Here is a 63361-nt window from a genome sequence, read left to right as displayed (position 1 = left end):
CCGTGTGCCGAAAAACACTTTTTTGGTATCAACATAACCGTGTGCCGAATACAGGCAACCGTGTGCCGAATAAGAATGCTAAATTAATAAATACAACTACATGTTATCTATTTCGACAAATACGCTCAAATATGTTGTCTAATTTTGGATTTTAGCCGTTTTGTTACTTTGCTACCGTGTGTATGACCTTACATGTACAAATTTTAAGAAATGAGGTTATGAAAAAATTATTCCATCTGGTGAGAAGTCGGCATTTGAGCTCCATCGATATTTTAGATTCTTTGCATGATGGTTTAGCATGAACAAAACCTTCAATGTCAGGTGCAAATTTAGTATTTGGTTACATTTCCATTAGGAATGGCAATGAGCCAGGTCGGGTCAAGTCACCATGGGTTTCAGACCCAACAGGGCTGGGTTCGGGTGGAAAAATGGCCCTGCGGGACTATCGAGTCGAGGCCCCGACCTGAATCGGGTTTGGGTTTGGGTCTGATTTTCCACCCACGGAGCCACTGAAATCCGAAGTTCCATTGGGGGCACGGGCGGCGCGACACGATGTGGGTAGCACGTGCGGGTGTGGGACGGTGTCGGCACGGACGCGGGAGGGAGCGGGACGGCGTCAGCATGATCGAAATATTGGAAAAGGCTGGTGGGATATGAATCCCCATTCTTATAATCTTGTGTCATCATCCACTCGTTTCCATCTTCGTCCTCATCCACTTGTTCTCTCCTCTCTCTTTCTTTCTTGTTCTCTCTCTATCTTCATATCTCCACCAGAGTGCAGTGCCACCCGATGCCTCTGCATGCTTTTCTTCGATCCTCGAGTGACCTCGACGGGAGGAGATCCAAATCGTTGCACTCGCTCACCGAATACGAGACCAAGCCCTTGCTCGCCAGCGGAGGCCGTCACTCGAGGCCCCAAGCCCGTGCGACGTGGCGCAGCAGAAGAGGCTGCTAGCTTGATGGCAAAGGTCCATGCGACGCGACGATGCATCATAAGAGGCCGCTCGCTCGCCGACGGAGACCCGTGACGGCGGGAGGGAGCAGGACGTGTGGCAGCGTGGGCGTGGGTGGGCATTGGACGATGAGAGGGCACGAGACGCATGGCAGCATGGGTGCGGGAGTGAGGGAGGGAGCGGGACGTGTGGCGGCGTGGGTGTGGGACGGCAGGAGGGAGCGGGACACGCGGTGGAGTGGGCGCGGGTGGGCGTGTGATGGCGGGGGCACGGGGCTAGCGGGCTGGCCAGACAAGCAAGTGCGGTGCGCGGGGAGAGAGAGGTGGGCTGGGTGTCTCGAGTCCCCACCGGGTCTCGGGTCCTTGCCGTGGCCAGGAGCAAGGCCGTTTTTCACTCGATATATATTTTGGGGCCAAATCGGGTTTATGAACTTGGGTTTCGGGTCGGGTGTGGGCAGACCAAACCCGACGAGAGCAGCATGTTGCCACCCCTAACTTCTGTTGTTCTTTCTATGAGGTTCCTATACATTTCAAGATTTGTACTTTGTAATTTTACCAACAACTCGACCATACAACAGTGGTACCACTAGATTCTCAGTTAAAAAATATTTTTTACACTGTCACTTTGCAGTTCGCAATAATGTATGGTAACAGCTATAAACGGTTCACGCCAGTGTGTGATACGGGGAACCTCATTACTGTTGCCTTTGATAGCCGCGGCTCTAGTCATTGATTTTTTTTAAGATCTTGACTATAATTAATTGATAGGCCAATGCTGACAATATTGACATTGTAAACCATGCCAAATCATGTTAGCCAGCTCTTGAATTCAAGACATTTTGGCTCTGATATCATGTACCACTGAACAGTTGACCCACTTTCAAAAAATATATGTATCACTGACTATCTCACCCTCCTAAAGGCATAAACTGATAAGGGAAGTATGCAACATACTTCTACATATTAACCATTCTAGGTAAAAATGTGAACAAATGGTTTTTTTTTTAGAAAATAGAAAGAGTTGGCTATAAACATTCTCTGGTAAAATAGAAAATTTGTTATAAAAGTCTTTTTTCTGGTACAAGGAAGACAAAAAGAAACTTTGTAAAAAATCGAATCCAAGGAAAACATCATGAATAAACTTTAGAAAGACTTCTACATCATTAATCATGTGAATGGGACTTTGGAGCTATATGGTGGCCCTGGCCTCCCAAATTCCTGCTAAAGCTGCTATCATGCTGGAATTCAAATACTAGTATCGAGCTACCACCAGTACATTTTATAGTGGCACATCTGACTGTTATATGAAAAGTGCCATCATGATGCCTAGCCTTTCTCTGAAACTCTGAAACATGGAACTTTTAGTTGTCCTGTGCTACTACCTCATGAAACTAAAGCAGCATTTCTGTTGAAATAATCTGTTCTTATATCTTACACAAAGATAAAAGAAAACGACATCAAAGTGCTTGTCACAGCAATCACAAACATGGTGCTCATAAGTAAACATCCGAGAACTACTGGCTTGTCGGTGATGCAACTAAACAAACAAATGGATTTTTTTTATTAAATTATGCCAGAAGCCTAGGAAGGACGTGGTGCTCAAGGGTACCCTCTACCAGCCGAGCAGGCGCTACATTCACCAGCCGAGCGGGCGCTGGATCCCACAAACAAACGGAATATATACATATTGATGGATAGATGACCATCAGTTAGATCAGGACATGCATTTGTCAAACCATCCCTGTTTTGGTTACCAAATCATGCTACAATGTCAGGCTTTATGGCCAAATAGCAGGCTAGCTAAGATAAGATAAGCAGCTTCTAGATCCATGGGCCAGGATGATTGATGGACCGGATGTCCTAAATTATGCCCTTGCTTGCAGGTTCCTCTTTCTTGGATCACACTGTTGTTTATCAAGTGCAATGATTTGTCTGAACTAGGGATTACCAAAAGAACCATCACACAGACAGCAGATGTCTGAATTTCGAATTTCGATTGTTTGATAGAAACTGTGTTATTTTGTTTGCGGAATAAATTAAAGTGTAAATCGCAGTTTGAACTCTCTAGGTTGACTCTTATTGCACAAAGCAGCACGGTTAGGACCTGAGACTGTTCAACTTACTATTATACAAGGGACAGACCTAAAAAAAAGTTCCATCTATGATTGACTGAAAATCCAACATGACATTCGTACACCACTGCCAATGGTCTGTAGTAGTTTCGGTTAAGTATCTATCATACAGTAAGCAATTAGTTTGGTGGTAATTTTATTGTTAGTATTTTATAATTGCTATCTGGAAATACACAAATTATACTAGAAAAATTGTTGACCACTCGAGAAAAGTACTAAACGGTACTAAGACTGACGACCACTCGTAAACAACTATAGGCAAAAATTGAATATCTTGTAGTGTATCTTGTGAAAATTAATTCATATTGAGCTATCTAGAAAATTCAAATGGCAAGCATTATGGTCAGAAATTGGAACCTAACCACATCTTCAAATTAAGGCATACAATTTGTAGCTTCAAAATTCAAATTGCCTCGACCATAAAAACGCGTGCCCATACCTACGAGGTAGTAGCAAATTTACATGTGACCCCTACAACTCTAGCAATGTGTTTGACGTATGTGGTGGTGTATCTTGTGTACTTCTACCTTACAATTGAACAAGAATGTTTCTTTTGCTAACGGCGACTCATTCGAATACCACCACATAACCTGCCACACTCATTCTTTTCGAGTGATGGCGAGGTTAGAGTTCAAGGTTCATCAAGACCTCGACCATAGAATCGGGTCGGTTGCGAGAGATAGCCGCCAGATCATTGTAGGGGCGTGTTAGTACCTCAGTAATTAGCATCCCTAAAACAAGTTGTTTAATTAAAAAGTTAAGGAGTCGACCAGAAAGTTAAAAATATATAGGCGAAGAGAAAAGGCCCGGATGTATGTGGCTGCCGACCAACCTAGGGTTTTTGGTTCTGTCTATATCTATATTTTAATAGAGAATATTATTTGATTGTCTGTATATATTGTTTATCTCTATATCAGCGGATGTAACTATTATAGTTAGAGTTTGACTCAGTGAATACGCTCGAATCGAGTTTCTCTACAAAGACTAACTCGGTAGATATATTACATTTGCTACAGTATTTCAATATGTCAATTCGTTAGTATCAGATAAAAGGTCACTACATCCGTCTATATAGGCAACCAAACAATTTTATATAAACATTGCATCCGCATGGGTAAGATCATTAGATCTACTCATACAGACAATCAAACACACTTCTTTTCAAAATTACTATACTTAGTTAACCTACTTTTATTCATGAATAATATATATTGCAACTTAAAAAACATGACAACCAAACACACCCGTACAAAACCACCACGGTGAGCATGGGGCAAGCACGACTGCACAAAAACATCGCCATGTATACGTTTTTACAGTTTTACCCCCACTCCTCTGGTGGGACCCATATGCCAGCCAGTACCAATTAGTCAGCGTCATGCCACTCTGTCCCTCGCTCCGCTTCACTTCACTTTCTCTCCAGCACCTCCCCAGCTCGGTCTCCAGCTAAACCATGAACCATCTCCAAGAAACCGTGCACAAATCCGCCATGGCAAGGCCGCTACCTTCCTTCTGCCTCCACCGGATCAAGTCTGGACGCACCGCTGCCCCGCCGCCTCCGATACGCGCCAAGGAGGCCCCCTGCGACAGCGGTGACTGCCACGGCGAGCGCGACGACAGCAATAAGGCGAAGGATGAGAAGGTGGATGAGGAGGCTAAGAAGGGCGGCAATGAGGGCGCCGCCGTGGGGAGGAAGGTGATGGTGGTGGCCGATGGCGGCAGAGAGGAGGCCCGGACGGCGCTGCAGTGGGCGCTGTCACACGCCGTCCGGCCCTGCGACACGGTCGTCCTGCTCGACGTCGTCAGGGGAGGCGACGGCAACGGCAAGAACCGTGCGTAACCCTGCAGAATTAACTCGCCGTACGTGATCGCGAAAAACAATCATGTATTTGCAAATTGAGAAAGATGGGTTTCTCTTGTTTCGTTGATCTTAATCAGGACGCGATCCAAGAGGGTATCAGCATCTGGAGGCGATGAGGAGCATCTGCCAGGCCAAAAGGCCAGAGGTAACTGCGATTACAGATGAAACAAAAATACAATATATCTTCTCTATTTGTGTGTCTCATCCTTAAGTAGGGTCGTGCTAATTTTCTCTGTATTGTTCCGATGTCTACGAAGATACGGAAATTAGTAGTTACTTTCCAGTGCTTGTGCTGGCTAATTTTTTGTTGTGGTTAGTACTGTGGATTATAGGAGCCATGATTAAGCTGGTAAAGATTATCAGTATTGGTCAAGGGATCGAGAGTCGGTCCTCCCTCCCTCGCGTTGTCTCCTCAGAGGCGGTGGCAGCGGCGGCCAGGGCAGCGCCAAGCGGTGGCCGTCCCCCCTTCTCCCCTTGCTCTCCCCCTCCTCCCCCCACCCCTCCGTTCCGCGTGTGCCATCGATGCGGGTGGATCCGCTTTGTCCCTCGCTAGATCTCCCTTTCTACGGGGTGGATCTGACCATTGGCGGCCGGATCCGCTCATATTTGTTGCTGACGCGGTGTCCTTCGACGGGGTCAGGCCCTGCGGTGTTCGTGCGGCTGGCTCCTCTGCGTGGCTCCCTCCTCCGGTCGATCTACCCTTCGACTGGCGTGGTGCTCTACTATGGTTGCTTGTCGCCGCTCCTCCGTGTGGCTGTGGGATCCGCCCATTGGGGACCGGTTCCGGGTTTCTCAACTCGGGGCTCACAGTCGATGCAGCTGCTCCACGTCCACTTTAGGCCATTGGTGCGGGGCGCAGCTACTGGAGACCTACTAGCAGCACTAGCTTTCCCTCACCCTTCCCGTCCACTTTAGGCTGTCGATGCGGGCGCGACTACTGTTTGGTGCGGGTGCTGGTCGCTGTTGAAGATGATTTTGTTGCAACCCCGACAGTCTTGTTGTGCGTTGCAGCGGGCTGGGACTTCGTCCCTCAGCTATCTCTTGTTGGAGAATGCGTGGCTCGGGCCGTCGTGCTCTTGTGCTGAGTGTTGTTGGTTACTCTTGCAGGTGAATGGTATGGTCGACCTGTTGAGCCTCTAGTTCATTGGGTTGTGTCGTGGTAGGGGGGAATTATGGGCAAAAGCCCTGGCAGGCAACTTGTCATTACCGACGACGATGATGCTCGCGGGTGTCATTACCTCCCTGGAGGCATCGTGTCGAAGCTTCCTCTGGAATCTCTCCGGGTGAAAACCCTGTTCGGCTTTCCAGATGAGCGACGACGGTTTCTTTGTCGCTTCCTTCTTAAAGGCGTTGTTTTGGAGAATCCCTATGTTCTTTGTTATAACCGACGGCACTCCTTGCAGGGCATACCATCCTCCGTTGTTATTTGCTCTTTTGTCCGACTCCATCGATCTCCTGTTTGGCGAGGCTTCTCATCACCTTTTCGGTGCTTCACAGCAGTGGCTATGTTCTGACGTCCTAGGACCCCATCTGAGCTTGTGGCTTGGCGCAGGAGTTGCTGACCGAGTTGGGTTGTTAGGCGTGGGAGCAAGGCTCCGCCTGTTGAGTTGTTGGGATGTTCTGGTTAAGGTGCTAGCTGGATACAGTTGTTGGCGGTGTAGTGTCGTTTGGTGTGGGTGCCATTTGGTTGATCGGGGGTGTTCGGTTGTATATTGTTTGTTGTGTCTCCCAAGTTATATGCTGCTTAGTCGTGCCTGTCGTCCGGTTGTTTGGGGGTTTAGTGTTCCTTTCTTTCTCTCTTTCTCTTGCGCGTGAGTCGGGCTCCGTGGGTTATAATGCAGTGCTTGTTAAGGTTTTCGAGGCCAGTTTTTCATATAAATTGGGACACTTTTCTTCTTAATACAATGATGCGTAACTCTTCTGCGTTTTTGAAAAAAAAAAGTATTGACCGAGGGCTTTTTTACTGTACTTTAGCATTCCATAGAACTAAATTCTACGAATTACGATACGGGCTTTTTATTCAATTTGGTTGGTCTTCTTGTCTGCATTTGAATCAAAATTTGGTATTTGTATATAAAACGGTGTACATCTCTCAGACATAACATTGACACAATCTGTAAACGAACAAGATCTTGATGGAATACTAATTGCAACATCGATTTCCTTAAAAAAACTAATTGCAACATCGAGATTAAGACTGATGTTGCAAGCTAGAACTGCTAACACGTTTAATGTCTTAGTGATGGTCAATAAATCGGAGTCTCTGATCAGATGCCATCTATGGCTAATTACTATACCGGGTCCTCCTACTTTATTGACATCTTTGGGGCTGGTACAGCAGGTACCTGTTGAACAGATCATCTACTCCGCGCTTCAAATTTTCTTCCGGCAACAGTGTCCAACTTATCTGCAATAGAGTTCAAATATTTTTGGAAATGCATTATATTTGTTGTTTTTCTACATACATTTCGTCCCCAATTAAAAGATCGTAAACCGAGGCACTCTAGCGCATAAAGTAGTCTTGACCGTAGGAGCCGTTTGGAACAAGGAATTTCACAAAGTCGCCACAATGCTTAAAAGTTTAGTGCAATTGAATTCCGTCATCCCAAACATAGCATCGATGTGTACTGTGTATATGAGAGAAGACAATTAGAAAGCTGGGACAGATTCCTGCATTCCGAGAAAATGACCCAGATCGTCCATTTCTTGAGTGACATGTGAAGTGACCCTTCAGATCCACCGTCAAGAAAAACAAACTGATAAATGCTCTTCGCCGACAACCCAGATGATCACTCTCTGGCAGCTCTTATCCTTCAGCTTTTGTGGGGGAAAAAAAGATAATTGAATCATCTTCCACAACATTTCCGTCATCAGACAACGCATTCTATACCAAGCAGTACCAAAAAGGGACCCATTTACAGTCAGATCAAAGAAGAAGGAAGATGCACAGCAAGACACAGCTGCAACTGCAAGCAAAGATCACAACTACCACAGGGGTGGATGCATGTGCCGAGCATCATCGAGGGGTGCATGCATGCATGTCCCAGACAAGATCATGGCCCTCTTTTTTATTAGAAAAATGGCCCTTGGCTGTTTTCCTCAAGCTACACTCTTCATTTCCAGCTAGATTTCCATGATTTGTGCCCATGCTGATGTAAAGCTGACTAATAAGCTGAGAGGCCCCTGGTTCAGAAATCTTGGACCAAATGTTGTCACTAACCAATAAGCCATCTCTCCTTTTATTTTTGAAACCCGATAGGTTGCTAGTTTTCAAAAGCTCAAGCTGTTGATGAAGGGGAATATAAAAAGTAACTCATGTTGTATTTTACCACCAGGTGCATGTTGAGCTTTCCCTAGTAGAGGGCAAGGACTGGGGGCCGGCGATAGTGGAGGCGTCGAGGAAGCAAGGCGCGTCGCTCCTCGTCGTGGGCCAGAAGAAGCGGTCCGTCACATGGCGGCTGCTGTCGATGTGGATGGCCGGCATGAAGGGCGCGGTAGGGGGCGCCGGCGCCGCCGACTACTGCGTGCAGAACGCGGCGTGCATGGCGCTGGCCGTCCGGCGCAAGAGCCGGCGAGGGGGAGGCTACCTCGTCACCACCAAGCGCCAGAGGGATTTCTGGCTCCTGGCTTGAGGTCCTTTGAGGTGTTTTGTGTGACACAGGGTGTGGTAGCCTCGTATGTCAGTAACTCAGCATGTGTGATCTCGATATGGCATAGATAGGGGGGGAGGTACTGAAGTTTACAGATAGGGGAAATAATGCAGTAGATTCTTGAGTGTTGGCTTCTTTTTTTTTGTTACTGGATTAGAACTGACATGGAATTATGGAAGGGAACACTGAGTTATCGAGGTTTTTCATTTTACAATAAGAATCAAGCAGCTTTTGGAGTTGTGCCATAAGACCTTTTGGATGCTTACTTCCTACTTGTTCAACAAATAGGATATTGTAAGACAGAAAAAAAAAACTTTTTAGCAACCTAACAGCCAAGCAACGATGAATTGGGTACCCTATTGATGAACAGCTGAGGAATGACAGAAATCAAGTAGGCAGAATTTGCACGATACATGATGAAACACAGAAACACGAATCATCTGCCATCTAACAAGATGCTCCAAGTAAAATCTACATTGTTTAACTTAGGGAATCATATTACATCACTGTCAGACTAAAATGAATTAATATCCGGCAGAAAAAAATATCAGCAAACATAATTTTTGCAGATGCTTCGCAAGAACGAGAAATTTACCGCAGGCTAATCATGGTTGTCATAAGCAAGGTAAGGACTAAAAAAGGAACATGGACAACACAACAGTGCAGCGTGCATGGCCGTAGCAGTAGTCAACTGCTGTGCTCTTCTGGAGTTATATACAGGTAAACGCAACATCGCTCTAACCTCAGTGCTCACTTGTACAAAACCTGAAAGGTGAACATCATGCTGCCCCAGGTCGGAATCTAGGAAGCCGGGGGAGATTCTAGAAGACGATACATTGTGATCTCTTGCTGCTTGAAGTACCTCCGATCTTCCTCATCCACGAGGACCAGATTCAGGTAATACTTGACGCTGAATTTGTTGTTTATGTTGCGGTAAGTCGGGGTCAGCTCATAAGGTGTCAAGAACAGCCTCACTGGAATAGATTCACCTACAAACCAATTCGACTAAGTATGCAGCAAACCAACGTGTTGACAAACTCTACAACATAGATTGGGCAGGCTAGGATTGGACCGAATCCTGGTCCATCCACGCATAATTCAAGGATGGACCAGGATTTGGCCCAGTCCAGGCTCATCCAAATGGGTCCAACATGAGCAAGCAGCTAAGCAACAACTGCATCCGACCCGTTTCAGGCTTTGAACCATATGCGGTGTTTGATAATGACATATCATGGCCGTGAATATCTGAAGAAAAGGTGTTACTTTATGCATTATGCAAGGTCCTTTTGTAATGAGGGTCCATACAGCCGGTCCTAGTTCAAATGCAGACAGGACCAATTTCTATAGTTCCCAGCAAAAAGGCAACACGGGGACTGATGTTTACGAAAAAAAAAGGAAGAAGCTAATTGAAAAGTTTGAGTTATCAGTGTCCACATGATAATTTAAAAGAATTTCCAAGAGCATCACCAGGTAATTCACTAATTTAAAATAATCTTGCATCTGTCAGTATATCGTTTAGGTTGGGAATCGCTAAAAAATCAATGCCTTCTTGCGTACATAAACATGGAAGTTGAGGCATTGAGAAAGCTATAGGTGAACATAAATGCAGCTATGAGCCCAATGAATGAACATAAATGCTTTACAACAACGAAGCAAGTAATCACTGAATTGTACAAACCTCAGACCACAGGACAAACATGTAAAAGAACTGAGCATTTGAAAAATGGAAAAGCAACAAAATCACTACCATACCTCTGACAGGAGCACCATCCATCAACTCAAACTTAGCAAGGGTCTCAGTTTCAACATATGTGTTAGAGCCTGATCCTGTTGATTCCCGACGACGGATCTCAAGCTCCATGTTTTTTATCTTTATTCTGACAAGAAGAAAATATATCTTCCCAATAATCACATCATTGAGATGGTACCTGAACAAAAATGTGAACAATAATGCAGGTTTCCGAAATGAGAAACTTATCCGAACAGACAGACATATAGGATATGGCTATGATCTTACTTGCTTTTGCTGTATTCAAACTCAATATGTAAGCAATCCTCAATTCCAACTTCCATCTGAAAATGAATATTCAGTAGCATGAATTGCATAATGAAATACACTGTCTTCTATTTTTAGTTAGATCATTCTCACTTTAAACACATCAAATAACAAAAGTTATGCAATTAAAGATATTGCTGAATATAGAGATAGCAAAACAAATTGTTAAATTGCTCTCTTCAGGATATTTCAAAAAATGTCAACTACAATGAATTCCATCATACCGGAGCTGTTTATCTGTATATCTCAGTGCAATCAGCTTATTAAATTTAATCTATCAACAAAACTTCCTTTTTGCAAGAATACAATCCCAGATGGCAGGGAGGGTCAGGACATTCCAAGGCTTCTCCCTTCCCCTTCCTTTTTACACTAAATAATGTAAGGAAATGTTTATCAAACCGATAATAGCATATCAGATAGCTTCATTTCTGAGGACATTGGGTGCATTGCTCACTTTCCATACCCCAGTACTTCGCCAAAATTGCATACCGGCATCCCGTATCCGATACCGTACCGGATACTCCAATACTTCTGATCTAATGACACTTAGTTTCAAGCCCAATTCAACTCCATCCCAACTAACTTAGGACCTTATTCTTTCATGTTTACCTATGTTACAGATCTTTATGGTTGCTGAACTATAATATTATGGACCTTATGTGCTGGTATTTATAGTTTGTCTTATGAACTTCGCAATTATCTTTAGTATCCCCTATTGTTATTATTTTTAATACATATATACACCCATACTGGTGTATCGATGGTTTTCAGAAAATGGTGTATAGTGGTACTGGTACCAAATATCGAAGCATCATATTTTTCCAAAAAACCACTAGGTAAGCAGTGGACCAATGGTCTGACCCAGAGTTACAAGAATCCGTTTTTTCCACACAAAAAAAATGACCTGGGTGGTTAGTGACAACCAGCGAGATTCTCTCTTTGTTGTTTTCAAACTTTCAAAAGTGACATTTTCAAGATTTGATACCTGGATCATGTCCAAGTAAAAATGTATCCATTCTTTAAAATATAGGGATGAAAAAAATTTCCGTTAGGCTAGGCGAAAAACTAGCTCATTTTATATAAAAAAAAAACACACTAACTAGGTTTTTTGGTTTACAGCAAAAAATTGACCAGTCAGTCTTCACAGATTTCTAGAACCTGGTGGGGCAACAAGGTAAGCTAACATGAACTGTGTAGAGAAATTTAGTCAACATTGTTAAGGCCTCAAACACACACAACGTCAGTTCGAGAAACTGTACCACTTTATTACAGTACAGTCAAGTTCAATGCTAAGTTGCTAACATATGTTACAAGCATCAAAATGAAAAGCTTCCGTTAATAAGAACTCACCTTGATGCTGTTGTTGATTGTAGGGACAGGGGAGTAGTTTCTTACCTGCCAAAAACAGGAAGATAAGTAATTAAAATTCTGGAGAAAAAAACTCCAAATTGCAAGAACACATGAAAAAATAAATAATGCATTGTCTTGAATATGTTGGAGTTCGTGTCAATGAAGGAAAAATAGTATGGAGCATACATACTGCAAATGACAACATACCAAAAATCTGGTGAAACTGTTCCAAAATATCATACATGAACTCTACAGTTGTACGGCTTTCAAGTAGGTAGCATAAAAATAATGGCGGTAATCAACTTACACAGAAATCCTGGTATTCCACAATATTCCCAACATAGTTTCTGCCAATTGTCACCTTCAAAATGTACCTGCAAGCACATCAAGCATACTTTGGTCTTTAGAGGTGCTTCACTAAATCTTTTTCTCCAGCACTTGAACATTCTATTCAACTTGCTGGATATTTCAAACACATGAAATGCCATAAGGGGCTGTAGTCCACAGTATACAAATGCGAAAGGTATATGTGTCATGATAAACAATTAATTAATTGTTGGATTTCGCTTCTGTCAAAATCAACATTCAAGAGTTTCGGAAAGTACAATAATGTTCTCTCAAATTTCAGTAGCCAAATATTAAGACAAAATGTACTTGTGTTTTGCTATCACCTTACATCTTTCACAGGAAGTCAAATATGCTAAAACTGGGAGTTGACGATGCATCCTTATCATACAAAGAGGTACAACACTAATAAATGGAACTACACAAATGATACCATGCTATGCGAAGCCTACAAAGGCTGCAAACAATGTGTTAAACATCATATTTTATATGAAGCTTTCCATATATTCCACCATATAAGTCAGTGAAGAGCAAATATAAGACATTGTGACACGCAAGGTAGCAAACTCGCAATCCCGCTGGTAACTGGTTTTCCACAGTGGGTACTGGGAGAACAAATATTGGCTTGAAATGTTCAAATTTAAATTTATAAACTGAAAATAACAGTAATATTAACGGGGACAAATTCAAAAGTACAATTAAATTCGACATATCAAACTGTCCATGAAGGTGAACCAACAACAACCATGGCCAGGGAGTTTTTGTAAAACCAATTTGTAACTATAATGAAAGTATACATGTAAAATATGTAAAACAGAACATAATAAGAACACTGCTCTAAATCATAGCATTTGCTTACCTCAGTCTGACATTTGTTCCATTGTAAGACTCATATGGCATTTCAACAGTAGAAAACTCGAATGGATATGTCTTCCTTTCATAAATTTCACCAGGAACATCTAACTCACGTACTGCACAGACAAATAGTGCATTTCAGTCAAAATAGCTTCTCGCGTAATAATATATGTATGCAGAGCAAGCCTCGGTAGTAAGAACTCGATCAACTAAGCACTAACAGAACAGAAAGTTCAGGAGACCCCTTTGCCACATATTAGGTACTAGTTTAGGTTTCTATCCAGGTGATTTGGTCTTACCCTAGCAGTCTAAAATACGAGGTATGGCAGCCAGTGAGGCAAACTGACCTCTGAGTTGATGAATATAAAATAGCCGAATATAATAAAATGAATCTCAGTGTGTTTAAAGACATAGTGATTTTACAATAGTTTTCTTTTGGCTTTAGCTTCAAAGCATGTATTAATTAAAAAAAATCATGCCTTTCTGTTTCGTGTATTCTTGGTCTTGCTAAGGGTGTTTACTGATTGAGACTTATCCCATGGGCTATTGTGAAGCCTGGTAAACCCAGGCTTGAGTAGTTTTGATATATTTTTCCTGTCTGGGTACGTCTGGACCTGTAAGCTTTCGCGGAGCTTCACTTTACTTCCTTTGTTCCAAAAACAAATCATCACTCATACACATTTACATTAGTAAAGAAAAATGCATGTAAAAGTTGTTGCAACTTGCAAGTTGTTACGCCACTTCGATTACATAGGATTCTATTCACATATCACAACCACTTTGGAGGATATGATGGGGTACCTAAGAAGGCGGAAGGGGTAACCATTTGAATAAGTTATCAAGTTAGTGATACACCACAACAACAACAACAAAGCCGTTGTCCCAAGCAAGTTGGGGTAGGCTAGAGATGAAACCTACAAGATCCAACTAAAAAAATGATGAGAAAACAATAATGATAATAAAAGTACTAGTAATAGTAAAAAAAAGTAGTAACGGTACAATGAGACTGATGCATAAGTTATAGTTCTGACACGTAGACTGCTAACTTCCACGCGCTTCTATCCGTGGATAGTTATTTGGGGATATTCTATTCCTTCAAGTCTCTCTTATAGACTCCTCCCATGTTAGGTATTGTCGACCCCTGCCTCTCTTCACATTATTAACACGCCTTAGTATCCCGCTATGCACAAGTGACTCTAGAGGCCTCCATTGGATATGTCCAAACCATCTCAACTGATGTTAAGTTAGTGATACACCACAACTGAAATAATATCATGCTGAGAAAACTTAGGATGGCAAGAAGAAGATTCAGCAGAAGAATGATGCTTTGGGCTAATAATTATTAACTAGCCTATAAGTAGCATGCATAGCGAATAATGCTGGGAAATCGAAGACTCCTAACATAAAGAAAAAGATCACAAGAAGCCCAGCACATCGCATAACCCACCATAAGAGCTATTGGCATATCACGCACTAGAAACTCACCTAATGAAGTGAAGTCATAGAAGTTCCCTCGGTCAAAATACAGCTCTGTAACAGAATTGGTCACCCGTTGTAAATGTCAGGACTTAGGAGGGCCCAAAGTACGAAATGTAGACTAGAAGTAATCTAGCAAATTGTCAGTGAACAATTACTCCCCAAATGCGTAAACTTTCAGTACTTTTATCCAGGAAGGAAGCTAAATTCGTAAAAAACATGAGGTTGGCCCGTAATGTGAAATACATCCAGCACAATTGAAAACATAAATAAAACTATGTACAGCAACACTTCTAATATAACGGCAGAACAAACCATGCCACTTCCAGTTTTTGTCAGAAATAATCATAAACTGCACCATCTTAGAGTAACATAGCAAAATCGAACATGCACTATCAGTTTGTGTCAAGAAATCATCAGAACAAGTAGCATCTTAGCACCATAGCAAAATTGAATAAACCCATGACAAGAAACCAGATGTTCATATAGCATAAGCAGCATCTATCAATCTGAATAAGAGTATAACCATGACATCCCTAGAAGCAAAAGTGTTGTCATTAACTTGGTGTGGGATTTGATAGAACAAGCAGCAGTTGAGGGTAAGCAGCATACCTATTTGGCCCAGCAACTCAATCTTGACACCCATGTGTTCAATCCTTTTACCTGGGACCGGTGCTATCGATACCTGAGCACCATTTCAGCTGAGCTCAATACTAGGTTCGACCCAAGCAAGGTACATACAAATAAACAAACAAGGAAATAGTACCTCTCCAGATATTGTTTCAAGGCTCTGGAAAACAGGGACCATTGTTGTCTTCCCATTGTCCTTCTTAACCGAAACCTGTGAAACGACAACAGCAGAAACCGACCATTTTGTAAGCTATAAGCAGAACTCACAGTTTGAATTGCAACTGGTAGCAACATGAAGATATCAAGAATAGCACCTGCTTCCTGGTTCTTGCATCATAGAATGTGATCGAGATATCACATGGCGGTTTGAATGCTCCAATGATATAATTCTGGATACACATACCCACATAATTCCATTGGCATAACGTACAGTCACAAAAAATCAGATGCAGCATGTCCAGATTGGAAGATAGATTAAGATCTAAAAAAACTCTACATGTCGATACTACTACCAATCTGAAAACTATCAGCTCACTAGACCAATCATATATACTATCAATGCGTACAACAAGTATTCTAGCCTATTATGTCATCTCGGCCGGAGTTTAACTATCAGGCATGTTGATGTGAACCAAACTTGTGCCACTGACTCCGTCGAACTTACAATTCAGATACCTGGTCACACTAACCTGACCTGATGGAACAAATGAAAGACCAGCGATCCATCCATACCTGGAGCTAGACGGACCTGGTCCCCTGCGGCCCAAGGCTGCCCCCTGATCACACCTAGGGCCGAACTACGATTCAATTTAGCAAAGTACGGGGAGCTATATCCTAGTGATAAGCGCGGCACCACCACTCGGCGGCAGCGTCCCGGAGCGAGACGGCCGTAGCTCCGATCACCCCGCCGGACGGTCGCGCTGGCCCAGGGGTCAGATTCAGTCGGCTTCGTGGTTCGCGGGTGCTTAAGGGAGGAGAGTTGGGGGAAGGGAGAGGGGAGGGACGCTGCTAACCATGGCGGTGACGGCGAGGTGGGAAGCGGTGGCGCTGACCGGCGGACGTCGGGGAGATCGAGATCGGACGCGGCAGAGTAAAATAACTGAGGTGGCTTCTCTCTCTACAATTGGAACGCACGAGGAACTGACTGGTGGGCCCGGTTTTCTTCTCTGCAGTCTGAGCTGGATGGAACACAGCACTGTAGCCAGTGACAATCGATAAGAAAAAAACTGCTTTTAAAAATGGTTGTTGAAAAAGTGTTTATAGAAAAGTTGTTTATATTTGATTTTTTATACAGATAAAATGTATAATATAGATAATATCTCTCATAAACTACAAAAGCTCTTTAGATCAGTTTCTAACTTTTATAATAATGTCAGCTTTTGCCATTAGCTTTTACTTATCAAAAACTATTTTTAAAAATAGAATGTTTGATTCAGTTAAACAGAAAATTGAAACAAACAGTACTTAATCTCAGGATCGCAACCCCTCTCATCCATTAGAGAGAAAATCAGCATGAGTTGATCCTTCGTTTTATATATTTAGAATATCACACATAACAGTTTATATATATAAGCAATTGAGTTTCATATATAGGCTAGTTCCTACCCGTGATAATGTCGCATACATGAATATGAGATTTCTCATATTATTTATCATCACTTATCACTATATACAACCTTTTATTTGCCAACTTTCTAAATTTCCTAGAGTTTTGAGCGACAGTGGTCTAATTTTCTAATGGGCCAATTTATAAATATTAATAAAAATTCAAAATATTTCAGAAAACATTCCTCAATTTTTGTGCCAGACCTAGTCACCATGAAACAGATCGAGCTTCTAGACAAGATTTTTCTTTATTTTTTTCTAGTGCAATTTCACTAGCACAAACTGGAAAACTTGGGCCTAACAGTCTTGCGAAGCAGGGCACGACCGCATGTAACGCTAGATATGTAGGGCTCAGTCCAGCTCATTAACATACCGGCTTAGCTCGGCTCGTTAAGGAAACATGCAAAAAACAAAAAAATGATTCGGTTCGATTCTATAAGAGCTCAAGCAAACTTGTTAGGCTCGTGAGCCGGACACAATTTTCAGTTACATTTTACCACTTCATACAAGGATGTACATTTAAAAAAAAAACAGAAACATGCATGCATACATAGATCATCTCCTACAGAATAAATAAGGCACGCTGACCTAACATGTTTTACACAAAAATCAGCCACCTATACGGCCACTTGAAAAGATGAAACATGAACTAAATGGACTAAAATGGCTTAAACATGAAAGATATTCTAATAGGTAGGTACGTAGCGCATTACATGAAGTTCCAACCTGTAAATGGAAGAATTACATGATGCATTCCTGATGCCAACTTAGGGCAGCTCCCATAAAATACTGTGGTGGAGCTACTGTACCACTTTTTAGCCGATAGAGTAGCGTCGAACATCTCCAGTAGAATCAGCAACAGTCATACAGTGAAACTGATCGGTGGTAGCTGGTGGCAAATTTGCGGAGGGAAGCCGCGCTCAGTAATACTGTTCACAGAGGTTGTGCTGTAGATCAAAAAGAGAAAAAGAGTAATAAAAAGTAAATAATAGAGTAGCTGCTGAAGATGAAAAAATAGAAGATACTGTAATAATGTTAGAAGGTACTATAATAGTATTATAGATGATAAAATTTTACTGTTGAAGATGATCTTAGGAGCACGCATGTACGTGAGTTGGTTTGTGCGTGAGGGGAGCTGGTGAGGTATCAGTGTTCTTTGCTGGGATTTGTACTGGGTTGTTGGTAGGGGTGAAAATGGATGGCTATGTATCCGAATTATTCGATATTCGTATCCGTTAAAACACGAATATGGATATTTGTATCCGTATTCGTTTCTGAAATGGATACTAAAATGGATACATCCGAATTTGTTTTTGAGATTTAGATTCAAATGTGGATATCTGAATTCGAGATATATCCGATTCGTATTCGTATCCGTATCCGTCAACCAGGGAACCAAATTTTGCTAAAGTTTTAGAAATTTTAGAGGTAAGCAAAATTTCGATCCAATCAGATTGGAACAAATTTCAGTCATATTTGATCAAATTTCAGTCATATTTGATCAAATTTCAGTCAAATTTGGCTAAAAATTTAAATTTTTAACATGAATTTCGAACCAAATTTCTAAAATTCTATCCCACTCAAATTAGAACAAATTTTAATCAAGTTTTACCAAATTTCATTCAAATTTTATCAAAAATTTAAATTTCAGACATGAATTTCAAAGATTGAGTAGATATCCGAATACGAATTCGAATTCAGACTATCCATTTTGTATTCGCATCCGAAAGTATCCGGATCCGTTGTAGGGATCGGTGACGTCCTAAGAGGGGGGGGGGTGAATTAGGACATCTAAAACTATTTTTAGCTCCAAAAACAACACAAGATAAACCTATATCAATTTCTATCTAAATGTGCTCTAGGTTTATCTAATGTGTCTACTCTACCGATCAAAGCGCTTGCAACCTATCTAAGAAAGTAAATTGCAAGTAAGTAAATGCGGAAACATAAATAAGGTAGAGAGAGTAAACTCGGCACAAAGATTTTCTTCCGTGGTATCGATGGCATGAATGCCACCCCTAGTCCACATTGGAGCTCCACAAAAGATATGCTCCCGGTCGGCACCCGGTCACGGCCTTTGAGCCACCAAGTCACAAAGACAAGGCCTCCCCTGGATGAGCCACCAAACCACCAAGGCAAGGTCTCACCACTAGCCTCTCTTCCGGTTCCTTACCGCCGTGATCACTTTGGAGCTTGAGCCACAAAGGCAAAGGTCTCTGCGTCCCCGCACAATCGCCTTGCCGCCGCTCCACACCAAGTCGGAGGGTCAACAAGCTTGCCGGCGAGTCACCAAGACTCCAAGGTACCGGCGTACCAAGAGGTACACTGTTAGATCACTCCTTGATCCACTCTCTAGGCAACAATCACCTAGCAACTCACTCTTTAGGCCTATAAGCACTAATCACTCACTAATCTTGTGCTTGATCGCCTTGGATGATCACTTTAAGAACTTTGGTGGCTTGGATGTCTTCTCAGGTGTTTATCAACTTCTCTAGACTCCATCACACTCAAATGACTGAGTGGAGGGGTATTTATAGCCTCAAACTTGCGCACTAGCCGTTAACTCAACGGCTCTAAAAAGCTGTTAACACCAGATGATCCGGTGAGAACAGTAGTACTAACACCGGATCATCCGGTGAGTACACTCTCACAAACTAGCCGTTGGAACCCCCACTCAAGTCTCTGTAAACACCGGATTATCCTGTGATGACTCACTGAACACCGGACAAATGCACCGGATAATCCTATGTGTATATGTTCATTGTGATGCTCTCTGCAAATAATAGTCCGGTGTGTTCATTTTGTGAACACCGGATCATCCTATGATAACTTATTGAACACCGAACAAATGCACCAGACTATCCTATGTGCATATCTTCATTTTGGAGCTCTTTGGAAATATTAGTCCGGTGTGTTCATTTTGTGAACACCGGATCATCCTGTGATGCAAAAGATTCCGCTTCAAATTTTCTGTGAACACCGGACTATTTTTCATTGAACTCACCGGATTATCCTATGCAGCACCGGACTGATTTTTATGTGAGTACCGGATTATCCTGTCAGGCAAATTTCAGCAAAATATCGTTATGTATTTTGGGCATAACTCTTCGCTCCGAACTCCGATTTTGATGATCTTTGGCTCTATGGAAAGCTTGTGAAGATCTCTACAAGATTATACAGAAATCTATTCCATTTGATCACATCAAAATTCATGGAAGAAGTCTAATTCATTCCTCTCTTTGTTCCGGCTTCGGCGACTTCTCTTTTGTTGCATCCATGAGACCTACTAAAACATATACTTGACAAACATGTTAGTCCCAATGACTATATTGTCATTAATCACCAAAATCACAATCATAACCTAATATGGCTATTTTCGCTACATCCGTATTCACATTCAGATTAAAATATGGTAAATCATACTATCCGAATTCGATTCTATACGTATTCGATCCGTTTCCACCTCTAGCTGCTGGCCTCCTCTAGCTTGTTAGGCAGCTTGCGAGCTAGTTGCAGCCAGCTGATTAATATAACAAGCTAATATGTTAGCTTCTCGAAGCTTTACGTCCACTTCTTACTGTACGTTCGAAATTTTACGTCGTCGCTTTGATCCTTAATTGAAATGATCATCAATCACCTAAACAATGTCGCACGCACAAAAATCGATCTCCTCTCATCCTTCTGACAACCAAGAACACCTAGCCGAGCTTGGACGACATGCCAGCCATGGCGACGGCGCCAAGGAAGCTCATCGTCACGTCCCTCGCGGCGCGGGAGGCTCTCGGCCCCGGCACCGCTGACGTGCTCCCGTGGGACGTCGTCCGGGAGAAGCTCGCTGAGCTCCTCCGCTTCGTGGTCTCCGCGGTCCAGGCGCTCACATCCGAGCTCCGGGAGCACGCGACCTCGCTTTGCGCCGCGCTGGCCTCGTTGGCGCAGGGCGTGCTCGCCGTCGCCCCCCCCCCCCCCCCCCGTCGCGGCGGTGGTGGCGGCGCTCTTCGTCGCCTTCTGCTGCTGCGGGTACTGTGTGGCCGCGGTGCAGCGCCACCGGTGGAGATGGCTGGATGGGGAGGAGCAGGCCTATGGGCTCGGTGGCGACGGGCCGGTGGTGAGATACCGCGGCGGCGGGTACAAGGGTGGTGTATTATGTCTAATCTTTAGTTAATTAATATAATGATTAAACATCTCGTAACAGTGGAAGCGTGAATATGTACTGTGTTCAGTGACATCATCAGCCAAGGTTGAGAAGAGCGATGTAGGCGTAGCCATGCGTGATGATGATGGTTGATGCCGTGTAGACCATCGGTGTAATTATCGTTGGTGTGATGCAGGTGATGTAGATGTGGCTATAAGTGAGGGAGAGCTTGGCGGAAATTTTCGGAGCAGTTCGGCAATAGCCTTCGCTCCATTGCAGCGTATCCTTTAGATCTGTCTAGGGTTTTAATACGTGGGGGTGTGTGTTAGTTATGTGAGATCAATGTCACCTACAAGCCCCGATGTTCCCCTTTTATTATTGCATTGTATGGAACAGGACTGCAACCAACGTTGGTTGTGCCCTCGATCAGGGCGCTGAGGTGGGGACGGCTCCTCCTTATCTCTCGATCTATTCTGTTAGAGAATGTTAGCACAAGCCAAGATCAATTCTAATATTTCCTACTTGATCGTAAGACTAACATCATAAGCTTACTCTCAATGAAATAGCATACCAAGACAAAACGTTACATCGGCTAATAAAATACCACTGAAACTCAAAAACCTATAGTATATCACTCCATCTTGAAATAGAAATTCGTTATTCCTAATGGAAATTGATTTGCATTATGGTCCTCTTATCTAAGACCATAGGCTTTTTGATAACTTCATGTTGGCAACATGATCACGAAAAATATGGGGTGATAAGCATTTAGTAAGCGAATCCATGAGTATTGACTTAGTGTTTATATGCTCAATATTAATTGTTTGATCTTGGATTCTATCTTTCACAACATGATACTTAATATCGATGTGTTTGGTAGCACCACTCGACTGTTGTTACTCGTATAGAAAACTACGGGTTGTATCGCAGTATAATGTAAGTGACTTTGAAATATTATCGACCACTCTTAATCCCTGGATAAAGTTATTTAGCCATACAACCTGCACGATAGCTTCATAACATGCTACAAACTCAGCTTGCATGGTTGACGATGCCGTAAGTGTCTGTTTAGAGCTTTTTCACGAGATAGCTCCTCCAGCGAGTGTGAAGATGTAACCTGACGTGAATTTCTTAGTATCCATACACCCCGCAAAGTCTGCATCTGAATAACGAACAACTTCAAGGTCAGATTTTCTAAATATGAGCATGTAGTTCTTAGTGCCTTGTAAATAGCGAAGGACTTTCTTAACAGTTTTCCAGTGGTCCGATCCTAGATTTGACTGATATCTGCCAAGCATCCCAATCATAAAAGCTAAATCAAGGCGAGTGCATATTTGAGCATACATAATGCTTCCAACAACCGAAGCATAAGGAACCGACTTCATTTGATCAGTTTCATACTAGTTCCTCAGATATTGAAATGTCCCAAATTTATCGCCCTTAACAATATGAGCAGACATGGCAGAGCACTTATGCATCTTGTATTTCTTCAGTACTCTGTCAATGTATGCCTTTTGAGACAAACCTAATACTCCTTTGGACCGATCTCAGTAAATCTCAATACCAAGAATGTAAGAAGCTTCACCGAGATCCTTTATATCGAAATTTGAGGATAGAAATCTCTTGGTCTCAAACAACATATCATTATCGCTACTAGCTAACAAGACATCATCTACATAAAGAACTAAGATGGTGAATTTTCTCCCTTTAAACTTACGCAAATGCAGTTATCAACTTTATTTTCTTTAAAACCAAATTTTCTAATGACTTTATCAAACTTGAGATACCCACCTAGAAGCTTGCTTTAGACTATAAATTGATTTATTAAGGCAACATCCTAGATGTTCCTTGCCTTCCATGATAAAACCTTTCGATTGAGCTATGTAAATATTTTCTTCCAAATCACCATTAAGGAATATCGTCTTTACATCTATTTGATACAGCTCTAAATCATAATGCACTACAAGCGCTATAATTATTTTGAAGAAATCTTTACTTGATACAGGAGAGAAAGTTTCATTATATTCAATCCCTTCTCTTTGTGAGAAGCCTTTAGCTATAAGCCTCGCTTTGAACCTTTCGATATTCCCCTTAGAGTCATGTTTTGTTTTGTAGACCTATTTATAGCCTACTACTTTGGCTCCGTTAGGGATTTCTACTAGGTCTCATACATCATTGTCGTTCATAGACTTTAATTCGTCCTCCATGACATTAAGCCACTCAGACGAATGGTCACTCATCATGGCCTCTTTATATGAGTTAGGATCTTCTGTCTTCCCTATGTCATTAACATCCTCATTCATGTAGACAATGTAATCGTTCGAGATGTCAGGTCTCCTATCACGTTGTGATCTCCTAATCGGTTTGTTAGGTACTGCAGGATTAGGATTGGGTACTACAGGGGACTGTTGAGGTTCATTGTTAGGTGTAACGTTAGGAATTTTAGATACCTCAACAGGAGGTGCACTGACGTTAGTTTCTACTGAAGGTGCAACCACCTGAGGCACAGGGATGTAGGGCTCTTGGATCAGCAGTGTAGGAACATAAATCCGTTTTTCCTCAAGATCAACTTCCCTGGGCTCCAGATCCTCATTCTCAAGAAATACAGCATGTCTTGTTTCTATATACTTAGTGATCCTGTCTGGACAGTAGAAGCGATACCTCTTCGATTTCTCGGGATATCTGATAAAGTGATAACTAACTGTCTTAGGATCTAATTTCCCAATATATGGATTAAATACTTTAGCTTTAACTGCATAACCCCACACACGCAAATACTTCAAAGAGGGCTTTCTCATAGTCCATAATTCTTATGGTGTTTTTAGAACTGATTTACTGGAAACCCGATTAAGAATGTGTGCGATTGTCTTAATAGCCTCCATCCACAGTTCAATTCGTAAACAAGAATAGATGAGCATATTTCGCACCATGTCCATAAGCGTGTAATTGTGTATCTCAGCTACCTAGTTTTACTGAGGTTCACTAGGTGTAAAATATTGAGCTACTATACCATTTCCCTGAACGAATCTAGCAAAGGGACTAGAGATTTGCCAGTATGAGGCATGCCTCCCATAATACTCTCTCCGCGATCTGACCTCACTACATTAATTTTTAGATTGTGCTGATTTTTTACTTTAGCCTTACATATTTTGAATTTATCGAGAAACTCAGATCAATCTTTAATGGGGTAGATATAGCCGTAACGAGATAAATCATCAGTGAAGGTAATGAATGAATCAAAACCATTCATCAATATCACAGGAAAATGACCGTATATATCCGTGTGAATTAATTATAATAATCCTGTGCTCCGAGTGGCCCCTTTCTTTATTTGCTTAACGTATTTTCTTTTAATGCAATCTATACAATGATAAGAGTCAGAGAAGTGGAGAATCTCTTCCTTAATGAGATGCTTCATTCTCCCTCTCGAAATGTGGCTTAAACGACAATTCTATAGTTTCGAAGAAGTCTCATTAATTGCACTTTTTTTTCTCTTATAGCTTACATCACAGACATTCATAGACACAGAGGATTCATTAAGAGGAATAAGTTTGTCTTGTCGGATGGCAAGACCAATAATATCTAAACTAAACTTAAGAATGCACTTATTGCCTCCAAAATTACAACAAAAATCATCATCGGCTAACATCAAAACTGAAATAAGATTACTCCTCATAAAAGGAACATAAACTACTACATTATTCAGTACAAGAGTGAAGCCACTATCAAGAACTAATAGAAGAGATATGACAGCTTCAACTTTAGCTTCCTTCTCATTGACCACTCTAAGACTTCGCTCCTCCTTTCCTAATGTTGTCGTGTGAGAAGCGTGATGTAGGCGTAGCCGTGCGTGATGATGATGGTTAACGCTGTGCAGATCGTCGGTGATGTTGTCACCGGCGTGATGTAGGTGATGTAGATGTGGCTATGAGTGAGGGAGAGCTTGGTGGAGATCTTTGGAGTAGTCCGGTGGCGACCTTCGCTCCACTGCAGCGCATCCTTTAGATCAGTCTAGGGTTTTTGGTATGTGAGGGTGTGTGTTAGCTATGTGAAATCAATGCCACCCATGAGCTATGGTGTTCCCCTTTTATTATCACGCTGTATGGAACGAGACCGCAACCAACGTTGGTTATGCCCCCAATCAAGGCGTTGAGGTGGGGACGACTCCCTCTTATCTTTCGGTCCGTTCTATTAGGGAACATTAGCACGAACCAAGATCAATTCCAATAGGGTGTTCAGCATGCACCCCAACAAGCCCATCGTGTGCTAGCTTAATTAGCTAGCTCATCACTAGTTTATCTTATTACTGTACTTAATAAGCGTCAAAACATACTAGAGAATTAGTGATGTGTATGTGTCCAGCTGTTTCAATTGTGTCAGTTTTTTTTTTCGTTTTCAATTCCTTTTGTAGTTGTACAATTGCTGTGATGTGGTACTTGTTTGAATGGAAGCCACAAGAAAAATGAGTTTTTTTAAGCACTAAGTAGTTATTTTGACCACCTAAAACAGTTATAATTAACAATGTTGCTTTAAAATTATACATGTGTGCATCACTATCAATTTTCTTCTAGCTTCTCCCCGACATCTGATCAATTTGCACCGCACATCTTATGAACTATGCTAGCACGGATAGGCTCCACTTGGCATTGAGTGGATTATGATAATACTATCAATTTACGAAACCACTTTTAGGTGATAAATTCATTCCTTTTTGACCCAATTTGCTTTGCTTCTAGTATTTCTAAACTATATCACAGAATTAGAGGGATTTCAGCTGACATAACTGGGTGCCATGTAAACTATCAAGCAGCAAGTGGACCCCACCAATCGAGTCCATTGGGTGTGACCTAAATGTAATATTACGAAACATGGAACAAAAAGTGCGATATGCAAAATTCGAGTTAAAAGAATGGTAATCTGGTAGTTCAGCCCAGGTTTTGTGAAATTCAGTCAGAATTATTTGGTGCCGTGCATGCGAGAGCACCAAGGGTAGGCCCCAATGGGAAAACACAAAGACCACATGACAAACCGAGTGCAGAATACCCACCTGCATTGCAGTTTCTACACAAGCTATTTGGTGGTGGCGGTTCGCCCCCTTTAGGTTACAGATCTGTCAACCAATATACACTGCCACTCCAGATGGAAGGAGCAGCGGGTTATGCTTCTAAGCTGTTAAATATCATAGGTATACACCACATTGAAGTACCAGGACCTCTCCCAGCCTAATCTGCGGTAGAATATCCAGGCAACCGCTCGTACAGCCGGTAGATGAGCCGCGATTTCGTCATCTGAGGTTCCCTCTCGAGGACGCTGATCACATCCTTGACGGAGATGGTTCGTTGCGGACCGACAACACCCCTGCCAGGTCTTTTCATGCCTCCTGAAATGAACATTATCATGTGAGTTCAGAACATTTTATAGTGCTGCGATATGGAATTGTGAATAGATCGCTGCTTTACCAGTTCCAAATGCAGTCGAATGGCTCCTCTTTGAAGCTTCCTGGTGGTCGCCAGGACCTTTTCCATGCATGGGTGATGGCCTTGACGCTGGTCCTCTACCTGCCTGTGAAGCAGCAGCCACATCAAGGCCTTCTCGTTTCTGTCTCGCTTGTTCAGCCATCAGCTGCCACTTTGAGAGCATATCACTACCTCCAACTGCTTGTCGGGCAGCAACATTTGCAGCAGTTGTTCTCATTTTATCATCTTCTTCTTTATTGGGCTGTGAGAGGTTAAGGATATCAGGAAAAGGAGAACTGTCAGAAATGAGAAATCACAGCAGATAAGTTACCTTGACATTCTTTGCACGATTTTCCTCTTTTTCCTTTTCCAATTCTGTAACACCACTGCCATCAACCTAGAAGAAAGGATCTAGTTCATCGAATCAACTCAGTGATACTTAAGTTCATCATGATCGCATAATGATGAAAACTCACAGAAACTTTAACAAACACATATGTAAATCATAATGCATCAGGCTTCTGCTTAAATCAGGACAGATTTATATTCCAACTAATCAACTACCATGATATTTTAAATTTCAGGCAAAGTTGCACATATTCAAATCGAAAGGAGATTATGGAACACCTCAGTTTGTTTCTTGTTCTTGTCAGCTTCTTCTGCTTGTTTTTTATCCCATTCTTCTTTAGCTTCCTGGTTCATCAGCAAAATTTGACGACCAACATCTGAAGTAATAACTAGTCGATGCCCAGTCTTTTCAGTGTCGATTCTCTATAAATAACTAAATAATGGTTAGTATAACAAAGTAGCAAATTATGCCATCATTGAGGGCTTTGTAACAAAAAACAAACCTGTTTAGAAACTCTTATGAGAGTACTTACGAATCTTCTCAATCGCTCTTCCACACACTACGGAAGAGTTAAAGTTAAATATATTAAACAACATTTGTATGACAATCATAAGGATAACTCACCATTGATAAACAATGCTCAACATCACCACTAATGTTTTTTAGATCGTATTTGAGAGCTGCCAAAAACATGTAATCAGTTAGTGTTGCCATTAAAATTTACATAAGATGGTTTCATAGTTTCGGCAACAGGGTCAATGAAATTAACTGAGTTCTGTTAGTTTCTTCAGAAGTGGGCCCTTTCGTAAAAAGAGTTTTTCTTCTTCTTCTTGTGCAATTCTTCGTGCTGCTTGCGAGGCAAGGCTCTCTTCCTTTGGGGCAGACAGTAGCTGTTCTTCCTCCTCCTATCAAAGTGAAAAAGGCATTGGCACAACGCAAATAAGGTATTAAAAAAAGTGTACAAATATGGTGCCTACAGAACATAAGATGCACTGGTCTGAAAACTCACAAAGTCAAGGGGGTGCATGGATTGTGATGTAATGTGTCCCGTATATGGGACTTTTACAAGTTTTTTTCTTGAACATTTCGTATGTCCCAACTGATATATAAGCAATCGCTCGTAGAGCAGGAAATGTGCACTAATGTTAAACATGTAAAATTATATTGTCATGAGCAAAGATTAGATGGCCCTGAACCCAAGCAGCAGCAGCATGCCAATGACTTGCGGACGCACCACAAGGGAGGAGATAAAAGGAATCTTTTATATAATCCTTGCTTGCCCTCTCATTGTGATGACTACTTCATACATATAGAGGAGTCCCTGATGATATGGAACTAACTACTAGATAAGATATCTAGCTAAGAGATAATGATTTGGATCTAACTAACAAATCACTAAATCGAAAAGGATTTGCTGCTGCTGTGGTGTTCCTTGAGCCCATAGGGCCAGCCAGCCAGCCCGCCACAACATATGCACACATGCAAAATTTCAATATCCGATTCATCTGTCCTGTAGAGACTAGAGACTGGAGACTAGAGATGCTTGTATTTTTGGTACTCTACAGTACTTTAGTGTTTGATCTTGAATTTTGATGAGCATGCCTGACATCACATGTGCCACATCACCATGAATTCTTTCGAAAATTTTGGAATTGCATATCATGCACATTTCACAGTTTTTGACAGACCGAAGGGAGATGCCACTCGGAAACAAGGTTATTTTTCTTATGAGAAAAAGCAAAACATGAACTAGAGATGTGCATACCCTAAGATTAACACCACTAACAGCTGTGACATCATTAAGTTGATCAATGCTTTGCTCCTGGAAGGCACCAGATGTCTTCTGCTTTTTGCTAATGACAAAGAAGAAATTTGCTTGGCGTTATCCACAAATGTAGATACTCCATAGTGGCATAGTAAATTTAGGATTCAGTTAATAAAACAGAACAGATGGACTTATATGTTATAAAAAACCTGGAAGGTGGCTGTGTAGAGCCTGCTGCTTCCAACGATTTCTTCTGTCCACCGGATTTCTTGTTAGTCTTTGCACCTCCACTAGCCTGTGGTGTAGATGTGTTAGGGGGGCCCTGACATGGCAGTAAGACGAGTAATGTACGAGTTACATGCTAAAAGGCATTTAACAACTGCATAGTTGCCATGAAGTATGAAAAGAAATGCAAATAGTCTGTAGTTATGTATGCAAAAAGAAAAAAAGAGGTAGTCACACAGAAAAAGAAACACAATCCTACTTTTCTTTTCATTTTATGTATGAGTGCATTTGCCATTATAAAGCATCTGATTTGTAACTACTGCAAAAGCAAATGTGCCAAAACTGCAGTTTTTACAAACTTAGCTATACTGAAATTTGGTCCAACAAAAAATATAGACATTATTAGATCTCTTTAGAAGGCAAGATTCATATTTACTGTCTAGTAGGTTCTTCACTAAATCAATTAAAACCACCTTGTGAATGCAAGATCCCAAATTCACTGTCCTCAATCTCTCCACACACACCATCCGGCATTATCGTTCCCATTCCAACACATCAGTTGTACCCAATCAGCAACACTTTCCACCGGAACTCATCTAACCCCTCATAACATCATTAGTTATGCATGGTTCTTTAATTACATCTCATCATGTTCCTTCTACAGTACAGCATCCTCCTGGGCACTCCTATCCTCTTTGCCAACTTCACCAAACACCAACATGCCCTCAGAACCCAATTTCCACATTTACAGTCTTGGAACTATCCTCATGAAACAACTGGACCTTATGCTGTAGATGCCCAACCAGTCCACAACTCCACATTGTCAAATCATTGGTGTTTACACATTGGCAAACAATGAAAAAAGTGATGATTTGGGGTATTTGTCTGAAATTTAGAATACGAACAAAACTTGAATTCCAGGACACTACAAGTGGTCCTATATTCTAACACTAAATGTTTCAAAACTTAATTCTGCCAAGATGCTAATACAATCAAAGTGCTGAATATCCTAGGTGAGTCCGTGACAAAACTTCTATTCCAACAACAGTAAGGGCAATCTCACAAACATTCATTTTGAGTCTTTCTATTCTATTCATTATGGCATTAATGAAAAAGTTGCTAGTGAGGGAAAGATATATAATACAGATTGCATCAATGAAAATTGCATGGCGGCTTAGATTATTCAAAGCTGATATACTTAAAGCAACTGAGTCGCCATAGTTGTCATGGCGTTGAGATATCGTTGCCATAATGGCGATATATCATTGTGGCGGAAATCCGCATCTCGCCACAGGGACACCACGGCTCAGAGGCGTGTATAGTGTTCGCCCCCAACTGGATCCACACCCGCCTCGCCATCTCCCGTCCACCCGCCCGCCCACCCGCCCACAGCCGCCGTTGACACGTCGAGCGCGTGCGCGCGCCCACAGAGAGAGAGAGAGAGAGAGAGAGAGAGAGAGAGAGAGAGATGCTTGCAACAAATGGGGTGAGGTAGGGTTTGGGACTGAATGGGCCAAGTTGAGCTGCTTTCACAGTGGATGGTTGGGCTGCTTCCCAAGCTCTGTTTCCATAGTGATCTTCTATGCATGCCTGTATGCTACTATGCCAGCCCTCAAGACCTCAACTATGTGTTCTGTGTTCTGTTCTCTCTTCTCTATTTCAGCACTTCTATAGTATTGCTCAATACAATATGTCACACTAGTTCTGGTAGGCTGGTGGCGCTTCAGTTAGCACTATCACTAGCAATTGTGAATTCTGAATTTCTGATAGCAGTGTACTAGTATAGCACTAGTTCTAAATTCTGATAGCATTATAGCACACATTTTCAGAACATGGCTATTTTGGTTTCCTAATATCCTACACTATAACTTTTGAGCTGCATTTACATTGCCATTTGCCAATATAATTTCCTAATATCCTAGACTATAACGTGTGTATTCGCCACGCTGACGTGTGTATGGCGTCGCCATGCCACGCGCCATAGGCACTGTAAAGTTGTGAAGGTGATGGGTCGTTGCACCTCACCACGCTGCCATAACAACTATGTGAATTGCATGTGAAATTTAGAATGTAATTAGCTTGCACCATATCACAAAGGTTAAATGATGCATGAGGTTGATTTACCTGCTTTCCTAGCAACTTAGCTGAAGAATTTCCTGTGCCAACCAAGCGAGCCTTGCCAGCAGATCCGGAATTTTGTTTTGTATTCACACTTGGAGGGAGAGCATTGGTTTTCAATTCATTGTTTTGTTGCATTTGCCATGGAACTGCATTGTGCTGCATCATTGGATGAGTGGGAGGGGGGCCAAGTTTTGCAGGAGCCATTCCATGAGCATGCATGGATGGCTGTGTTTCCGATATTGGACTTGGTGATCTAAGAGGTGTTGAACCAGTGATTGACCGTGGGTAAGCCTGTGCACCAGGGTTACTCGTTCCATATATTTGCTGTGAGGCCTGCTGGAATTGTGTGGGTTGTTGCTGCTTGTTCCTTGTTTGCAATGAAATTGCTGAGTTCATTGCAGGTGGTTGATTTGGCCTAGCATTTGTCCCCTTTGCATCAGGGTTTTGGTTGGGGTTATCATGAGCAAGATAGTGTACACTGTTTTGCGCTTGAGTGCCTGATGATGATGCAAAGGCCTGAGGTGAAGATGACACCTGACTTTTCTGACTCTGGTTAGGCGGGCCAGGTGGGTGAACTTTTTGATCATGTAACTGTGCTGAACCACTGGAAGGAATCTGATGTGCAGACACTTGAGAGAATACAGAATGCTGACTTGGATTTGCCTGGTTATTTCTTTGTGCCTGGGCTTGCATCTGTAAAAAATGTTCAAAAAAAAAACAAATATACCCATGAAATATTCATCATAGAATTATCAAAGAAAGGAAACCAAAGGCAGTAATAAAGTTAACACAATTCATTCACCTGTACAAAAACTTTATGGGCTGCCTGCTTGAGCATTTGATCCCCAACAATATTCCTGATGACTCTTAGGAAATCATCTTTATGGACTTCATTACGCTACGAAAATAGAACAATACAATTGAATTAATTCATTTAGCAATAGTGGTGCAAACACTGGTGCTAAGTGTATTCTTTTAGCCTTTGCCACTGTTGTTTTACTCCACTTGAGCAACAAACTTGTAGAAACAAGAGAGATCATGTTCTTTTCCAACTTGTCATGCATTTACATTCTTTCGGATAGACACATGTACTTAATGAAATGCAGATCTTGAATTAATCTCCGTAGAAACTATCTGATAAACATATGCTGTGAAATCATTATAACTAGTGTAAAATGGTGGCATAGTGTCTCATAACTGCGGTATCTCACCAAAGTGTGATCCCAAGCATATGTTGTCGATCAAATGGCTTTTTCAAAAAAAAAAAAAAAAGATACAATCAGGTGGCTTCAAAAGGGAGCAGATCATTCATTTTTCTTTAGTAATGGTGAAGCACTAGTATCTGTTATTGCCTTTTCTCAACTACCTTTACCAACAAAGACATACTTTAGAAGTACATACAATGATTATCAGTAATATAAAGAGTTTTGGACATTGAGATGCTCTCCAACATACTTCTTTCACCACTTATTTCTATTATAACATGTTGTAAATCAGCAATATATACTGTGAAAGTAAATTTCATAAGGAATGTAGTGATCCAAATTCATGGGGTCAACCAAAATACTTCTTATTTCCATATCGATGGTCAAAACTAATAAAGTTGACTATATATTTGTATTCTAAGATGACATACTTTTAGCAATAGAGAGTATATGCCCAAATAAATTAGATGAAATGTGTAGCCAGTCAATTTGTTCATGGACCAACGCAACTAATAACAAAGGAATAAAAACGCACCCTAAGTTTTGCCCATACAGTTTGAAGCTGCATATCTTTGTCTCTGTCAAGATGTGCCTGTAGGATTGGAATTAACATGTTAAATGGTATAGATGGCCCTTTCCTTGTATCCTGGGCACCAGATGGCGCTTGCTGACCAGAAATTTGTTTTACATGCTGTTGAACCACCGAGGGCTGAACTACGTCCAACTTGGAGCCAGCAAAATTCTGTTGACCAAAATATCCTGTTTCTTTTTCAGCTAACTGGAAGCTATTTGTTTCGGCCTGTTGCAGTTGATTTTCTGGCTGTTCTTGTTTTAGGTGGTAATTGTCTTGTTCTACTTTGACAGCTTGTTCATTTTTTGAATCTTCAGTTACCAAGTTTGGTTTGGACAATTGATCTGCTACATTCACACGCTGCTGTCCTGCTTGTTGACTTTCCTGGGCACTTTCTTCCTGCTCTGTTGCTTGCAGCTGACTATCTGAAGTTTTTGACATAGCACTGTTATTTTGGTGCAAAGTACCTGGGGTAGAAGCGTGGAGATTATTTATAACCACAAAAAACAAGTGGTGACATGACACCATTGAAAAGCTGAGATCAAGGATCTTTATGAATAGGAAGCTGCAAGTAAAATAAAATTATATGCTAAAAAGATGTAAATAAAAATATAAAATGCATGGTCAAGCCTAAGAAAAGGAGTGGTCAAAAGTGTAAGATATTAGAATACAACAATTTGGCACCACATCATTATTGACAAATACATCCACAAGAAAGGAGGAAATGGTATCGCTCAAAGCTAGACAAGGATCATTCCATGTGTACTAGACAAATGACTCATTAGGCATATGCACCATGATTGTGCCAATGTTTGTCATGCCAATCGATAAATGTTTGATGGTTCATGACAATGTCGTGAACTCGCTGACTAAACATCATCAACAAGTCGGCCTGGGTTGGAGACTAACGGTGTTCAACTCAGTTAGTTAGGCAAGTCCCCAACCCCCCGCATCGACTAAACATCAACTCATGCCAACTAAGATGTCGACAAGGCTGACCTTGCCATGCGACCAGTGGCGACTCTGGGCCGCTGTCAGGAGGGAGAAGGGTTACAGAAGAGCAAAGAGTAGAGAGTTTAGATCTGCTCAGCTCAACTGTATTCTTACTTCTTCACCTGTTTTTCTGATCAGAACTCCTTACTGCTCAGCTGAATTCAGATAAATTCTATAGCTTATATTCGTGAATGTAGCAATACTGGTTCTTTGCATGGACTCCTAGTACAACAAGTTCCAAGAGTGGGGAAGCCCTCAATACAACCAAAAAATAAACATCGCACAGTGTTAAACGAGCTCCTCCGCAACAGGACAGCGTGACAGCCGAGCCAAACACAACTGCCCCCATGGTAAATCAGCAACGGAAAGCATATCAAGACACCCTAATCGCACAAATAGACAACGAAAAAAGGGGGGAAACGATCCTTGCGCTAATCAATCTCAGTACTCCACCTCACAGCACGCAGCTAAGCCAGGTTGCTTGGGTTCAGTTGAACCAAAGCCCTAAAATTATCGGAAAATAACCAAACCGTTATCAGTACGACCCTCCTCGACAGCGAGGAAGATTTGGGTTCCATTGGCCGCAGCGACGAAAGGAGGCGGGACCCTGCAGAGCGAAACGAGCAAGGTTGCCAAGGTAGCTAGGGATTCCTAACCGGCAGAAGGAGGAACCGATCCGAGGACTGGTGGGATCTCCACCCCGAGCCAGCCCAGAAGACGGGACGAGGAGGGCGATGGCTAGGGCGGCGGAGACTACAAAGCGAAGGACTCCTTCGAGAGTAGAGAAAGGAGGCGGCGTGCTTCACTTCAGTGGAAGGGAGGAGGGGCCTGGAGGTTGGCGTGCGTGGTCCGCGGAGAGGGCTCTGACAGATGGGGCCATAGCGGGCAGGAGGCGGCGGCGATTGGTGGCCTCGTCTCGCCACCCCGCCTGCCCGCCGCGAGGGGAATATTTGAGAATTTCTAGCCTTGTTTTTTCCCTGGCGCATGGGACAGATCCCTCACGGACAAAACATGTTGTGCCCATGAGCCCATCGTGGGGCCCGTTTGGAAAATTCGGGAAGAAATCGGTTCAAACAGGAATATTATGTTAATTACATCACAACTTTATCAATTACAAATAAAAAACTTTATCAACTGTACATTTTCAGTAACATAAATGAATTGGTAAGTGTATCAACATACACATAAGTATGTCGATACTTACATGAAGCGCCCCCTGTTCACACAGTGCTGCATGTGAGCAACTAAACTCACTTCGGCCACTTCAACATCTCACAAGCCGCACAAATGCAAATGTGAGCAAAGGAGACTTGGTCAAGCACTGGCCGCAGTGAGCCGCCTCGGTGGCTGAGAAGGCCCTCCGCACAAGCTCGGCGTGGAAGATGGCGTGCTGGTGGTGCCATGACTACGCGCTGGTAAGGAGCGCCGAGGAAGAGCTGACACCGTCTCTCTCCCCACCGCCACGGTGGTGCTAGCCCGTCTCGCGGACAGGGTGCTCCGGCACGGTAGGTCGACGGCGCGGGCCAGGTACAGGGACGGCGAGCTCTGGCACCGTGTCGACGCCCGCAGATCGCCAGTGGTCAGGGCGTGGGTGGCCAGGAGCTCCAGTGACGCGCCAGAGGAGCGAGGGTGGAAGAGCGTACATCACAGTCGAATAGGGAATTTTGGTTGCTCCCTTTTCCAACCGGACTGAAGTTAAGACAGTAGTCGGCCTAACTCCTGTTTATTTTAACATGAGATTCCAAAAAACAGTTTTTAAAAACTGAACCTAAAATAAATGAGTAATTATATAATCTATTTTTCAAAATCTAATCTCCTTTTCTATCATAATCCACAAGCTACCTTTCACAATCTTTAGTAAAAAAAATAGAAGTGTCTACACGAACCTAGAGTAATCATTCACCAATGTCATTACTATTCTCAAACTATTCTTTTTTCCTCCCGTCCTTATATTCTATTCGGTCTCCTCCTAGTCGTTGTTGTTGGGTAACGGGTAGGTTATGCTAGCCTAAAGAATTTTTTACCACATTCATTCAGGAAACTATGCTAGTAGAAGATCATAGATCGTTACCGCTCGACGCGCAGTGCAGCAAAAGAAGAGTTGGAGTAGACCAATCCAACGTCATGCGCGTCAAACTCCTCGAGCAGCTTCTCGATCAGATCTGCGACTAACCCCGCGCAAGTGGTCACGCTCCCCGACCAACTCTATACAGGTGGTCGTGCTCCTCGACCAGCTCCCGATCAGGCCTGTTGCATCCTCGACCAATTTTGAGTGGTCGTGTCGTGCTGTCCAACCAGATTCGAGTGGTCGCGTTGTGCTCCGCGATCAGACGAGTAGGTATGTCAACCAATTCGTCACGACCGGTGACCAGTCCCGAACATGTCGCGATCAACTCGCCGAGAAGATCAGCACTGCAATAGCAGCAACGCCTCTACGGTATCCACACGTACTAGGCAGAAATACCGAGCGTCGATGTGTTAGCACCGCAAGCGCGGCTAGGGTTTTGGGAGATTGTGTAGAAGGTTACAGCTAGGGTTTCAGAGTGGTTCGACCTTAGCACGTCCTACCCACTCCTCTCCTTATATAGAGCTCGCCAATGGGCTCCCACGTTGGAAGCCCTTTAGGACTCTAATTTCTCATGGATCACAATACAATCAAAACCCATATACGAATCCAATTCGTATGTTTTGTTTCAACCTATTAAGGGTGTAACCCATTAGGTTCATGTACCAACAGCTACGACTCAGAAACCCTTTCCAAACCGAAATCAATAGTGGTCCCTAGCAAGACATGTTGACTCTCGAGTATACACAATAGGTCATATCGGCTGAACCTTGATATACACATGCACCGATCCCTTCGTCTCATAATACCAATCAAGCTCAAGGCGAGATACGTGCCACCCTTATGATAGTTTGACCATTCACTCGATCAAGTAGTGGATTCATCATGATTAACTCTTTAATCATATGGTATGTCCATGCACTTTCTCAATCCAACTACCTTGAGGGGTCCAGAGATATCTCTCCCATTATCAAGGAGGGAAAAATTCCATCTTGATCGTTCATACCACACGACATGTTTCATAACAAACCCGAAAACTACATTTATGACCACCCAATTACGAAATAGTGTTTGGCAGTCTCAAAGTTACTACTACATATTCTGAGAATCAATGGCGATCTCAGGTCTAAGGATCCTGCAGGTACACCATTTGAGATAACAACTGATGGCATATAATAAATAACAATCCCAGCAGTATCTCAAGGTGGGTCTATCCAACATCATGTTCTCCAACATAAATATTCATATTATTAACTTGGTATCTCTATACCTATGATCCATGAAATGTGGTCATCAATCAATACATGTGCTGGTCTTATATATCATCATAGTAATATACGACTAGAGATCGACTAAAAATAACATCATGAAATAAACAAAGAGTTTCATGAACAAGTCACGTACTTACCAATCAATGTAAACGATAATCATTCTTGAAATAACGCATTATTCGGTAGTACATGAACATAGACGTGTGATGCAATCATCTCTATGATTGCCTCTAGAGCATATCACCTTCAGTTGCCCCCTCCTAGGCATCTCTGCGCCCCTCCCTGTTGCCCTCTCTCCGTCGCCGAAGCCCCTCCCCCTGTTGGTTGCCACCCCTACCCACTCCCGACCACCCCTACAACTGCCCACACCGCGGCCCCTTCAGCTACTGCCCACGCCATCATCCAGCATTACAATTAGTATGGTAATCCACACATGGGATATTACGGATATTACACAATCAAAATAAACATCCAACCCACTCCAGAATTCAGGATGACAAATAACTCTCAGCTTGTAGCTTGAGATTCTAAAAAATAATTTATAGATTGTAGATTTTAAAAAGCTGGATTGTAAAAAACAGATAGTCCAAAAGCCGAGGGTTGTTCCTGAATTCTGAGGTGTGTTGGATGTTTGATTTAGTTACATAGTATCCGTAATACTCTAATTTTTCTAAGTGTGTATTTATGTCTATTTAACATTTCCTTTCATTGTTTATCATATTTGATCATAATTATACGATAATTGAGCTGTACCATGTGTATGTATTGGTAACTACAACATTTCATCAATGGCATGAACAACTTGCATGGATGATGTGCTTTCTTTTTATTATCTGCTTTCTTTTGCGATATTTGTCTATCGGAAAGAATGGACAGTTTTCCACATATTCATTCCAAATTTCACCATATAACGTTCTAATTAAGATCCTGCTTATCTGGATGACTTTGGAAATTGTGCTATGCTATTTCTTTCTTGCAATAATTACTAGAAAAAAAATCGACACTAGTATAAAATACAAGTCATCCAAAAAAGAAAAATGAAAAAAAAACGAAGAGGATTTGATCAGATGTTTGCTTCGTCTCCATTGGGTAGCTTGGTCTCCTGATGGCTAGCCATTATCTCCTCTTCTTCTTCATTGCTCTACCTACACTCGAAGTAGTACGCGTCCACGGAGAACACCTCCATGGAGCATGAGCAATGTTGAAGTCCCGAGTCAAATACACCCAAACTCGAGTAGAACATACACGAGAACACGCAGATTTTTTTGTTTTTTGCTGCTCTACTCTACTTGCAGCTTCTGTTTTCTTCTTTATTTATAAGCCAAACAAAGTCTCACAACCAGCTCTTTAGCATATGTCTAAGCACTAAAGACCTACATCCAGAAACTGCTAATGAAAGACCTACATGCAGTAATGGAAACACTAACTGCATAGAAACTGAAAAACTGAAATACATGACCACTAATTTGCATGCAAACAGAAACCGAAAGAATACTAATTGCTCAAGATTAAAATCATACAACAAACTCTCCCTAATCATGATGCAGTTTTTCGGTGTTGATGATGCCAATCTTCGTGCGGAGCTCCATGAACTTGACGCGCCCAAGAGGCTTTGTGAGAATGTCACCAAGCTGCTTAGCTGTTTTGACGAACTCAATGTTGATCTGGCCTTTTTTTGCACACTCCCGGATGAAATGAAACTTTGTGTCAATGTGCTTGCTCCGCTCGTGATGCACTAGATTCTTGATTAATGAGATTATGGACTTGTTGTCCACCTTCAGGACCGACATGTTGGGCTTTGAGCTGAGCATGTCACTCAGAAGCCGTGCCAGCCAAACGCCTTGGCATGTCGCGAAGGCCGCGACGATATATTCTGCCTCACAGGACGATAATGCCACCACCTTCTGCTTGGACGACTACCAGGTGATGGGGTTGCTGTCAAGGAAGAAGATCATCCCGAAGGTGCTCTTCCTATCATCGATGTCGCCGGCCATGTCACTGTCGTTGTAGCCCAACAAACATGGCCACACGCTCTTTTTCTTCCTGACCGTGTAGAGAACACCCAATGTTTTTGTCCCTGCAACATAGCGCAGTATGTGCTTGACGGCGATGAGATGCTCTTCACATAGTCTCTCCATGAAGCGGTTGACGTAGCCTACTGAGTAGGCCAGGTCCGGCCGGGTGTGGATGAGGTACCGGAGGCTCCTGACTAGACTCTGGTAGAGAGTAGTATCAACCGGTGGGGATGAGCTAGATTTGCTAAGCTTGAGGCGTACCTCCATTGGAGTCTGACAGGGGTTGCAGTCCACCAGCCCAGCCTTCTCCAGAATCTTCAACGCGTAGGTGGATTGCTGAGCTTGATGCAGTTTGGGCTTTGCTACACCTCGATGCCAAGGTAGTACTTGAGTGCTCCCAAATCGCTCATTTAGAATAAATTCTTTATCTCCCCCTTGAACTTGTGGATGCCGTTGGTGTTGTCACCGGTGATGATTAAGTCGTCGACGTAGACGCCTACAATCAACCGACTCCCACTTTCACCTCGCATGTACACTCCATGTTCAGAGCTGCTATGATGAAACTCGAGTGTGAGTAGAGTGGCTTCTAGCTTCTCGTTCTAGGTGCGCGGTTCTTGGCGGAGACCGTAGAGCGTCTTGTGGAGACGTAGCATCTTGTTCTTGTGCTTGTTGTCGATGAAGCCAGGCGGCTGCACAACGCACACCTCCTCTCGGAGATCACCATTCAAGAATGCCGACTTAACATCCATATGGTGAACCTCCCAGGATTGATGCGCGGCGATGGCGTGTAGGAGCCGCACCGTCTCCAGACGGGTAACAGGAGTGAAGACCTCATCAAAGTCCACCCCCTGTCACTAGACGTAGCTCTTGGCGACGAGACGTGCCTTGTGCTTCACAATGTCTCCATGCTCGTCATGCTTTACTTTGTACACCCACTTTAGGCCGATTGCGCAGTGACCTGCAGGAAGATCAACAAGACTCCAGGTCTTGTTGTCAGTAATGGAGTCCATCTCCTCCTGCATTGCCTTCCACCAGCTGTCGCTTTGCTCTGCTTTAGTGAAGCTGCTTGGTTCCTCAGCGCTCACCATGTGAAGCTCGTCGATGTCGACTTGGCGTGGTGCGTACCCTCATGGTGTTGTCAAACCGAGGATGTTATCGACGGTGCGGTAGCGCTGAGGAGCATCATCATCAGCATCTGCATCAAGCCTGAGTCGTGCGTGGGTGGTGTGACGTGCTCAATTGCCACTGGAGTTTGATCCTCTACAATTGCAGGTGTTGCTGGAGAAGATGTTCGGCCATGGTCTAGGGAGCTCATACGCGTGTCGCACATTGGCTCCCTAGTGACCACGCACTCCACGGTGAAGGGATCGTTGATGTTCACCTCGTGTTCCTCCTCTGTGCTCCATTTCCATTGTGCCAATTCATCGAACACGACATCACGCATCATGTGCATGCACTTGCTGATGGGGGCATACACCCGATATGCCTTGGACCCGCTCTTGTAGCCAATGAAGATCATTGGGGCGCTACGGTCATCAAGCTTCTTCAGATGAGGCTTCACAATTTTGACATGCGCGACGCAGCCGAAGGTGTGGAGGAAGTGCACTGCTGGTCGCACGCCATGCCAGGCCTAGTACGGAGTCTTGCCATCGACGCTCCGAGTTGGTGCATGGTTGAGGATGAAAATAGCGATGGAGACGACCTCACCCCAGAATGTTCCGGGGAGGCCCTTTGCCTTCAGCATGCTCCAGGCCATGGCAACCACTGTCTGATTGCGACGCTCAACGGCCCCATTCTGTTGCGGAGAATAGGGGGTCATGAGCTATCGCTGAACACCATACTCGATGCAGTAGTCTCCAAACTCCATTGACGTGAACTCACCGCCGCGATCAATGCGGAGTACTTTGAGCTTCCTTCCTGACTCCACCTTCATCATGGCTTGGAACCGCCTGATTGCCACTGGAGCTTGGTCCTTGCTTGGGAGGAGACTGAGCCACATGTAGCGTCTCAAGTCATCCACTAGCAGCAGGAAGTAGCAGTTGCCATTAGGCATCGTTGGCATGATCAGCCCGCAGAGGTCGTTGTGCACAAGGTCGAGGAAGTGCTCTGCGCGATACTTCGCTAGCTTGGGGAATGATGCTCGCCTTTGCTTCTCGGCGAGGCAGCCGTCACAGACTTGATCAATGTGATCAATCTGCGGTAACCCTCACACCATGGCCTGCTTGGAGAGCTTGCGCAGGGATTGGAAGCTGAGGTGCCCGTACCTTGAGTGCCAACACCATGCCTCCTCTGAGCCTCTTACCGACAGACACACTGGTCGTGCGATGTCGAGGCTGAGCATGTACAGCTGGCTGAAGGAGCGTCTCACCCTCGCCAGCGGTCATCTATCTGATTCCCAAATCTGCAGGACGTCACCGTCGAACAGCACCTGGCATCCGTTCTCGTCAAGCTGGCTGATGTTGATGATGTTGGTGGTGAGATGGGGAATGAAGTACACCCCAGTGAGCACGTGGTGCTCGCTGGACTTGCAGGCGAACAAGATTGTGCCGCTCCCCTCGATGTCAATGATGGAGCCATCGTCGAACTTGACGGTGCCTCGGATTCCAGAGTCAATCTCGGAGAAGGTAGCGTGCGACCCTGTCATGTGGTTCGTGGCACTGGTGTCGAGGTACCACATCCGATCGTCGCAGTCCTCCTCTCGATCTAGCTGTGCGAATACCTTCGCCTCGACTAGCTGTGGAGTGGATGTGGCGGGTGATGTGACATAAGCCTTGGCCATCAAAAGCGTGGGCTCATCATCATCACCCTGTGTCAGGTGGGCCTCAGCCCGCTTCGGCTTGCTGCGACAATCCACAGTTCCGACATTTGTCCCGACCACCTCCTGGGCCAGACATGATGGCGTCACTATCACACAGCCCGTTGTCGCAGCTGCGCCCATAGTTCTTGCCATGACGACAATGGGAGCCGCCGTTACCGTCGCTACTGGATCCTCCCTCGCCATCACACTTGTTCATGCGAGCTAGCCACTCCTCCTCAGTGAGGAGTAGCTTTTGCCGGCCATTGCCACCAGAAGAGCCTAGCTTGTACCTCTCCTCCACAGTGCGCAAGTGACCGATCACCTCCTCGATCGAGATCGTGCTTAGATCAAGGAGGGTCTCGATGGAGATGGCGACCTGCTGGAGACGTTCTGGAATGACCTACAGAAATTTTTGCACCACCTCAACATCAGTGATTTCATCCCCCCAGTACTCGGAGGTTGTTGGCGAGGCTCGTCATCCTCATGGTGAAGTCACCGACAGACTTGCCATCTTTGAACTCGATTTCGTCGAGCTCGCGTCGCAGCTTCTATGTGTTCGCCTCTCTAACACGCTCGACGTCGACGCGCATCATCTTGATCGCGTCCTAGGCGTCCTTGGCGGTGTCCTTGACAGTGAGAGTTGACAACATCTCTGATGGCACGGTGCAGAGAATGGCGGATAACGCCAGCCTATCGTCACGGTAGTCACCGCTGCCTGGTTCGGTTGCCTCCCAAATACCTTACGCTTGTAGGTTCACCCGCATCACGAGTGCCCACTCAGTGTAGTTCGTTTATGTGAACGTGGGGTAGACCATCGAGCCTGATGCCTCCTTGACGACGCGCTGCACAACCATCTCACGGCCACCGTCGTCACGGTGCCGTGGCCGGCGCGGAGGAGGTGTCGGTGAGCTACGGCAGCCTCGGCGCGGAGGAGTCCTCGACTGCGCGCTCCTATGAGCCCACAATGACATAGCTGCACTTGGATTGATAACTCAGGCTCTGGTACCAAATGTTGGAAATTCCGAGCCGAACACACACAAACACGAGTAAAACACACACAAGAACACGCAGGAAATTTTTTTGTGTGCTGCTCTGCTCTACTTGCAGCTTCTGTTTTCTTCTTTATTTATAAGCCAAACAAAGTCTCACAACCAGCTCTTTAGCATATGTCTGAGCACTAAAGACCTACATCCAGAAACTGCTAATTAAAGACCTACATGTAGTAATGGAAATACTAACTACATAGAAACTGAAAAACTGAAATGCATGACCATTAATTTGCATGCAAACAGAAACCGAAAGAATACTAATTGCTCAGGATTAAAATCATGCAACAAGCAATGCATCGAGGAAGAGCCGAAGGAGGGAGTAATCAAGGAGAATGGCCATGAGCAGCGCCATGGCGAGGATGGCGCCGGCGCAGGCGACCTCGAGGACGTACCCGAAGGCGACGGTCAGCATGGGGCCCTAGATGTTCCCCTTGGCTACAGACGAGCTCCCGGTACGCAGCATTGGCCGGGTCGGCTCAGCTGATGGCGTCCACGTTGAGGAGGACGGTTGCGGCAAGGGCTGCACGGCGAGGGAATCGCCGACGAGGAGCGCTGTGGGAGGAGATCAGGAGGAGACGGCAGGAAGGGGTGGTGTTGGGGGGCAACATGGCACCTCAAAGAGGGTGGCGGCTTGGAGACCGAATAGAGGACGAGAGGGGAAAAATAACAGTTCAGGAATAGTAAATGATATTGATAGGTAATTACTTTAAATTTATATGGGCACTTGTATATTTCTTATAATTATAATCTGTAAAAAACTGGTGGAATGTAGCTTGTAGATTATGGTAGAAAATAAGTTAGATTTTAAAAATCAGATTATACAATATAATTGTTTGTTTTAACTTCAGCATTTAAAAATAAATTTTCAAAATTCCAAACTAAACAAACAGCCGGCCGGTCTTACTTGATGCCCATCTGACTTTGAGGCCAGGAGCAAAACTTTTTTATTTTTATATCTCTTAAATCAAAAAGTTGTAAAAACATGTTTTGAAACATCGGTGTGAGGTGACTATCGTCTTCCAACAGATGACAGGTTCAAAAAATAAAAATACAACATTCCATTATTATTAAAATTCTGTAACGCAATATTTTTATTTTAAACTTGTTGTCCGTTGGAAGGGTGATTGGTGTAGATTTGCCATTTTTGTAAATAGGTGTCTATTTTGTATTTTTATTTAGGAAATAAAAAATCGCCTGGATTGCACATACATGGATGGGTGCAGCGAGAACACACTGGTAGGCTGAGGTGGAGCCCGGGCACTTCAGGTGTGTGATAGAAGTGAACTTGTGTGTGGTGTGGGTAGTGTGTATACATAGAGACGTGTAGGCGTGTATGCGTCCATTGTAATCAGAAAAAAAAACTCATTTCTTTTCTTAATTTTCTTCGATGGATTCCCCTTTCTTTTTCCAAGTGGACGTTCCTTTATTCATGCGTATGTTCTGGTCACAAAATTATTAATTATACGTGTATTACGTAGAAAGGTAAATATACTATGATAATTATAGACGATTTGTATTGAGTCTTGTGGGCTATTTATATAAAATACATAGTGGCGTAGACCTCAAACAATCCTAGAGATGATGAAAAGTAATCCTACCTTACTATAACAGTCAGATCCTTACGGATCATTTACCATATACTTTAACATCTCCTCGCAGTCGTAGCATGAGTAACACGGACGCTCAAACTAGAGTGGAAGCCGACGATTTGCTCAAGATGATGATGACCCTTTTGTTGCCGAGGTAGCTGAGAGCGAGGTGATCGTGGTCGTAACCGTGAAGGAGGATGCAGGTATAAAGCATCGACACTGGCGGCGATGGCTTGGAGATGTTGGAGGAAGGCACTACCTCGGAGCGATAGCTAGCGTGGTGATAAGGACGAGCAGCATGGGGTGGAGTCACAACTTGGGAAGACAACAACCACGACGATGATGGCGTGACCACGAGCGTCGACACTGCAGCCATGATAGGTGATGCAGTGACAGACTTGTTATTAGTGGTGACAAGCTCGTGCTTGCGGACGACGAGCCGACAACGATTATTCGACGTGATGACGATGACATACAGCACGCTCGGAAGGCCGCAGATGAGGGCCATGTTGACGAACACGTCACGTCCAACCGCGATGCTATCGAAGGAGAAGAGGCGCCAGAGCGGTCGAAGCCGATGCGGTGAAGTCTGGAGACGAGGAACGTCGACGGGTTGGCAGGACGACGCAAACCGATATATGATCGAAAAAATATAGAGAAAATCCAATCTGAAGATGATCGAAGAAAATTCTAATAGGTGGTAGCCGATATTTGGATCGGTGACACGAACACTAAACTACGGGTTGCGTAGCCCCCGAGAGAGATCACGGAGATTGCATCATCTCCCAGGGACGGCACGACGGAAGCTATGCAGGCGACTACTTAGGAGAGACATCGGCTATATACCATGTAGAAATGTGAATATACTACGATAATTATGAATGATTTGTATTGAGTCTTATGAGTTATTTTTATAGAGTACATGATAGTTTGGATCTCAAACAATCTTAGAAATAAGATGGAAACTAATCATATCTTATCATAACAGTCGAATCCTTTACCGTATGCTCTAACATATGCTTATAGACTATTTTCATAGAGTACATGATAGTTTGAATGTCAAACAATCTTAAAAATAAGATGGAAATTAATCATATCCTATCATAATAGCTGGATCCTTATGGATCTTTTACCGTATACTCTAATATATTACACGTGCACGCTTACTAGTTATTTTAGTGGAAGTGGACTTTTTTTAGAGAGAGAGGGGAAGGAGGGTTTTTTTACTCCATAACAACGTTCATAAGTGCCGGAACAAAAACTGGAGGATTAATAAACCAAACATGACGACCTACTTCTACTTCTACACAGGCTGCAGCCTTAGCAAGCATGCGAGGCGAAATTCCGCCTGACCAAACATCCGCTTCTTCTCTCTAATTTCGTGGAGCACCATTCCATAGCTGCACATATTATTTGCTTCCATGCTCTTAATAACTTGTAGGCAATCGGAGCAATCGTCACCTGTTGAACCTGCAAATCTGCTTCACTGCATGCAGCTGCTTCAAGGGCACCAGGATCAGTCAGCCCGTCGAGGCAGCTGCCTTGTCGCCATTTCACGCCACATTTTGCAGGGCGCCGTCCCGTCTGTGCGTGCTATCGTGTTCTTCATCTTGCTTGGCTCTTTATCTACTAGAGCCCACATGGTGCAGTCCAATCCACTACAGCATGCCTCCTGGAATCCGCCGCCGCATTGCAGATCGTGCATTGGCAAGTGGTCGACGTGTTCCTTGTATGTAAAACAGTACCTGATTGTTGCGCAAGGTGCCAAGCAGACACACGTATCTTGGAGGGGATTTTCATCTCGTGCTGCTTTGCCAGAAGCGCGAGGTTGAACAGCTCAAAATCCCGAAAACCAATGCCACCCATGTACTTTGGTATGGTCATCATATCCCAAGCAATCCAGCATGTTGTTGCTGCCCCGCCAAAACTTTCGTAACAGAGAATTTAGGTGGTCACAAAGACCTCTCGGCAGTTTAAAACAAGACATTTTGAGTAAGTTAGAATAGTTTGTGCAACGGCCTTGATTAGAACCTCTCTACCTCCAGTCGAAAGAGATTGTTCCATCCACCCTTGAACTCTATTCCATACTCTATCTTTCAGATATTTAAAAGTCCATTCTTTGATTTCCCCACATCCGACGGGATCCCACATACTTTTCATTCAGAGACTTGTTTGGTACATGCATCAGTATCTTAATTTCTTTTCTTCTAGCTTCTGGACAACCTTTGCTAAAAAAAAGATGGATGACTTGGCGTGGTTTATTCGTTGTCCTGATGCATCACGATGTTTTATTCACTTCACCAGCCTCTGCCGAATTCGCCTTGAAAAAGAGTAAGCTATCATCTGCGAAAAGCAAGTGGCTCACTGATGTTAGACCTATATGTGATCTTTGGCTAAATTAATCCATAACTCTAAGAATTGTAAGACTAATTATGTAATTAAAGGTTAATTAACTAATTTTGATTGGGGGCCAAATGCAAAATCGGTTAGGTTTCAGGTCAGTTGGTGCTATATTAAGGGGGCAGCCCTGCAGCCTATGGCTCAATCTCGTCATTAAGCGTGGGTTAGCTGTTGGCGTCAACAAAACACTACTCCAGACCAACCACTAGGGTGCTTTGTTGATATGTCGATCCATGCCGCCGGGATCTCTCCAGACTGTAGGGATGCAAATTAATTAACCTAAGGGTATTCACTGATCCTCTTTAGTTTAACCAATAATATTATTTTTCTTAAAAAAATTTTAGGTTAAGAGTAGAGGTTTCCTCTACTGTGGAAAATATATATTTAAAAAGAAGGACTGTACAAGAGCAGAAAAAAGAACCAAAAGAAAGGGAAGAAAAACCTTCTGACTGTACAGGGAAACAACAAGACAAGAACAGGAGCATAGAAGAACTAGCTACAAGAAAGAAATCCATTCTAAAAACTCAGGCATTTTGTCTTCTTTAAATCTGTGGGATTGCAACCGGCATTCTTCCTTGAAGTTCTTTTGCCAAAGTTGGAAATTTGGCAGATTTTGTTCAAAGATGACTGCATTTCGTTGCTTCCAAAGTTGCCAGGTTCCAATAATGGAAACTTCCATAAAAAAGGAGGGAATGAAGTCTTCTTTGGCCTTTTCCATCATATCAAAGAAGGGTTTGGTAAAATCCAATTAATGCCAATATGGTTCCAACATCCTCTGCTGAAAAGACAATCAAAGAAAAGATGAAGAGCAGTTTCTTCAACTTGGAGTCTACACAGCACACGGTTGTAATTATCGTTTTCTACTTTGAAATTCTTCCTTTTGAGTAGATTTCTTGTGTTGAGTCTGTCCATCAATAACAACCAAGAGAAGACTTTTAGCTTGTTGCTGCATTTAGAGTCCCAGATCCAAATGAATGGAAGCGGGTGAGTGATATGCTTGTAGGGCAGATTGTAGCATTTCTTGGAGGAGTACACCTGAGATCCCCAAATGTAGCGCCAGACATTATTCTCATTATCTTGTATCTGCATCTGTTGAATGAACTCTTGTAACTTGAGATATTCTTCATGTGCCTGGGTTGAGAGTGGAGTACGAAACTGTCTTTCAATACTATTGTTGATCAGAAATTCAGAAACCGAAATATTCTTATTTTTGAATAAGAAAACAACCTGGGAAATTTATCTTCCAACAGATGTTCATTCCAAATATCTGACCAAAAAAGGACAATCTTTCCATTTCCCACTGAACATGTGGCAACGACTCTGAATAAATCACAGTGCTTCAAAACATCTTTCCACCAAAAGGATCCTTTTTTGTGACAGCATGTGGCACTTGCCTATTTTGACAATAAGTGCCCCAAATCAATTTGACCCAGGGTAGATCCTTCCGATTGTAGAATTTATCCATATGCTTGAGAAGTAAGGCTAAATTCTGATTTCTGAGATTTACTACACCAAGGCCTCCCTTAGATTTAGGCTTGGTCACCTTTTTCCATGCAACAAGAGGCTTGTTTTTTTCATTGACATTAGATCCCTCCATAAATAATGTCTTCTTGCTCTATCAATGTACTCAATTACTGCAACAGGGATTTCCAAAGTACACATCATGTATGTAGGAAGGGAGAAAATGATTGAATTGGTGATTTGTAATCTACCAGCATGAGTGAGTAAGTTGGAAGTAGAGTTGAGTCTTCTCTTAGTCTGGTTCATAAGGGGAGCGTAGTCTTCCATTTTCGGTTTTGCTCTTCCAAGAGGAAGCCCCAAATAAGTGAAAGGAAGGGAAGCAATTTTGCAACCAAAAACACCTGTCATACAGTCAGCTCTTTCTTGACTAAGATTTAAGGGGAATGAGGCAAGATTTTGCATAGTTAATTTTGAGCCCAGTTGAAAGAGAGAAGGTCTCAAGCACAGCTTTAAGGCAAAATAGCTCATTCTGTGAAGCTTTTAGAAATAAAATTGTGTCGTCAGCATATTGAATTATGGGAAAGTCATTAGAGCTAACAGAGGGGATTGGAAGACTAAGAAGACCTTTTTCATGTCCCTTGTTAATCACACATTGGAGTAATTTAGCTGCCAGAACAAAAAGAAGAGGTGACAGAGGGTCCCCCTGGCGCACCCCTCTTTTGCAATGAAAAAATTTCCCCGGGACCCCATTGAGAAGAATAGCAAAGGAGCCAGAATCATGGATCTTATGAATCCAATTTATCCATTTCTCATTGAAACTCAGGTGATGTAACATGCCCAAGATAGTGCCATGTTCAATAGTATCAAAACCTTTTCAAAATCCAACTTCAAAACTACAATCTCCCTTTTGGAGTGTTGACATTGGTGTACATATTCGAAAGCCTAGGCCAACTAGTCATGAATAGTTCTGTTTTTAATAAAACCATATTGGTTTTGATGAATGATAGGAATGATACTAGCTTGTAATCTGTTTGCCAGTATTTTAGTGAGTAATTTGAGGGTACAATTCAGTAGAGAGATAGGTCTGAAATCATTAATCCCAACTAGATTGTTATTTTTTGGGATGAGGGTGATGAAAGAGCTATTGATGGCCTAAAGGCTGAGATTGCCATTGAAGAAATCATTACAGTAAGCATAGAAGTCATCCTTGATGATATGCCAACATCTTTTAAAAAAGAGGCCATTAAAACCATCTGGCCCTAGAGATTTGTCACTAGGCATATGAAGAACCATTCTATCAATTTCTTCCATTCTGAAAGGAGCAGAAAGACTCTCTAAATTTTCATGCTTTTTCACAAGGTCATCCAGATTAAAATGCATTACTGGATTAGAAGAAATCCCCATTCTAGTTTTGAAGGCTTCAAATAGGATGGCTGCTTTTTCCATGTGTTCAGAGACCATCCTTCCATCTTGAGTTTCTAAGCAAGTGATAGTATTATGTCTAAATCTTTCTGTGGCTGTAGCATGGAAGAATTTGGTACTTTCATCTCCAAATTTTGTCCATCTGATAGTGTATCTCTTCTTCCAATATTCTTTTTTGTATTGTAATAGTATAATGATGTGGCTCTTGAGAATTGTTTTGAAATTTCATTCTTGAATGAAGAGAGGTCTCTGTTCTTCAAGTTTATCCAAAATTTCCAAGACAATATCGCATTCTTTAATTAGGTTGTTCAGTTTAGAGATACCCCTACTCCACTTTTTCAGAGCTCTTCTCAGGATTTTGAATTTAGATGAGATTTTGGAAGCACTGTTATTGGCCATGACCTAAGAAGAACAAACATTTTCCACCATTTCAAAAAACCCCGGATGATCAATCCAAAAAGTTTCAAATCTGAAAGTCTTTGCCTTAGGAATGGAAGTGCCTATCTGAGCCACACAAGGTATATGGTCAGAAACAGGTTTTGCTAGAGGAAGCAAGAGGGTGTTTGGACAGTGAGAAGACCAATTGATCGAGGTAAAGCATCAATCTAGTTGTTCCAATAAAGGATTCTCTTGCATATTACTCCAGGTACAATTTCTTCCTTTGAGAGGGATTTCTAACAGCCCCAAGTTACTGATTATCTCACTGAAACTAGAAATATCACTCAGATTGCCTCCCTCTTTATTTCTATTAGACAAGGCTCTATAGAAATTAAAATCCTCAATGAACATCCTTTTGTGAGAGTCATCAATATTAAGGTTAGTAATCCAATGAACAAAGTCATCCCTTTCTGAACCTCGACAAGGACCATAGATAGTAGTGAGAGTCCAGTTTGAACCATTTTGCTTCGAGATGAAATTAACGGTGATTGCAAATTTTAAGACATCAGTGACAACACCAGTGAAAATGGAACTATTCCATCCCATGAGATTGCCACCTGAGGAATCCTCCGAAGGAGAGAAGACAAATTTGTCGAATTTTTTTGGGGCCAGCTTCCTAATGAAGGAATGATCAAAACTCTCTCTTTTGGTTTCCTGAATGCAGTAAACAGCACAGTTACTTTCCTCAATTTTGGACTTGACTGCATTACATTTGTCATCTAAGATTAATGCCTCTGATATTCCAATTCAAAATATTCCAATTTGTTTTTGTTTGATTATCCATTAAAAGTATTCAGCCAGAAGAGTCTAGCAGATCTCCAGCAAAGCTGGAGGAAGTACGAAAACTGCAACAAGGGGTATAAAGAAGAAGAGCTAGAACTGACCAACAGGTTAATTTGGTTTAAAGAGAGCATCTCCTGACTCATAACCCAGAACAAAGAAAGCACTGAAGGGACGAGACAAAGACGTTTCAGACCATAAAGCAGAAGGCTGATATTAAGCTGATAACAGACAGAGTGCATATTTAGAGCAAGAGTGAAAGCAGCATGACCAAAGTTCAAGTTCCTAACAAAATAACCACCACTTAAGCTAACATAGTACTTGGTACAGCAAAACAAGACAGGGCATTCCCTGTTGAGCACAAAACAAAACATTGGTTTAGCCATTGATATTTGTGACCGTGACCTGGAAGCTACTCCCTTCAGCTATGTTCCTTTCTTGATCATTTTGTATGTGTACTTTTCCCCTTGATGCCTCTTCCATTCTTGTCAGGAGCAGCTATGAGGTCACCTCCGAAGGAGAAAGACTGCATCTTTGAAGGGCCACCAACTGTATTTGCACAACCGAGATTTCGGGGTAGGGAAGCCCCATTTTATTATAATCATCTAAAGAAGCAAGTCCAAGAAATTCAACTAGAATTGAAACTGGCAGAGAGAGAGTTACCAGAAAGGAAACTATTATTGATGACTTTCCTAGATTTGGGTCTGCTCCTTGTAACCCTCCTTTGACTGTTCTCAGTCAGTCCTGACTTGTATCCATCCATCTTGTTATGAATTCTTTTGCTTCTTCTCAGACTCTTGTCAGAGATTGGGGTTGCAATTCTCTTTCTAGCCCGGGATAGCCCAGCTCTCTTTGGTGCCGTTTCTGCCTAAGTATACTCTTCTATTGGAACTAAGAAGATGGCTTCTCCATCTATATTATTCTTATCTCTATTTTCCTTGCTTTTATGTATCTTCCTGCTGTACACCCTGGTGATTGTAGGCTTATCTGAGTAGATATCAGTAGAATTGTCTCCTGTCAGAGAAGATTTGGGGGAATCAATCCGAGTCAAAAGCATAGGAGAACTAGTGACCATTCTAGGACAAGATGACTGGTCCAGGAAGATTTTTTGTCCAAGAGACAAACTCTGAATATCATCCATCGGTGAAGGAACCAGAACGGAAGTCTGCTGGTTAGGGGATGGCATAAGAACTCCTAGTGTGGAGTTATCATTACCAAAACTGATATGAATAAGAGATGGTGGGGTTGACCAGGTAAAAAGATAACTAGCTCTGCTTTGAGGCTACTGCAAGTGCCTCACCATAGCTTTTATCAGACTTTCTGCCATGAAGCTAAGGCTTGCTTCCAAGTTAGTGCTCAACTGGATCACAGAGTTCTGGGGCTCTGTCGAACTGTTTGACAACTGATGCAGAAAAGGTCCTTGAAGTCTGATGGGCCTGTTAGCAACCAAATTGCCAGCGACACTTTCCTGGGTGATAAGAGCTTTCCCATTTCTAACAAGACCAGTAGCTTGAGCAAGAGAGGAAGCAGCAAAAGAAGATTCCTGCATAATAGAACTTGATTCAGAAATTTCCTCCCCCTACAACTGCTCTCCAAAATTTTGATTTCCCTCAAGACCAGCCATTTGATCAGCTATATTAGCAGCCATTTCAGCTTCTCTTGGAAGAATGGGCCCCTCAAAGGGATGAGAGTTGCCATTATTGGCAGGAGGATCGTCTTCATCAGAAGGGAAAATATCAGCAAGCTCAGAGTTAAGAATGTAAACTGGGAAAGTCCAAGACCTTCCATCCCCATCCAATTCTCTACCAAGCTTGATCACCATGCTTCGAGGAATTTGTAGAGGGTCATCAAACAACACCTTCAAAAGCACTCGAGCCAAGCTTCTGTCAGTCGAATGCCAGTACAACAGCTTGCCAAAAGTAGCACAAACTTGCTGGATGAAATGGAGTTCTTTAAAATCTAAAGGGTAGCCTAGGAACATAATCCAACCCTTCCTGGTAAAAGGAGATCTCTTATAATTCTTGGCATTATCGTGTTTGACAAATTTGACATCATGAGGACCAATCCAATGTCGGTTACCAGCAAGAAGAATATATCTTTCACAGATATCATGTAGCTTTCCCCAATCCCATGCGGATGAGGGCTATAGTGAAGGACATGTTTCCGAACCTCATTTTTGATGTAGTGCCTGATATCATGCATCAACCCCAGTTCTTGTGCCGGGGTAAGATCTTCCTCAGTGACCGCAATTTCCAAATCTTCATTTCTCTTCACTGGATTGCCCGCAATACTGACAAAGGTTCTGATCTTTCTGTGTGGCTTGCCATCTTCTACTAGAAGCCCATACGGGAGAAAGCGCACCGGATTGACTGCGAAGTTCGCCATGTCAATGCTGCTGGGAGTAAAATCAGAGAGGGAAAAGTGAGGAGAAAGGCATTATGTTTCTGGGCGAGGGAGCTAAAGAGTGAAGCGAGGAAGACGAGGGATTTCTCCACCCCTTGTTCAGAAAAAAGGCAGAGGCAGGAAGCTGAACCGCCGAGTTGGGCTGGGAAGAAGGGTGTGAATTGTCTACCTGAGCACTATCTTTAGGGGCCCATTTGGAAAAGAGCCCAAAGCGGTGCTTGAAGCAAGATTTGGCTCGATGGCCATAATTAAAGCAAAATAAGCATCGGAATTCATTACCACAGTCTTTGCTACGATGGCCCAATCCCAGAAATCTGCAACAATGAATGAGAGAGTTGGAACTTGAGCACTTACCATCAAACTTCGTAGTAGCCGAAGCATCCGCCGCTGGCTTGCTAACATGAACGGCCAAAGAATAAATGCCCAGATACTTTTTAATTTCTTAAAAATGCCATTAACAGGAACTTGAATCGAGCATTGACCGCCTTGGACAGCATGAACACCAGTTCTGAGGTTGGAAGGAAGAACCTCAACTTGAGAAGAAGAAAATGAATAGTCAGATAAACAATCACCCATTCTCTGATGAAATCCAGAATTAACAAAAGAATTGCCAGAAAACAATCTTGAAAAAGAGTTCTACCGATGACGAATGAGGGGACAGAAGAATTCACCAATCTTGATCAAGGAGTTCGGCTCCGGTGGGGATGATTTCTTCACCGGAGAATCTAGAATCAGCTTTTCCTTGAAAGAAACCCGCTTCATAGGATATTTTTTGATCTTACGATGAGAAACTATTGTCCAGCTTTCCTTCTCCTCAAATTCCCATCTTTTTTTTTCAGAGAACCAATTTTCCCCACCATCTCGTTGAACTAATGAGAGTCAGTGGATATCCTTAGGTTAATTAATTTGCACCTAGCAGATTGTGATCAAGCATCTACACCGACTAGATGTGGATGGCTTTGCCTAATTCAACTTCTAATCCTTAATTTTGCCTTAATTAAGCTTTTTCATGATATTAGTGAAGATCATATCCCTAATATTTGTTTTAGTACTAACATTTTGTATCAGAGCCTAAGTTGCAACTAATCTCATGGATCATGCACAATAAGCATGTTTCCCCCCTTAGATTAACTATTTGGTGAAGCAACCCTAACTAGTTGCCCTATTCATGCAATTTTGGATCACTTTAGTTTATTCCTTGGGTTAATTGCTAAGTTTTGCACTAAATTGAACCTAGAAAAGGGTAGAAATGAATGAGTAGGTTTAAAACCCTAGGTTTTGGCCACACCAAATTTTCCCAAATCCCTAAGGAAAAATGATGTGGATACCATTGCAAAGATGCCTATATTGAAAAATACCATCGGCTATGAGGATGACATGGGGGACACCGATGATATTTTCCAACTTGGATGATCTTTGCGATGGTATTATCCAAATTCGCCCAATCCCTAAAACCCTAGTTCTTGAAATTGAAGGGGAAATCTGGAATTTAGTACCTTTTTCTAGTTGAGTTCTCATTGGCCTCCCTCCGCTTAGCCTCTCCGTTCCCCGACGTGTGCACCGCCACCATAGCGGCGGATGTCGAGCGCCTTGTGCGCTCTGTTGAGCCCAGGCCGTAGCATCGCATATGTTGGGAATGAATCCCTTCTGCCCTAAGTCGTTGCACACGTGCCGCCATCATCATGCATGTGTCACTGTGTCACCAGCCCACTACCACCAGAGAAGCCACTCGATTTTCTCGCTCCGTTGTGGTTCCGCCCTTTTCATGGATGTGACAAGGATTTCGGATCCATTGCTTCGGCCGAATAAGAACAATGACGTGGGCCAAGCCAAATCAACCCTGCAACATTAGTTTTGGGTTGTTTCTGAATGGCTAGCATAGCTGGCCAATACCGGGCTACATTGCGCTGTACATTTTGGGCTCGGTCGTGCTTTGTTGTAAAAGGCCAATTTTAGGGTTAACAATTCTGGGCCAATTTGCATTAAAGGACTTATTTTGTTCTGTCTTTAGTTTAATTTTCGTTCTTTTAATTCTATATTTACATATTTTTTGCTAATTCTAATTATCTGATGATTTAGTTTAATTTGTGAGGATTATTTGTCTCAAGTAAAATGGAACCAACAGGAAATTTTAATCTGGGACTGCAACTATTTTTTTAGGAATGATGCAACTAATTTAATGGTCCATTGTTGTATTTTGACTAAAGATGTTCATAATCATGGATTGTTAAGATTAATTTCCCAGTAATAAAATATTTTTTATCTTTTTTGTTTCTGCCCAATAGTGATACAAATAAGTACTTTTAATTTTTCTTATGTCATTAACATATTGTTAATTAGACCAACATAGGTTAATTTCATGCCAGACAATTATTTATTAATTTTGTAGATATTTAAATAATTAGTAATTTAATGTTTAAATTCATCCATGAATCCTTCAACCTTTTCTATGTACCTCAATGTAGTACAACAACTCACTGGGACAAATTTTGCTACTTGGAAGGATTTTCATTTCTCTTGTGGTTATGAATCTTGATTATGCACTAGCCTCTGATAATCAGAACATTGCAAAGAAAACTAAGGTCTATGAGGCTGCTAAGGAAAATTAGGAGCGATCCAACCACATGTCTCTGATGATCATGAAGAGCATAATATCAGTTGGTATTAGGGGAGCAATCTCCAAGTCCAATTATGCTACGACATACCTTGCATCAGTTGAGAAGTAGTTCAAGGGTTCCTCAAAAGTTTACACTAGTACATTGAACACGAAGATGCTCACCACTGACTATGATGGTTCAAGTGATGTTAGAGAATATATCATGACTATGAACGATATGTCTGCAAAACTAAAGGGAATGGACATGAAGATTTATGAGGGATTTTTTGTTCATTTCATTACGATATCTCTTCCTACAGAGTTTTATCCATTTAAGATCAACTATAACACACATAAGGAGAAGTGGACTATGACTAAGCTCACAACCATATGTGTTCAGGAAGAGGAGCGGCTAAAGGCTAAAAAATAGGATTATGCTCATCCTGCCACCATGAACCTAGGGGAGAGAAAGTTCAAGGGATAAGTCAAGTCTAAGAAGAAATTATTCTTTTTGACTAAAACTCAAGCTAGCAAGTGCCTTTAGGGTCCAAGCCAGATGTTCACAAGACCTTGAATGCAAATTTTTAATACAGATGGGCATTTGATAAAGAATTACAATGGCTTTAAGGAATGGTTTGCCAAGAAGAGTAAGGATATAATTTCCATAGCTCATGAATATCTTTTTGCTGATTTCCCCCCTAATGGAATGTCTCATTAAGAAAGAGATACTTCAGCCTCTAGAACTCTCTGACTTAGACAACTATATTTATTATATTTAGGGAAAGTATGTAGAGCAAATTAAGAAAGGAGCCACTGACAACATGAGACTTTTAGAATTAATCCATACTGATATTTGTGGACCTTTTCCTGCTACGTTTGAGGATGGATATGACTCATTTATCATGTTCACATATGATTTTTCCCATTTTGGATACATTTTCCCAATTCGTAGTTGATATAAATCGTTCAATAAATTTAAGATCTTTAAGGCTAAAGTAAAAAAAATCAATCTATACTTCTATAAAATGCACGAGTTGTGACAGAATCGAATGATCTCCACCATCCACTCGAGTTGATCAAAAGGTCACGGGGCAAAGATTCAAAAATACATTTAATTGCCTTCCATATCTAGATGTCGAATATTTATCTTCCATACATTCTAAAAATGCATTCAATCTCTCATTATTTGTCTTTCATACCTATACGTCTAATATTTACGTTCCATAGATTACTATATTCTGGATTAATTCCACTTGTGCGAAACATGTGTACAATTGCTATTATAATTTAAAGATTAATGTAGTGAAATCAGATCGACAGAGAATATTATGGGAGACATGCCCCTTAATGTAGTGAGATCAAATCAAGCTTAAAATGTTTACATGTGTGGGGTTGCTCTACTGGAGCCAAGATTTTGAATCCACGCTTCAGGAAATTGGACCCTAAGATTGTTAGTTGCCATTTTATGGGATATCTTGAAAGATCCAAAGACTATTGCTTCTATTGTCCAACACATACCACTAAAATTGTAGAAATGAGGCATATGTTGATGTTAGTCAATGATCAAGTTTGTGTACCATAATCGATAATCCAAGAGACTAAATCATTTGTCTCCAATTGTTGTACCTCCAATTGAGAATGCTGGGATCAGTAGTATAATGTCTAATCATGAGCTTCAATACATATCATTTTCCTTTGATAACTAATAGAAGACTTGCCATTCCAAGTTACTATTCTGTATACATGAATAAAGACATAAATGGCACATGGAAGGTAGATGATCACACCTCCTTTAAATAAGCCATGAAGAGCGGGTATTCATCCAAGAGGTTGAGGCCATGGGAAAATGAAATAGAGTCTACGATTATTAATGATGTTTGGGATATGGTAGAAATTCATGATGGAGTCAAAACAATGGATTATAAATGAGTCTATAAAACTAAACATGACTCTAAGGAGCTCTTAGAAAAGCAATTACACCATTAATGAACTCACATCAAACAAGAATATAATGCTAAATAATTAAAATTCATATACTTAGACCTTGAAGTTATACTAAGGGGTAAATGCATTTAAAAGATCAATGTAACTAATCTATATAAATTTCATTTGAAAAATCATAATTAAAAAACTAATTTTAATAGTTAATACTTGGTCACACATTTTATTAATTATATTAAATTCATTGAATTAATTAATAATAATAATTATGTAATGATACTTAATTAGAATTAAAATATGCTCGTACCTAGTGAATATAAATTCATATAAATGATATAGGTAACTCATGCATGATTAGCTAATTACAATCTATTTCCTAAATTAGGGCTCAAATGGAGCTCTAGCTCCTTAAAATTTTATCACTATGGAACAATCACCTACATTCAAAACATTGAGCAATCTAACAATGTAAAGCTACATACAAATGAAAGGTCAAGTTCTTAATCTTGGAGCACCTAGGGCATACAGACTCCTCCAAATTTTGAACCTTCCTAGCACCAAGTTACCACAAATGACCACTGACAGTGGAAGAATAGAGCTCCTTCTATTCAACTCGGGCTTGGGGAAGATGATCATACGCTTTTATACTTTACAATTATCACTGCTAGTTTTAATAAAAATTGCAATGATACTACCTTATCACAGTCAATTCATGTTACCAATTAACAGAAATACATCTACGTTGGTTGGTAACATGAGCCGATTCATGTAAACAACCGGTAATGATAAATGGTATCACTATCAGTTCATGTGACCTCTATGATTAATTGGTTGTTGGAGGTTACGAACCTATAATGATACCTTATCAGTGTTGGTTCTATTATAGCCTATTGGGGTTTCTATTGTAGTGTCATGAATTTCTGTAGGCTCTAGGATGTAATGTTGTGATTTGTACGTGTTGTATGTATGTATAATTACACTAATGCATGCACATGCATGTACATATGCATAAAGGTATAGGTGAATAGTGCATCCATCTCAATGGCCTTGATGATGTCCTCATTGGCGGTAGACAGAAAAAATTCTATGCATCGGTGTTGCAGACATCTTCTGCAACATCGTTTGGATGATTGTTGATGATGAATAATGAATAATTACCATATCCAGGCACCCTAGGATTTCCCATAATTCTCAGGGCTATCTTTATCTCTGGGAAGGGGATTCCTAGAAGAAAGAAAACCACTCGTAGATACACAAGGTGTCCCGTAATCAGAAAGGCTTATCTCCAAGAATAGGAAAGAGGAGTCCAGAGGACATATGACACTCTCATATATATATGGAGCCAATGGGCCTTGCGGAGGACAAGCCCAAGCAAGTCTTTAGAAGCCAACAGAAGCCATGGAGGAAGTCACTGACTAGGTTTAGATCCAACTAGGCTAACTACACCCATCTGTAACAGACTTAGGTCAATATAAGACAAACACGACGTAGGGTTATTATCCTTTGAGAGGCCCGAACCTATCTAAAACCCTGTGTGTTTGCCCTGTGATTCATCTACTTCAAGAATCCCCTATTTCTTCAATAAGTTTGTTAGATCGAAGATTCACCAATCGTCGACAGCTAGTGCCGTCCGTAGGGATCATGAAAAAAGACGTTGAAGAATCTACACGCGAGATGCCATCGACATCGCTCAAAGCTGCGTCGAAAACCGGTTTTTCGGATGAGGGGTTCTACGACAACTTTACCTCTATTCCCGATGAATCGGTGATCAATCAGGTGGATTTCGGCGATGAACTTTGCAGCGATGATTCAAGTGATAAGGTAAGTTGATTTTTGGATCAATGCACCAAAGATTATGGCATAGAGTTCAAACCACTCGGCTGCCAAGACAACTATGAATGTCCAATTCATAGTAAGTCGGGATCAATCCCCGCAGTTTCTAATAACATGGATTGTCAAGATATCGACCCGGAGCAATCCGATAAAGCATCCATGATGGATATAGACACCATCTCTAACAGAGATTACCCTTGAGAAGTTTTCACCATCGGAGGCGGAGGTGATGAGATCTGGGTCATCGTGACGATGACAGTACAAATGGACAGGGTCCTCCGGCCCCAACGCAAGCAACGGTCAGCATCAGGCGGGAACACTACCCTCGGTCCTTAACGGGGCCCTGGTCTTACCATCTCCTGAACATCAGCAAGGGGTTGACCACTTTAAGTCCACAACTGCTAAGAGGATCCTCCTTCTACAAGAGGCCCCCATAAGCTCTCCAACCATAGATCTAGCTACCCCAGCCGGTAAGGATTGGATGAACTTGTCGATAGAATTAACAAAGGAGATCATCTGCCAGGCCGAGAACTCTCATTTGGCCCTAGATAGAAATAGTAATAATCGGGCTAGACCAGGCAATCCCCCATAGTGAGACGCATCGGACCTGATGAGGTGTAACCCTAGAAACAAGGCTTCTCGGGATGACAATCAAGCAAACAACTGCCACCGAACCTCGCTAGTCAGAGGTCATCCGATCAATGACTTGCATGACGACGGGTGAAGACACCTGGGGGCCTCTAAAGAGGCTTCATCTACTCATCAATCTAATCAGGGAACATTTTGACATCGATCAAATCGGTACCGATCTCCGATCGCCGTGGGAAAGACTCTCAGGGATGCTGGAACCAAGCAAGGCACCATCAATGGATGTGTGGATTTCTCTCCAGATCTACAGAATGTAAGCTGGCCGGCAAGGTTCCGCCTTGGAGCAATCAAGAAATACAATGGAAGTATAAATCTTGTTATGTTTCTCCAAATATATACCATGACCATCTAGGAGGCTGGTAGGGACGAGAATGTATTGGTGAATTACCTCCCTACAACCCTTAAAGGGGCAGCCAAGATATGGTTGACCAATCTATCACCAGGGATAATCTACTCGTGGGAGCAACTTTGCGATGTGTTCTGAGCTAACTTCCAGGGTACGTACGTGGCCAGGCGTGAAAAATGATCTCCACCATTGCGAGCAAATGGGGAACAAAACCTTGCGCGAGTTCATGCGCCGCTTTAGCAATACTTAGAATACCATCCCAAACATTAGCGACTATGATGTCATCTAGCGTTCACTCAAGGAGTTAAGAGCTGGTGTTGTGTTGAAGACATCGCTAGAAAGGAGCCCGAAATGGTTACAGAGATCATGTAGATCATTGATAAGTTTGCTAGGGCTGAGGATGCACTCCTCTATGTTAGAGAGAAGACTCAGGGAATCAACCGTCCTCAACTCAGGCTCAATGGTGACAAGGTCCAAAGCAAGTGCAAGAAGAACACCAAGAGAGGTAAGGGTAAGAAGATAAATCTAATGAAGTTTTTGCATATTTGCCCTCTGTCCTAACCAGCGCTCTAGTCCTTCCTGGGGTAAAAGCTTTACACCAGGCTCCAACGATTGAGACAGAAAACCTTGGTGCGACTTCCACCAAATCGACAACCACATCATCTATGAGTGCCACCTCTAGAAAAAGTTTGTCAAGGTGAAGGTTGAAAACGTGGCCAAAGGAAATACGACCTCGGTTGCAGCTGAGAGTAGGGATTCCAGCTTCGGCAGCAGTGAGGATGACATAGATCTGATGTCTTTTTAGCCAAGCGAGAGGACAATCAACTACATGTTCGGTGGTTCCACACCATATGAATCCAAATAGCAATACAAGATGGTGGCCCAAGAAGTCTTAGTTGCCATCCCTAAGGGTCGTCAGACTGTTAAGTGGTCGGACACTGAAATCTCTTTTGGTCAAGAAGACTGCCCCGAATACTTCTTTCGGCCAGGCCACTTCCCGATAGTAGTCGAGCTCACAATAAACAATTGCATCTTGAGTCCTTATCAATGGAGGGAGTTCCTTGAACATCCTCTTCGCTAACGGACTCGAAGGAATGCATATCTCTCGGCCTACTATCGAGACGGTCATTCAAGCCTTCCACAGAATAGTACCTGGATCTTCGGTCACTCCCATCGGCCACATATCACTACCTATTACCTTCGGGAATCATGACAACTTTCGAACAGAGAAAATTCTGTTTGAAGTGGTTAATTTTGAGACGACATACAATGCCATCTTAGGAAGATATACTCTTGCCAAATTCATGGCAGCCACACATTACGCTCATCAGTGTGTGAAGATCCCGGGACCCGAGGGGATCATCACCGTCGGGGGTTGTCCCAAGGCAGGTCTCTGTTATGACAAGTAGTGTCTCAACATGGCAGTTCAACACCACCCAAGTGAGGAGCCCAAGAGGTCAAGGATCTAGGTAGATAAGAAGCCTCAGTCATGACTGCGGTCACAATGCTTCGAGACGCAAACTCAGAAACTTGGGGGCTCGGTTTCACGACCAGACCGGAGCCCATGAAATAGTGCTTATGCTATCCCTAAAATAATAAGGGTCGTTGCTTATCTGTTTAATGTAGTTTGTGTCATTTAGGTTTAAGACAATAATTCTACATAACTCATGGGTCATCAGAAGTTTTCTGTAAGTTCTAAGTATAAGTCCTAAGACTACCTTCTCGTAATAATAAAGATCATATTGCATATGAAGTCCATCAATTTTGTTTTTTTTTACCTTACTTATCTTTTTGAGCATCTTCATGCCCCTACAAATGGGGCAAGTTGCTTCTCAGATCCTTCATGCCAAACGTGCACTCGGGGTGGCAAAAAGTTCATCTCGACCCAAGCACAATATGAGTTTCCTTTACTTTAAAGATATTTTTTACTATTTGGACTGCCTACCAGAAATTTCTGTTTCAGATTAGATAGTCGGGGACTTGATAATTACTAGGCGCTCATAACAGAAAACAACATATTGTGTGTTCTCTGAAAGCATATTCCAACGAGAAGAGAAGAACTGTTGTGTTATGAACCCGGGTTGCGAAAAGACTGCTTGTCGCGTTCCATAGGTGAATAGGAGCTATGACGCCTCCCACTCAAGTGGACTGAAGATTGATCATAATAAGTGATCTGACTAGTGATCAACATGTCTTGAACTAATCGAAAGAAAAAGCCAATAAGAAGATCCTGATATGTTGTCAAAAGAGTCCAACACAAAAGTACTCCCATCAAGCATGAAAAAATTTAAGTTCTCGATTAAAACTAACAAAAACTACCAAGTGTTTTAACAAACTACAGGGTAAAAGTAAAAGAACTATGATGAGGGAAAGAAGTCCATCATGTCCACGAAGGCCTTGTTTATCCCGGTCGCCTCCTTAACCTTGTCGGTCGACGACTCTTTCGACTCGTCCCCGAAACCTTTCAAGAGGATGCTTGCGTTGAACTCCAGTTGGTGGGTCTTTAGGACAGCCAATGCATAGGTGAGTGTCAGCTCCGCACTTTGTCTGGACTGGCTTGAAAGATGTTTGGTGATCA

At 42.5% G+C, this 63361-nt stretch overlaps 4 protein-coding genes and 1 non-coding gene across 7 annotated transcripts; 1 reads left to right on the top strand and 4 right to left on the bottom strand.

Moving 5' to 3' along the window:
* Positions 1-4490: 4490 nt before the first annotated feature.
* LOC133904954 (uncharacterized) lies at positions 4491-8829 on the top strand. Its single transcript, XM_062346614.1, has 3 exons — positions 4491-4916; positions 5023-5090; positions 8281-8829. The coding sequence occupies exons 1-3, from the start codon at positions 4538-4540 to the stop codon at positions 8575-8577; spliced, it is 744 nt and encodes a 247-aa protein (XP_062202598.1). The 5' UTR covers positions 4491-4537; the 3' UTR covers positions 8578-8829.
* On the bottom strand, positions 5115-5218 carry LOC133905605 (U6 spliceosomal RNA). Its single transcript, XR_009907657.1, has one exon. It is a non-coding gene; the product is annotated as a U6 spliceosomal RNA (small nuclear RNA).
* A 185-nt stretch (positions 8830-9014) lies between the features above and the next one.
* On the bottom strand, positions 9015-16485 carry LOC133904953 (vacuolar protein sorting-associated protein 26A-like). The gene is made up of 11 exons (XM_062346613.1): positions 16321-16485; positions 15622-15696; positions 15444-15518; positions 15290-15362; positions 14687-14731; positions 13206-13317; positions 12309-12375; positions 12002-12046; positions 10613-10668; positions 10348-10523; positions 9015-9584 (listed from the first exon to the last, which is right to left on the bottom strand). The coding sequence occupies exons 1-11, from the start codon at positions 16321-16323 to the stop codon at positions 9397-9399; spliced, it is 915 nt and encodes a 304-aa protein (XP_062202597.1). The 5' UTR covers positions 16324-16485; the 3' UTR covers positions 9015-9396.
* A 9592-nt stretch (positions 16486-26077) lies between these two features.
* On the bottom strand, positions 26078-34684 carry LOC133904671 (transcription initiation factor TFIID subunit 4b-like). Of its 3 annotated transcripts, none has more exons than XM_062346136.1 (13): positions 34386-34680; positions 32701-33203; positions 31763-31858; positions 30964-31653; positions 28824-28936; positions 28615-28702; positions 27619-27754; positions 27474-27529; positions 27352-27408; positions 27128-27271; positions 26832-26897; positions 26504-26762; positions 26078-26424 (listed from the first exon to the last, which is right to left on the bottom strand). In XM_062346136.1, the coding sequence occupies exons 2-13, from the start codon at positions 33175-33177 to the stop codon at positions 26267-26269; spliced, it is 2340 nt and encodes a 779-aa protein (XP_062202120.1). In that variant the 5' UTR covers positions 33178-33203; positions 34386-34680; the 3' UTR covers positions 26078-26266. The 3 variants fall into 3 exon arrangements, with proteins under 3 accessions (XP_062202120.1, XP_062202121.1, XP_062202122.1); XM_062346137.1 differs by having other exon boundaries at positions 28824-28909; XM_062346138.1 differs by lacking the exon at positions 26078-26424 and having other exon boundaries at positions 26584-26762; positions 26832-26911; positions 34386-34684.
* A 4297-nt stretch (positions 34685-38981) lies between these two features.
* On the bottom strand, positions 38982-39347 carry LOC133904537 (secreted RxLR effector protein 161-like). Its single transcript, XM_062346032.1, has one exon. It carries the CDS (start codon positions 39345-39347, stop codon positions 38982-38984), a length of 366 nt encoding a protein of 121 aa, XP_062202016.1.
* Between the last annotated feature and the right edge of the window lie 24014 nt (positions 39348-63361).

The sequence above is a fragment of the Phragmites australis genome, chromosome 22 (assembly GCF_958298935.1).
Source record: "Phragmites australis chromosome 22, lpPhrAust1.1, whole genome shotgun sequence".
Taxonomy (NCBI): Eukaryota; Viridiplantae; Streptophyta; class Magnoliopsida; order Poales; family Poaceae; genus Phragmites; species Phragmites australis.
Note: the sequence above shows the minus strand (reverse complement) of the source record. Positions and strands in the feature narration are given on the sequence as shown.

Bases quoted from the DNA above. Each gene is read 5' to 3' on its own strand.
- LOC133904953 (XM_062346613.1), bottom strand. The intron at 12,376-13,205 runs GTAAGCAAATGC...ATGTGCTTGCAG, and splicing joins GGAACAAATGTCAGACTGAG to GTACATTTTGAAGGTGACAA. The intron at 12,047-12,308 runs GTAAGTTGATTA...TGTTTTTGGCAG, and splicing joins TGGAATACCAGGATTTCTGT to GTAAGAAACTACTCCCCTGT.
- LOC133904537 (XM_062346032.1), bottom strand. From the start codon at position 39,347: ATGGAGGTACGCCTCAAGCTTAGCAAATCTAGCTCATCCCCACCGGTT.
- LOC133904671 (XM_062346136.1), bottom strand. From the start codon at position 33,177: ATGTCAAAAACTTCAGATAGTCAGCTGCAAGCAACAGAGCAGGAAGAA. The intron at 31,859-32,700 runs GTGCGTTTTTAT...CTATTTTCGTAG, and splicing joins CTGTATGGGCAAAACTTAGG to CGTAATGAAGTCCATAAAGA. The intron at 27,272-27,351 runs GTTTGTTTTTTG...AGTTATTTATAG, and splicing joins TCATAAGAGTTTCTAAACAG to AGAATCGACACTGAAAAGAC.
- LOC133904954 (XM_062346614.1), top strand. From the start codon at position 4,538: ATGAACCATCTCCAAGAAACCGTGCACAAATCCGCCATGGCAAGGCCG. The intron at 4,917-5,022 runs GTGCGTAACCCT...GATCTTAATCAG, and splicing joins CGACGGCAACGGCAAGAACC to GACGCGATCCAAGAGGGTAT. The intron at 5,091-8,280 runs GTAACTGCGATT...TTTTACCACCAG, and splicing joins GCCAGGCCAAAAGGCCAGAG to GTGCATGTTGAGCTTTCCCT.